Source organism: Prenolepis imparis, unplaced genomic scaffold (assembly GCF_030444845.1).
Source record: "Prenolepis imparis isolate NDT839.2.m4 unplaced genomic scaffold, iyPreImpa1.0 SCAF_6, whole genome shotgun sequence".
NCBI lineage: Eukaryota > Metazoa > Arthropoda > Insecta > Hymenoptera > Formicidae > Prenolepis > Prenolepis imparis.
In genome coordinates this window covers 13,630,786-13,702,874 of record NW_028141164.1, presented here as the reverse complement: position 1 = coordinate 13,702,874, position 72,089 = coordinate 13,630,786, and the positions used below count along the sequence as shown (strand labels likewise).

Genomic DNA, 72,089 nt, shown 5'->3' with positions numbered 1-72,089 from the left:
TCCTTCTATTTATATAATATCAAAATTATTCAATTTACAATGATCTTTGCAAAATATTGCATTATATATATTTAATTTTTATCTGCTCATTAATAAGTTATACACACATTTTTCAAAATATAAATTTAATCAACTCTACAATATATATATATATATATATACATATATTATTTACGACATTTTGAAAGATGTAGTAAAAGCTCAAGAAAATTCACTGATGTCAAGATGTTGTTAACAAATCTTTAAAAAAACTTAATGGCATATGATTCGATATAATTCTATGTTTTAAATATTTTATAATTTTTTATTATATATTTTGAACTTAATTTTTTATATTGCGATCTTATTATTGTCATTTTTAATTCTGTGATCTTTAGAAAACACTATAAAATCTTTTATTTTTAACAAATGTTAAAAATATTATTTCAAAAATATAATAAATTTTATATATAGTAATTATTATAATTTTATTATATTTTGAATAGTACAGTTTACAATGAAATATAAACTATTGATTTGAGAACTGTTCAAGAAGTGCAGCGGTGTCCTCTGGATATCGGTTTGTTAGGCTTTTATTTGGTACGTAATAAGTACCTTCAAATCTAGAGAAGAATCGTCCTATCTCTAGATTATTGATAAATTTTGGAGATAAAAATTTTGGAGATATTGATATAAGATCTAAAATAAAACATAATATTGTTTACAATTGTTCAGATGAAAAATCATAAAACATACGTGGTTTATAAAAATGTCATTAATATTTACATACCTTGTCGCACAAAACATATTTTATTATTATTAGAAAGAATTATGTAATGCGGTTGAGACAAATTATATGGAATGTTTTTACATTGGCAAATGTCAAAATAGTAATTATGTCGTAAATATGGAAACATAAAAGTTTTTTCCAATATTTTTTTGAAAATATGATTACATTGCAAATGCCATCCAACTATTACACCATATTCATCATTTATTTCATCACCATAATTGGACTCGCAAAAATGTGTTACAATCATTCCAACTGCAAACTTAATTCTTTCTGTTCTTCTTCTTGAATGCGTTCTTATTATGTCAGATCTAATCTGTGAGTGTGTAGAAAATTATAATTAAAATAAATTTTTTTTATATTACTAAGTATATATAAATAATAAAATAAATTATAATGTGTAATAACTTACCGTTATTGTTCTTGTAATTTTTCTGTATTCAGTTTCAATATTTATATTTTTAATTCGTTTCAATAAACATTGATCTAGAAAATTTGTAATATGAAACTTCCACACGCAATGTATATTTAAAGCTTGCAGTTTTTGACGGAAATCAGACAGCATATCTTGTATTAATATTCTTCTTATCTATAAAAAGAAGCAGATATGTAAATAAAATTTTGGTTACAGAAACAGCTTATTATATTTATTTCTCTCTTGCTTATAAAATATATTGACTTATTAACTCAATATATCATTTACAAGATCGCATAACACATTTTTTCCGTCTATTGCAAAAAGAAAAAATTATAATTTTGAAATATTTCCGCGCGTAGCGCGGGCTTAAAAGCTGGTATACATATAAATCTCAATTCATACATTATTCGATGAACCAAATTGTTTGTCATCGTCATATCTCCCTCTGGTAATGTTAGATGGATAAAGATAATGGGATTGGTACTGCATAAATAAATATTCTGTATTTTTAAAATTTTCTGCATTACTGAAAATAATAAAAAAATATACATTCAAATAAATACAAATATAAAGAGTGTTTATTGTTATCAATTCATGATTTTTGTAACACTTGCAATAAACTGTTTAAAAATATCATGTGTTAATCTGTGACAATTGAGCAATGAATTACACTTTTAAAAATTATCGAAGATTTGACAGTAAAAAATATTTTCTGTTAAAAATAAAAAAGTTGCCTAACATTCTTTTAAAAATTTGACTTTTTTCCAAATAAATTACACTTATAATTTTGCGTATAAATTTATTTTGTCATTTTGTACTTGACAATATAAAGTTACCAAAAAATGTTATTAAATGTTTATCATTAAGATAAAATTTATAAAATTTTAATAAAATGTGCTAAATATTTTTGAAAAAATAATACATAGACTCGATTAATATGATCACAAATTCTTATACATATAAATGCAATTTTCCCTTTAAAATGTAAAATTGCTAATTTCCTTTAATATAGACACATGTTCATACAATTGCATATATTTTTTTGATAAAAATCAATATATTACAATTATTGATATCTAAAATTTATTAAAATAAATTCTTTAAAAAGTGTATAAATTATATAGTAATATAAATTAAAAACTTTATGTAAATATAAAATTATGAAATATGTCAACATGTCAAAATATATTATAAAATATACATATAAACAACTATTAATTTTTTATAGAGCTTATTGTTAGTTAAATATGTAAATATGTTAATGTGTAAAAAAAAAAAGAAAATACTGATTTTTGAAAAAGATATAGTCTTTTATTGAATAAATAACTTTGATCTTATAACTAAAAGAAAAATTTTTATTATCTTTCTGCGTGCGTGTGCGTGTGCGTGAGCGTGAGCGTGTGCGTGTGCGTGTGCGTGTGCGTGCGTGCGTGCGTGTGTGTGTGTGTGTGTGTGTGTGTGTGTGTGTGTGTGTGTGTGTGTGTGTGTGTGTGTGTGTGTGTGTGTGTGTGTGTGTGCATATATTGTATATAAATACGAGAAAGTGCATATGGAAAAATGTAAATATAGAAAAATTAAATCCAAAAAAATTGAAAGTTTTAAAACTAAAATTATACTTACTAATTCGGATTCAAAAAGATTCTAATACCACTTGGAAAATAATCTGCTGTTACAGTGCAGTGTATGCCGAGTCTTCTGGCTACACTATGAAATGAAATAGATGAAAGATACCACTGTAAAATTTCTGAAATCTGTAATGTTATAAATTAAATTAGAAAAATTATATCCAACATTTATAAAATATAAAATAATAATGTTCTCGCCCAGTGCATAATAATCTATAATTATAATATTTTATATAATTTAATAAAAATAACTTACGTAATTTATATATTTGTATTTCATTAAATCTAATGTTATCAATAATTTCTGAATCTTTAAATCAGAAAATATAAACTTTTCCAGTATAGGCATAATTTGCTCTACTTCTGTTGGATTCCAGAAATTGTCATAAATATTGTTGTCTCTCCAAAAAGAAAATTGCTCAAAGGACGTCGAGAATATTGAATGGGAAGGATATTCATTTTTAATGCGCCGTAGTATTTTTTTAGCAATATCATCGAACCATGTACTCAAGATCGAATAAGATATATGCGGTTGAAAATATTGTGCCACAATAATAAGCAGCTTTTCTAAAAGTTGTTTTTCTTTTGGCATATTTAAAAATTTGATAAGCTTGTATGTAAACCGATATTCTTTTAAACAGTTGTAAAGTAAGCGAAAATTATATTCACTTATCAAATTGGAATCGAGTTGGCTAAAAAATATTTATATTAACTGTATGATTACATTAAATTATATAATGTTAATAACAATAAAGTTTATTGCTTCTTACCATTGTAATTGTGCAGAAATAATTCTCTTTAGCTCAATCAAAACAGAGTAATACGTTAATGAATCTTCAGCTATAGTACGCAGAAGATATTCCAATTTATTTTTTTTCTTCTTCGTTAACTTATTATCGGACATCAGAAGCACATAATTCTGTAGAATTTGTATAAACATTAAACTTGCTGTTATTTGTTTTTCAAAATCTAAATGGACAAATATTTTTTTCTGTTGTTCTGTGTTATATCTTTTTCTCACACAAGGATATCTAGAATTAAGATAGAAAATTATAAAATATTATATTGGTCAACACCACAATATCAGTAATGAACTTTGAACAATATATTTTTAAGGTACAAAATATTTTTAGTACATATAAATTTTTCATTACATACACACATTAATATTAAACATATTATAAAGATATTAAAAAATCGATTTAATAGAGAAATTTTAATTTACCATGTTACAAAGTTTCTTTATTCAAATTAATTTATTTTTTAATATATACTTAATAATCTACTAAATTAATTTCTCTAAGCAAAAAGCTGCTCGCAGAAAATCAAGTTCGTTTTAGGAAAGGAAATGGGTACAATAGACAACTTGTACAGGCTAAATTATCTGGTAAACAAACAAGTAAGCGAAAAAGGAAGAAAACTAGTGGCTTTTTTCATTGATCTAAAAGCAACTTTCAACTCAGTGAATAAAGAAGTACTATAAAAAACAATGAGAAAAAAAGAAGTGAAGGATGAACTGACAGAAAGAGTTAAGAAAATGTATACAGAATCGAGAAGCAGAATGAAGATAGAAGATCCAGAGGGAGAAGACTTTTGGACTGCAAAAGGGGTGAGACAGGGCTGCCTTTAAGCCTGCTATTGTTCAATATTCTGATTGCGGATCTGGAAGAAAGAATGAAAAGAAGAGGAAAAAATGGAGTCAGATTGAAAGGTGAGAGAATATTCTCCCTAGCATATGCGGATGATATAGTCTTGATAGCGGAAGAAGAAAATGGAATAAAACTAATAATATAGCGGAACTTAAGAAATACTTACATGAAAAAGATCTAGTTTTAAATGCAGAGAAATCGAAAGTTATGAGATTTAAGAAAAAAGGTAGAAGAGAAAGAAAACAGAAATGGAGATGGGAAGAAAAAGAAATAGAAGAAGTAAAATTGTTCAAATATCTGAGATTCTGGTTGCAAAAGAACGGTGGTCAAGGTAGACAGAAGCAAGAAAGAATCAGGAAAGCGAGCATGGCGATAAGAGAAGTTTGGAGAATTGGAAAAAATAGATTTGGACGAGATTGAAAGAAAAGAATATGGATGTTTGGCGTTGGTTTGGACAGTAATGGGATAAGGAGTGGAGATATGGGCTTGAAACAACTGGAAGAAAATAGAAAGCATGCAAGAAAATTTTTTAAGATGGCTAGTGGGAGCAAATTGGTCGGCACCTGGATATATAAAAGAAGAATTCAAGAGAAAAGACTTAAGACTACGAGGTCTGAGAAAAGTATGGAGATACGAAGAGAAGCTGGAAAAAGTAAAGGGAGCGGACTAGCAAGGCATGCTGGGAATAGATAAAAGAGAGAGCTAAGAAAAAAAAGAATTTGTCGGAGCGGAAAGAATACAGAATCAAAATACTTAAGAAAGAGAATACTAATGAAGGAGAAATGGAAAATGTTAGAAGAAAAAGAAAAAGAAGTCTGAAGAGAAGAAATGGAGAAAAAAATAAAAGAATCGAAGTACAATAAATGGTAGAAAAAGATATGGACAACGGAATTACCGAAATATTTTATGAAAGGCCGGAAGGAAGAAAAATGGGCAAGAATAGCTAGATTTCGAATAGAAAATGAAGTCAGAGAGGATAAATACTAGGAGAACGAGAAAAAAAGAAATGCAGGCAATGCGAATGGAGGATCGAATCGTGCATATACTGAAGAAATGCAACGAATGGAAATCTCTTTCGGCAGGCAAATCCAGGAGAAGATGATGTAGATATTAGGAATGGAGGGTCAAGGGGAACACTAGATGAGAAAATGAGATGAGTCAAAGTGGGAGGGAGAGAGATAGGAGAGTAATAGAGTAGAAGAATAATGAAACAAATGATAGAACAGAAATTTGAGTATAAAGATAAAAGATCGTGTAAATTAATATGTTGTAAGTAGCGCTAGCAATCTCAATATTTTTTAGTTTATTTTTCTTAATTTTCCTAAATAATTCTGTTTAAATTTCGTAAATAACTTCAAAGTTCTAAGTTTCATTAATTTATTAAATCTTATTAATATTATTAATTTTTATTCGTTATATTTTTCTTTAAGTTTTTCTTAAATTTTAAGTACTTATTAAGTGTTTAAGTGTTGTATGATTTTGTTCTGATCTAAAAAGCTACTTGAGTTAACATTAAGTTTAGTTTAGTTTATTTAGTTCACTTTGTTTGGTTTTGTTTATTTTATTTAAATTCAATTTTATTTTATTTAGAATATAGAAAACATAGATGTACATCGACAGCACGAGGTCACGTGTATATTTCTAATTAAACTATGTTGTATTATGTTGTAATAGCTGTTTTTGTTTCTGTTCTTACTATAATTATTTGATAAAAATTCGTTTATCAAAGATAGTCTATCAAATAAAGTTATTTGTTCTGTTAATATGTCATGTGCAAGATGTCTGTAATATACTACATGTATGTATGGAAATGAAATTTTGTGACTGGTTAAAGAAATCAATAAATAAACTAACTAATTAAATTAATTTTTCTATTAATGGTTCTACGTCAAATCGGATAAAAATCGATCTTTTTGACTTAATTTTTCTTTAAATAAATTGAAACATTTTTCTACATAAATATAAATAAAATAAGGAAATATAATTATTTTTCACCAAAAAATATACTTAATAAATTTTTTGAAATTATGCTACTTTATTTTATCTCGAAAATGCAAATATTTTCTATTTTATGAAGAAACGATAAAGTTAAATTTTTATATATTTTTAATAAATCAAGCGTCGTCACTTGCTCGAGATCAAGTAACGCGTCGATTTCTTTGGACCTCTGTAGGAAGAACATACAGCATGAATTACATAATATACAATATAATATTAAATATAGTCTCAATATTATACAAATCTCATTTTCTTTATAGTATTTTTTAAATTGTGCAGTATTTCTGATAAAGTAACTCATTGTTGCTTTGTATAATGTAACCGTAACTTTTTCTTTTTCTTGTGAACAGCAGAAACTTTTTTCATTGTAACAGATATTATATCCTAATCGTTTTTACCTGAGAATTCTTATAAGCCCAGAATTTCAGAGCCCTATGACAAGCTTCTCAGTGTTTATGACCTGAGTTTGTAAGATCGTTTTTATTTCAGTTTACTTTTACAGTTAAATAAAAGCCGTCTGTTACACAATTTTATCTTTTTTTTTCATATTAACGAAATTGTAATTTTAACAATGTAAGTATATCTGTATATGTATACATATAAGTAAATCAAGTTTACCGCACAATTTTCATAATATAACATTTAAACGAAAATGTGATTTGTATTTTTTAGTGTGGATTATATTCAACATGTAACTATTGAACCGTCTGTAACTCCCCACACAGAGCTACATATCTAATCGATATCTACTGGATATCGACATATCCATATAATGTCCATATCTATTATGGATAATCAATAGATATCTATTAGATATCAAAAATATCTATATCTCCCGTATAACCAGCTGGGATATCTAGTGGATATCCACATATTATCCACACATCCATGTTAACTAAAAATTTATTAAAAATATCCACTAGATATCCATTAGATATCATATAATGTCCACATATTCACGTCCACTAAATATCTAACAAAGATATCTAGTAGATATCCACTTATTGTCCACATATCCATGTCCATTAAAAATCTAACAAGGATATTTAGTGGATATCCGATTATTGTCCACATATCCACGTCCACTGAATATCTGACAAGAATATCTAGTGGATATCCACATATTCTCCACATATCTACGTCCATTAAAAATCTAACAAGGATATCTAGTGGATATCCGATTATTGTCCACATATCCACGTCCACTGAATATCTGACAAGAATATCTAGTGGATATCAACATATTCTCCACATATCTACGTCCATTAAAAATCTAACAAGGATATCTAGTGGATATCCACATATTCTCCACATATCTACGTCCACTAAAAATCTAACAAGGATATCTCGTGGATATCCGATTATTGTCCACATATCCACGTCCACTGAATATCTGACAAGGATATTTAGTGGATATCCAATTATTGTCCACATATCCACGTCCACTGAATATCTGACAAGAATATCTAGTGGATATCCACATATTCTCCATATATCTACGTCCACTAAAAATCTAACAAGGATATCTATTGGACATCCACATATTCTCTACATATCTACGTCCACTAAAAATATAACAAGGATATCTAGTGGATATCCGATTATTGTCCACATATCCACGTCTACTGAATATCTGACGAGGATATTCATTAGATATTTACATGTTATCTACATAATATCCATGTCCACCAAATAGCTACGAAAGATATTTATTAGAGATCCACGTGTTATCTACATATTCATTTCTTATTCGTAAAAATGTTTGCCAGAAATATTTAATAAGCATATATTCATTATTAATTAGAAATTAAAATCTAAATAGTTATATTTGAATTTTTTTTATATACGTATAGTTAATATTATTATTAACTATTCGATATTTTACATTTTGTATTATGTGCGTAATACGCATACGTTTATCTTCTTGGTGCCTATTATAATTATGGTTCTTTATTGGGTGAGTTTACTCACGAGGTGAAAATTACAAAGTGAGCGATTCACTAATAGATTATCTACGATTTCATTCGTCGAAATCTAGTGAATCTCTCACTTTCGTAATTTTCATCTTGCGAGCAAACTCACCCAAAGAACCGCAGCACTCTTATTTGTATTTAGGCGCGTAACTGCAATACATGTGTGTACATATATATCCCTGAACATGAAAATCCCGATGATTGTGCGCGCCGCGGCTACTTTGTCATTAATTGGCCACTTTCCAATTCATGGCGCCCTTAACTGCGCGATGTTGTTCTGCGCATATGATCTGACACGCAATTAGCTAATCGGAGACACGTGAGCTGCCGAGTCAAGCCGGCATCCGGTATCCGGTAAAGAATGAGGAAGCACGTAGCACGAGGCCATTGTTACGTGATTGTTACGCGAGACGTATGTACCGTGTGTGAATCAAGATAAATCCATAAAAATCCAACACATTTGTATATTGTGCATCGGTTTGGGTGTCCTTTTGTGCACGAATTTGTTCTGTAAGTATATTTTCTTTTCCTTTTGATTATTCTGTATAAAGATATACTCAAAAATTATTTTGCGTTTTGTGACCACGTTGGCTAATCGTGATACGTAATACACGTAATAATGTGCGTAATAATATATTTCATATATTTATTTTAGCAGTAGCATATACATATATCTAAATTAATTTGATATAACTAAATTATTTTGTTGCAGTGCAATTTCAACAGTCGGAAAGACTACCGAGTCTTACATTATATTATGGCATCGGTATTTGCCGGTATATAGTTTCAACCTTCCAAAAAAGATCTCGAACTAGTGCTTCTAATAGGTCCTTGTTTCAAAGAATTTGGCATCGGAATTTGTCAGGTATATTTCTCATAAGTTATTTTTAGTATAATTAAATATCTTTTTTTGCAATCTTGTTTTTCAATTATAAAAATTTTGCTGTATATGTTTGTCTTTATTTTATCTTTATAATATATAACTAAGGATGATAATAAACTTATATATCTTTTTGACTTGCATCACTTCTCATTCTAATAACTTATTATTATCATGTTATATATGCTGTCGCTTTAGATTGAATAAATACTATATTTGCGATGAATATATATATATATTTTTGGAGTTGCATATATTTAAATAAATTTGAATATTTTGTTGCAGTGCAATTTCAACAGTCGGAAAAACTACAATGTTTTCCATTTTATTCTGGCATCAGTATTTGGCATGTAGTTTCAACCTTCCAAAAAAGATCTCGATCTAGTGCGTTTCAAAGAATTTGGGATCGGAATTTGTCAGGTATGTTTCTGATAAGTTATTTTTAGTATAATTAAATATTTTTTTGCAATCTTGCTTTTTTAATTATAAAAGTTTTGCTTTATATGTTTGCCTTTGTTTTATCTTTATCTATAACTAAGGACGATAATAATTTCATATATATATTATAATAAATTCATATATTCTTGATTTGCGATACTTCTCATTCAAAATTTTTGTCAGTCACATTAGCTGTTTTCATGTCATATTAGCTATTATCGCTTTAGATTGAATAAATACTATATTATAGTGTTGAATATATTTTCAGAGTTACATATATATCTAAATAAATTTGAATATTTTGTTGCAGTGCAATTTCAACAGTCGGAAAGACTACCGTGTCTTACATTTTATTCTGGCATTGGTATTTGCCATACAGTTTTAACCCTCCAAAAAAGATCTCAACGTTGTGCGTTCCAAAGAGTTGGGCATCAGGATTTGTCAGGTATATATGTTTTTCATGTCATATGAATTAATTTATAAATTATTGTTTTGCGTTTTTCTGATTTTTGTCTTGATTGTATATTTTATTCCTCATATATATTTGATACTTAATACGAGGGATGAACTGTTAAAAAATGTACAATGATTATCATTTTTGGCAAGACAACACATTCTGTTACTACATTCTGTTACTAACATTGCCATTGTATTTCTTTCATTAGTGATGATGATGAGAATTTATTACTAATATTCTTCTTTTATTGTTTGTAATATTGCTGTTATTGCTGCAATATTAAGTATTTCTAGGATATTACTTTTTTACTTATATTGCTAGTACTATCTCAGTATATTTCTCTTAAACATTTTTTACAATTTTATTTATTTTATTCATTTAAGCACCCCAGCAATAGTAATTTATTAAAATTAACTATTATGAAAGTTAGAAGATGTTATAACAGGGTGTATACTCCCGGGAAAAAACCTGGTAATTTCTGGAACTTTGTTCAATCTTGAAAAATCAGGGAATGGAATTTGATTGGAATTCAGGGAATTTAAAAAAAATCTTTTTAGTAATTTTATTCTTATTTAGCATTTAAGAAACATATGTCTAACATATCTTGGCAATATTGAAGTTTTTATTAAAGTTTTTTGTGATTTTTTTTTATTGACAATCTATTTTTAGTACCAATATTTTATATAAATTATAAATTTCATGGAAATTTGTTCAATTTTTCAATAGATTATATTTAAATAAATTAATCTGCTTATTTATTTAATAAATAATTAGATAAATAATAATTTAATAAATTTATTTAAATAAATTAGTATTTTTTGAGACGTTTATAATAAATTATTTTTTGTTTTATATTTTTATTTTTATCAAGAAATTCTCAGGAAATTTTTTTACAAAATTTAAGTAGACACCCTGTATAAACATTATTTGTCAGAATATGTTTTCACATGGTTAACTTTTACATAATCAAAATTCAAATTCATCAGTTTCTCGTAGTTTTTCAATTACAATTAATGAATTATTTGCATTTAATTCTAATATGCATGTCAGCATTAAAAATTATAAATTTTTTTATTAATGCTGTTATTCTTTTGACGATTTTCTCCCTTAATAAAAAAAATTGTTGCGTGCTACATGGAATGTGTGCTTTTCAATTAAAAATTTTTTAAGAAAAAATTTAATATGTGTTTAATTAAAATAAGAAACGATAATATTAATTTAGCAACTTTGTTTAAAAAATATAAATAATAGTTTTTTTCCTGAAAGTAAGGAGCATAGTAATTAAATATTTACTGAATACACACTTCTTAAGATAAATCTAAAATTATAGTAGTTTTCTCAAATAACACTACCGTATTAATGTTGATATATTGTAACGTATTGCAATGTGTTTCTAGCATATTGCTAATATTGTTTGTTTTATTCAATTACACAGTGATACAAAAAATGTAAAGATTGGTTCCGACACGCAAAACACAGATTTGAGAATGACAAACGACGGCAAAATAATTCAACGCAGGTTAGGGTTTACGTTAAATATATTTATTAATAACTATCTATTACTGTCTTATAGGTCTTAATTCTATATACACGGTTCTGTATACACATTTCAAAGATTGCGCATTCTTTCGAGACATTAAACTCCAAACTAAAAAGAATGGTTTGTTTCATTGTTTCAGCAATAAGATGCCAGAAGCATACTGATGAATGCTTATATGACGTGGATGTGCCTGTCATTTGTGTCAAATGTGTCTAGTGCAATTGTCGTACATGAACTATCTCATCGTGAGATTTCCACTGTTTACGTATCTGCCATCGCCGCTCGAAATAATGGAAAAGTCTCATCTGAAGAAAGATATGGTATGTTTTATATAGCGTCCCAGAAAAACTGAATGTGCAAACATACAATTATGACAATTGTGATAAGGATGATAAAGATCATCGTTAGTTCATTTCATAGTATTATTCGTTAGTTTTGCGGTCCTAAGAGAAAATGTTACTATCCAGTGTTATATAATTTTATAGTGGAGAGTGAAAATTGTCGAAAAGGAAATAGATAATAACAGTAAATATATTTGATTAACCCCTTTCAATATAACACTCTCTTTCTCTCTCTCTCTCTCTCTCTCTCTCTCTCTCTCTCTCTCTCTCTCTCTCTCTCTCTCTCTCTCTCTCTCTCTCTCTCTCTCTCTCTCTCTCTCTCTCTCTCTATCTCTCTTTCTCTCTCTCTCTCTCTCTCTAGACATTGTATCTAGACATTGTATAAAAATACTATTTTTTTGTTTACGAAATTAATCAATTTGTTTTCTCTGCAAAAGTATTATTGTACATTCTACGGGATTAATTTTAGATGATTAAGAATAATTGGTATATTTAAAAATCAACACAAAATCCTCTTGCAAAGGTTGAATAATAACATTTTATTAAATATGTATACAATATTTATTAATTTTAAATAAGCTTCTTTTGCTAATAATGATTTATAGTAAATTTACGATGTTATATTAAATATTTTGACTCAACCCAATTAGATCAAACTAACTAAATTGTAATTTGTAATATGGAAGTTATTTACCCATACAATTACTGTTATTGTCTATTTCCTTTATTTCGATAATTTTCACTTCATTGTTTACTATAAAATTAAATGTTGTAGTTTTATATAGATGCAGTTTTATAGTGAGATATCTATACGTATATTGTTACGTTTTTATTTCCTAAAAGTTTTGATTTATTTATTTTACATACGATGATGTTCCCTCATCAATGTTTTTAAAATATGAATTTTTGCATTATTTTTTTCAAGGTTATTTACAAGCGTATAAATAAATATGATTAAGTTGAAGCGTAATTGTTAAGTTAAAGCGTATGTAATTATATGTATGCTGTATGATATATAATGTATGCGTGCACTTTTGGAGCAATATATATATATATATATATATATTTTGCGTTATAATTAATTACAAGTAGAATTAAGAGACAGAAAGAGAGAGAGAGAGAGAGAGAGAGAGAGAGAGAGAGAGAGAGAGAGAGAGAGAGAGTGTGTGTGTGTGTGTGTGTGTGTGTGTGTGTGTGTGTGTGTGTGTGTGTGTGTGTGTGAGGAAATGATATATAAACTTTTTAAATTCCTGTATGTCTGTAAATTCCTAAGAGACTGAGTCTAAAAGCGATACAAAGCATACACACACGCGCGCACGTCACACACACACACACACACACACACACACACACACACACACACACACACACACATACAAGGTGTCACTTAAAGCCGCTCACTAAGTACATATAGTTATTTCTTACGAAAAAAATTAGCCGAAAAGTTGTAAGTAATTTTCTTCTATAATACTTAATAAAGGAGTTAATTGCGTACAATACGGCCAAACAGCGCCGAGCTTTAACTTAATGCACGTAAATCGTGCGGCTAATCATGTGTGCTCATTGCCAGATGCCACTCTTTTAATGAGTGTTATAGATAAAAATTACTTAGAACTTTTCAACTAATTCTTTATTAAAAAATAACGCTAACAATAAGTATTTAGTGGCGATCTTTAAGTGACACCCTGTGTATATAATGTTTTGCTTTAAACTACTGTTAATACACATATTTAAACATAAATTTATAAATTCTGTAATCTTAGAATATTATGATCCGTACGCGTATTATGTTTCAAATAGCTAAACAGATTAAATATTAATTATTAATTATTTGCGTTTAAGTTTATCTAAATTCTATTTGTACTGCTTATTAATGAAGCAAGAGAATGTGAGATACGCATTCTGTACGAGAATGTGAGATACGCATTACATACATATGCATTTTACATTGAAAGAAATAAAAACTTTTTTAAAAGATATTTAAAACTGTTTAATTTTAATAAACATTATTACCAATATCTTTTATAAAATATATATAGGACATTGTATGGATATCCATGCCAAAATCTAATAAATATCAATTATATATCCAGTAGATATCTATATAAATATCGTCTGAATATTGATGTCGATGTCCAGTGGATATTGGCCTATATATTCTATGCATATTTATGGAACATTAAATGGATATCCACACAGAGATTTAATGAATATCCAGTATACATGTAATGGATATCTACATAAATATCCACTGGATATTGTATAGATATCTAGTGGATATTTATGTAGATATTCATTGGATATTGTATGGATACTTAGTGGATATTTATGTAGATATCCTATAGATATTTATGAGATCTCGAATGGCGGACATTTGGATATCCATAGCATATCTAATAGCTGTTTCTGTATATCCTGTGGATATCCCTGGTAGACATTGAAGATATCTAGCAGATATCTAATACATATCATTTTTCTGTGTGGGTCAAGACATAAAATTTGAGTATTTAACCTAATACGCTCTTGAGATTTGAAAAACGACTATAAATACGGACCTATATGTTTCACAGTCATAGAAAATTACTGAAATTATCTACTGCAATTATCTTTATATATAAGTCCCGTCTGTCTGTCTGTCTGACCGCCAATAACTTCCACATTTATTGACCGATTTTCTCGAAATTGGTACCAAAGTGTTGCAAATTCTTCGGGGAAGGCTGCTATGTGGTTTTTTTTTAAATTTTTATACACCCACGCATCCACCCACGCGCACGCGCATTTATGGACCAATTTTCACGAAATTGGTACCAAAATTTCGCAAATTTTTCGGGGATGGCGACGATGGTGGTTTTTTTACATCTCCACCCACGCATTAACACATTTATTGACCGATTTTCACGAAATTGATACCAAAATTTTGCAAGTGTTACAAATTTTTCGGGGATGGCTGCTATGTGGTTCTTTTTTTAAGTTTTGCCCACCCACGCACCCACCCACGCATCCACCCACGCGCATGCGCATTTATGGACCGATTTTCACGAAATTGGTACCAAAATTTCGCAAATTTTTCGGGGATGGCGACGATGGAGGTTATTTTAAGTTTTACACCTCCACCCACCCACCCACGCACCCACCCATGCAATCACACATATCATAAACTTTATTAAAGAAAATTAAAAATAAACACCATCATCGCCATCCCCGAAAAATTTGAAAAATTTTGTTACCAATTTCGTGAAAATTGGTCAATAAATGCGTGAATGCGTGGGTGGGTGCGTGGGAGTGTAAAACTTAAAAAAAAAACACCATCGTCGCCATCCCCGAAAAATTTGGAAAATCTTGATACCAATTTTGAGAAAATTGGTCAATAAATGTGTGAGTGCGTAGGTGGGTGCGTGGGTGGGTGAATGGGAGTGTAAAACGTAAGCGAGATTTATATAGTGTCAATGAATCGAAAAACGTTCGATTTAATACGATTCAATACCGTACTTAAAATGCTTGAGGTAAATCTATATTAATTTTCTATTCGATTGTCATTTCATAAATTATCTATATAATTTGCTGGTTTTATATATTAAATGTCATCATGAATAAAATGGGAGATCAGGAGAACGGAATATCGAGTGAAATGGAATTAAAGAATAACAAAATGGAAGATCAATCTGACGAGAGAGAATTTAGCAATGATAAATAAAAAAAATAATTAATTAGTTATTTTATAAAGGTATAAAACTTAAAAAAAACCACATAGAAGCCATCACCTAAAAATTTGCAAAAGTGCGTAGGTGGGTGCGTGGATGGATGGGTGGAAATGTAAAAATTTAAAAAAAAAAAAATCATCCATCTCCGTAACATTAAAAACATTGTGGTACCTGTGTGTGTGTGTTTCACGAAAATCAATAAATAAATGTACAAGTAATTCGCGGTCAAACAGACAGAACAACAAATTTTCTCTGCTAAAGCAGATTTTAAACAGGCTTCGAAGACCGCGCGAAGCGCGGTCCGAAACGCTAGTCGTTCTATAAATTTAGATTTTTAACAGTCTGGACAACAAAAGCGAATCGAGAAATTCATTCACTGTGTAAAAACACGCATTTCCGTCATTAATTATTTTCTTAAGTTTTTTCTTATTTTATTATTTTTATTTCATCCTTTATCTTCAGTAATTCTTTATATAATAAAAAATATGTACACTTCCAAAATAAAATGGAGAATATAATAGCTCTATTTTAAGAATTTTATAAAGTGTACTATTCAATGAATAAAACATTATTAAACATCTTAATCATTTATAACAATTGGAATTAGCAATTTCTTGAAACTAAAAGTATTTATTTAAAATTTGTCTAATTAGCTTTAAAATGCATTTTTAAATATCTACGACAAATATAACTTGTAGTAATATTAATTTTTTAAGATGAAAACTTCTTTATTTTTCACTAAAATTATATTGTTTACCTCTTCTGCGAAAAAAAATATTTGTGACAAATAAAAAAATACATCTTTTCCTAAATTATATATATTTCACGTAAAAAAAGTTTTAATTAATTTGAAAAATACGAGGTCAAAGAAGGTCGATTTTTATCCAATTTGACTTTTATGCTCGTAATTTAATAATAAAGCTTAGACAAAGAAAAAATAAAATTCTAATTAATTTATAATTAAAAAATTATAATTATGATAAAAATGAGACATGAGCTACGAGCAATAAACGAGCTATCTTTTTGTGAAATGATGCGTAGCTTGGAATTGCTCGACGTAACTGGTTATGACTCGTTCTATCTTTATATGCACCCATTAAGATTTTGACTTTACTCGAGGCTTTATTACAATCTTTCATAAAAATTTCAGATCTTTATTACAATTGTATTAAATTGTAATAAGCAAGTAAATTTAATATGTAAAACAATTAATAACGTAACAACAAATAATAATTTTAATTGTATTATTTTAACTATTATTATAGTCTTCGTAGAGATGTTTTGTTGAGTAAAAATTATAATTGATATAAAAAGAATTTTTTAACATAAATAATTTATAAAAAAACTTAAAAAAAACTAAAATCTTGTAAATAAATATAACGAAATAACATAAATTCTTTTAAATAGAAGAATACCTCTGGTAAAATTTCCTCTCCCAAAACTTGTTATTGTTCAATAGTATATGCTGGAATCTTTTACACGTGGAGGTAAAACTCACGACATCCTCAATGCTGATGTCGTCGAACCCCAAAATGATAGCCATCATTTCGACGGGCAAGGATGTTATCGCAGCCATCGGAAAAATTTTACCAATGCACAAAAGAGTTCGGACACTATTTACTGTGATTTCGTATCACTAATTTCATTTATATACTTATATGTATACGACGCACAAAGTTCACTCTATTGGCACTGCTATGTTTCTGCAACGAGCACTGTCTTTTATGTGAAGCCTAAGAAAAATGAAGATGCACTCGTCTTCGAGGTACAGATGTTCCAAACCATTTGACTCTGTATGTGTTTGTATGTGTGTGAATGTGTGTGAATGTGTGTGAATGTGTGTGAATGTGAATGAAAAGCAAAAAAGAATAAACAAGATTCCTCTGTTCTTAATGGTCAACGTGAACAATAAAAAGCCCCACGCCCCAAAAATTCCTGGAAAAAATTTCTAGACAATTGCTTTTCACTCTTTTGGTAAGATTTATGACTTTAAAAGATTTTAAATATTATTTTAAAGAAAGGCCGTTTCTACTCTCAGGTAACTGTTTTACGAGAATGCTTCTCTAAAAAAATAACAGCAATTTAAATATTTTGAGATATACAGGGTGTCCCATTTTAATCTCCCCAGGCAAACATCTCGAAAAATATGGAAGATACGGAAAAATGTTTCAGACAAAAGTAGTAGGACTTAAAGGGAGACAGATGACGAAAATATGGACTTGACCTTGAGTGACCTATTGAAGGTCAGGTCGACTGAACAACCTCCCCGCGGTGTACATTGGATAATGCGAATGCCGATGATATGTCAACTTTAAAGCTTCATATCTTGGGAACGGCTTGCGTAAGAGACATCAATAGGTAGTGTTTCGAAAACGTCTCGACAAGGGCTACAAGAATATGCAATAAAAAATAGGGGATTCCATTTAATAAAACATCAATGACCTTGATCTGACCTTCAATAGGTCACTCAAGGTCAAGTCCATATTTTCATCATCCGTCCCCCTTCAAGTCCTACAACTTTTGTCTGAAACATTTTTCCGTATCTTCCATATTTTTCGTGATGTTTGCCTGGGGAGATTAAAATGGGACACCCTGTATAATTCAATTAGAGATACAAATGGTATGTAATTTTTCTACATAATCACCTTTAATTTCAATACAATTCTCACACTGTTGTACAATTTATTTATTCTATTAGAAAAAAATGCTTTGGGTATAATTTCAGCCAGGAATGCACCGCTTTCTTGATTTCGTTATTATTACGAAATCTGTGTCCTTCGAAAGCGTTCTTCAGAAAACCAAAAGTTCAAACATATGCAGTGTTTACTGTTATCTAAATAAAATTATATAGATGATCATCTAGATGACATTTTGGCGTTATCTTATCTTTATATAGATAATTAAAAAATGTATTATCTATATCTGCATCTTAGATAAAAAAAAAGTGTTATCTTTACTAAATTATCTAAAATAATATTCAGATAATTTGATTTAGAGTTTCATAGCACATGAAAATATTTTAAGTATAGTAGAACTTGAGCAGTAAACGATAAAAATTTATAAATAAAAAACTATGAATATATTTTTATATCTCTTTTATAATTTCCATTTTTTTTATTTTACATTACATTTTTCTTTATTTAGATTTTTTAACTGTTTACATAAGCGATTTTAAAAATAATATTATCTGGAAGTTATCTAGATGAATCGTCATATAATTTTATCTTTTATCTAGATATATTTAAAACAAAATCATCTTCATCTTATCTAAGATGAATTTACATATTTTTATCTCATCTTTATCTAGCTAATTTTAAAATCATCTAACCACAACACTGAACATATGATAAGAGAAAGCAAGGTCAGGGCGATATAGAGAATGCTGTGAGATCAAAGAAGCGGTATTTGTATGTATATTTTATTTATTAATTTATAAAAAGTAAGTACCCTAAAAAATCGTAAAGAAGCTCGCAATAAATATTATTTATTCGTTTTGTATTACTAGTTTCGTTTATATTCGAGATTTTTCAGAAAAGTAATGAGATTAAATCTGTAGTCGCATCTGTAATCACATAATGTGATAACAGTAAAAAAAAACGTCAAGCGGAAAGTATAATCTTTCTTTTAAAAGCAGTTTTGATTCTTTCAGTTGTGTTTATTATAACGTTGTTCGCATACATATTATACAATATATCTATTAGTAGACCTCGTCACTTTTTTCATGATCGTAGTAAAGCGCCAAAATATTGAACAAAAATATACGATAAAAGTTAAAAAGAAACATTTGATGATAATATTATATCATATGCTCAGGTTTTTTTTGTGACAACATATATATATATATATATATATATATTTTTTTTTAGAAGACCGTAAAAACGATTGAAGATGAACCGCGCACTGGTGAAAATCTAAGAACGCGATAAAACATAGAAATGTTTTTTTTTTAACAATATGTAAGATGTGATTTGCCAGTCGAATTTTTAAACAAGGTTTAAGATTTTATTGACCAACACTGACTAAGACTAATTCTTATATTATAAGACTTTATTTGGGAATAATCTCAATTCGAGATTTATTTCCCGACTCCCCTCTAACCCCCCTATAAAATTATAGGCGAGAAAAATATAGATCCGAAAGTCGTTGAATCGGGAAACGAACCCGAGACCTTTCGCTTGCCGGGTTTTTTTTTTAATTTTTTATAATAATCCTTACCACTTTCTTTAACATTAACATAACAATTTATCGTATATTTGTGTTTAATATTTTGTCGCCTTATACCAAAAATGGTAATGAGATCTATTAGTATATTATAATTATACGAGAAACCAGCCAAAATAAAATAGCTCCCTAAATTACCAAAAAATAATTATAAATATAAAATATAAATGGCAATAAAGAGCACATTGCGGTAATTAGAGTGTGATAAATTATTTATTATAAAACTAATCAGTACAAATGTTTCATATATGTGTGACTGACGAATCAGGACAAAAAGGACAAAGAATTCTCTGTTTCGTGGTTATAAATAATAAATCAAGGCATGGACCATAAATTCTTAGAAAAAACTTTCTAGATTCTAGACAATCACTTTTCACTGTTTTACAAGTTTTCGACTTCAAAATTTACCAGTGTTATTTATTTCGTCCGAACTGACGACCGTTCGCCAAAAAATTTTAATTTTTAGCTTAATCTTATAGTTTAATTTAAATTTATAGCTTAATTTTACAGTTTAATTTAATTTAAAAATTTTTAATTTTATACCTTCGGTTTGTTTTCACTTTTATTTTTTCTGGATTTTTTTTTATTTTTACTATAATACGTCGCAAAATTTTATATATACGTATAGATATTCTTGAAATATTGCATTTTAATTATAATCTATTTAAATATTTTGCAAAATTTGATGCATTTTTTTAAGTACAAAGATTCCTTCCTAATTAGTAATTAGTTATATTATATACTATATTTTAATATATTTTTAATTTTAAGCTGAAAGTAAAATCATGAAATGTGTGCCTATATAACAATCCTTATATATAAAAAAAAGTTTTCCAAAGTTCTTCCATTTTCAGAATATCAAAATTATTTAATTTATAATAATCCTTTCAAAATTTTGCATTATAATTATTGAATTTTTACGTACACACACAATAAATTATACACAAACTTTACAATATAAATCTTCCTAATAGACCCCATCAAATTTACAAAAAAATATTTTTTTTTCACGTTATTAGGAGATGTGAAAATTCGAATCAATTTGTTGATGTCAAAGTTTGACTAACTGTTAATAAAAATTTTCTCTTCTTTAAAAAAATTTAAATCTTTAAAAAAATTTAATGATACGACATAATTCTATATTTTTAATATTTTTAATAATTTTAATTCTGTATTTTTAATTTAATTCTTTATATTACGATCTTATTATTGTATTTCTAATTCTGCGATCTCTAAAGAACAGTATAAAATCTTCATAAAAAGGTAAATGTGATTTTTTACAAATCCGGCCAATAGAGCCAAGCACAAAAATTAATTCTAATCTTTTAGGTACTGTATCTCTTGGTTTGAGATCACAAAGTACCCTCAATTAACAATCCTCGAACTTACAACGGGAAAATAGGCGAGAAAAATATTGGTCCGAAAAGATTAGAATTAATTTTCGTGCTTGGCTCTATTGGCCGGATTTGTAAAAAATCACATTTATTTATTTATTAAATACTGAGAGCCGTTAAAAATAAAAATATTTCTTAAAAATATTCTTAATTCTTCATAAAAAGGGTTACAAAATTATTTTAATAATATAATAAATTTTAACATATAATTATTATAATTATAATATATTTATATTTCGAACTGTGCATTTCATACAATGAAATATAAACTATTGATTGGAGAACTTTTTGAGAAGTATGGCGATATCGTTTGGATATTGTTCTGCTAGGCTTTCATTTGGTACGTAATAAGTACCTTCAAATCTAGAGAAGCATCGCCCTATTTCTATATTATTGATCAATTTTGGTGCACATTTCGATATAAGATCTAAAATAAAAAAGATATAGTTTATATTATACAGTCAAAAATAATATGTAATTTATAAAAATACCACCAATATTCATACCTTGTTGCACATAACATATTCTATTATTTTCAGTAAGAATTATGTAATGCGGTTGATTGAAATCATCTGAAGATCTTATACAGTTGCAAATGTGATAATATGTATAACATTTACGTAAATATGGAAACATAAGAGAAATATTTTCCAATGAAGATTTGAATATCGAATCACATCGAGTATGCCATCCAACTATTACACCATCTTGATTAATTATTTCAGAACTATAATAAGAATTACATAAATGTGTTACGATCATTCCAACTGCAAACTTAATTCTTTCTGTCCTTTCTGGTTGTTTTCTTCTGTCAGATGTAGTCTGTGTGTGTGTGTGTAGAAAATATAATATATGTAATTATAATTAAAATAGTTACCTTTTATATTATTACGAGGATTGTCTGAAAAGTTTCCGACCTCAACATGAAGATGGCAGCACTCGTAAACAAAAGTTGGGGAATGTGTTTGCGCATGCTTTGAAAGATACTCATCAAAATTTCAGCCATTTTGGACGCGCAGTTGTTGTTTGACAATCATTTGAGTGAGTCGATGTGAGTGTTTTTGTGAAAATGGAAAAAATCGAGTATCGAGCTGTCATTAAATATTTGTTTTTGAAAGGCAATACGCCTACACAAATCAAAGACGAGTTGGACGCTGTGTACGGGGACTCTGCACCATCATTTACCACTGTGAAATTTTGGGCTACTGAATTTAAACGTGGCCGTACCAGCTTGGGTGACGATGAACGTTCGGGACGTCCAAAAACTGCAACCACTGACGATAATATCGCTCAAGTTCACCAAATGGTGCTAGACAACCCTCGAATTAAAGTTAGAGAGATAGCAGAGGCTATGAACATGTCCAAAGAACGTGTTTGTCACATATTGAATCAAGATTTGGGCATGAGAAAGCTGTCCGCGCGTTGGGTGCCGCGTTTGCTCACTTTGGACCAAAAACGTGTTCGAATGAACATTTCCAACGCTCTGTTGGCGCAGTTTAGGCGCAATAAATCAGAGTTTTGGCGCCGATTAATTACTGTAGATGAAACTTGGATACACCATTATACTCCAGAAACAAAAACACAGTCAAAACAGTGGACTGCGAAGGGGGAATCGGCTCCAAAAAAAGCAAAGGTTGTTCCTTCGGCTGGGAAAGTGATGGCAACTGTTTTCTGGGATAGTCATGGAGTTATCTTAATCGATTATCTTCAAAAAGGAAAAACCATTACAGGAGCATACTACGCATCAGTACTTGACAAGCTGAAGGCAGAAATTGCGGAAAAACGGCCACATTTGCAGAAAAAAAAAATTTTGTTTCACCAAGACAATGCGCCGTCTCACACCTCAGCGGTTGCCATGGCGAAAATCCACGAATTACGGTTTGAACTGCTTGACCACCCTCCTTACTCACCAGATCTAGCCCCAAGCGACTTTTTTTTGTTCCCTAAGCTAAAAGTTGCGCTCGGAGGACAGAGATTTTCGTCGAATGAGGAGGCCATCACCTTCGTAAACAACTATTTTGCAGAGAAAGACGCCGAGTACTATTTGGACGGGTTGAAGAGATGGGAGCATAGCTGGGAGAAGTGTATAGACTTACAAGGAGACTATGTAGAAAAATAAAAATTAATTTAAAGAAAAAATGTCTTGTATCTTTGTTAGGTCGGAAACTTTTCAGACAACCCTCGTATATGAATATTAAAATATTGTATTTTTTATGATGCGTAATAAAGTACCCTTATTGTCCTTGTAATATATCTGAATTCATTTTCAATATTTATAGCTTCAATTTCTTTCATTGAACATTGGTTTAGAAGATGAAATAAGACATTGAAATTCCACCTGCGATATATATTGTGATTTTGAAGTTGTATACAGAAATGAATAACCATGTAATATGTTAATGTTATCTAAAAAAAAAAAGAAAATAAACATGTATATCAAATTTTGATTACAAACAAAAAGTTTATTACTTTTATTCATTGCGTATAGAATATATCTCGACTTATTAATTTAACATATTATTTACAAGACCTGCAATTGATGAGATTTATTTTGTAATTTATATATATATCCTTCAACCCATATTTTATTTTCTGGATTAAATTCTTCATTGTATGACCCTTTGACGATGTTTGACGGATAAGAAAGATGAGAGTTTTTGTTTATATATAAATATTTTGTATGTTTGAAACCTTCTGCACTGAAATATAATAAAAATTAACAAAATAAATTCGTGCCCCGTGCACAAGTATTTAATTTCCAACAAAAAATCAAATTTCGTTGGAATCAACGCACCGACACCCGCGTAGGACTCTTACAGCCAATTTATTTCTAATATTTATATTTAATAAAATAATATTCATATATAAAATATAAAAAAATGAAAAAAAAGTATACATTTAAATATATATGTACATACATATAATAAAGAATGTTATAATCAATCCACAATTTCTCTAGCATGTGGAATAAATATAAACTATTTAAAAATTGTTGTTTGTAAATCTGTGTCAAAAAAAAATTTCACTTTTAGAAATTATAAAAAATTGACAGTACAAAATTTTTTAATACGAAAAATAAAACAGTTGCCTAACATTTTCTCAACTTTTAATATTTTTCTAATGGATTACGAGTTGTTTGACTGGCTGTAATTCAGTAACTATCCAATATTTAGCTTTGAGCCCATTACATCTTTTGTTTAGCAAGTCATAATCGACAAAATATGAAAAAAGCAGCCAATTTCACCGAAAGCCAAAATCCTATATATGAACCGTTTCCAAAATGTAGGGGGTGCGAACAGACTTTATGGACATCTTGTATACATGTATATGTGAATATTTATACATATACCTAATATGTATATGAGAAAGTATGAATGTATATTAAAACAGAAACCAAAAATATTGAAAGAGTACTAAAGCTAAATTATACTTACTAATCCAGATTCCATAATAAGATTTCATTAGAATCTTTTTTGATATAATTAACTGGTATTACACTGCAATATATGCCGAGTCTTCTAGCAACACTATAAAATGTAATAGTTAGAAGATGCCTTCGAAGAAATTCTGAAATCTATAACATAAATTATGTTAAAAAAATTATATCCAATAATTATAAGAATAAAACACATAGTTGCATACATGCTCAGCGCATAATAATCTATAATTACAATATTTGACATAATTTAAAATAACTTACGCAATTTATATATTTGTTTTCATTTAGATCTAATAATATCAATAATTGATGGACGTCTAAATCAGAGAATATAAATTCTTCAAGTATAGACATAATTTGCTCTACTTCTTTTGGATTCCAGTAATTCTCATAGATATTGTTATCTCTCCAAATATCAAATTGCTCCATGGACGTTAAAAATATTGAATGCTTAGGATATTCATTTCTAAGGCGACGTCGTATTTCTTGAGCAATATCATTTAACCAAGTTCTTATGTCCGAATAGGATATATACGGTTGAAAATATTGTGCCACTATAGTAAGCAACTGCTCTAAAAGCTGGTTTTCTTTCGGCATATTCAAAAATTCGATTAGCTTGTATATAAACCGATATTGTTTTAAATAGTGGGAAATTAGGCCAAAGTAATATTTATTTGTTAAATTAAAATTATAATTGTGTTGCCTGAAAAAATATATATATTAACTGTACGATTACACTAAATTATATAATGTTAATAGCAATAGGCTGTACTTCCGAAAACCTGACACCTCTGATTTTTATGGGGCTTGGTATACTACTGTTGTTGGGTGCGCTGATCACAAATATCAATATGAAAATCACCGACAAGGTCATCTTCAAGGTCAAACATCGAAAAAATTATATTTTTCTGCATTATTTCAGTTAATCTCAATTTTACAGAAAAATGCTTCAAACCAAACTTGTAGCCCTTAAAAAAATACATCTTTTATGTTCTATACATTTTTTTTGTAGAACAATTATTTTCTGAGTAAAACGTCATAAATGTATCATAGTTTTCAGGGGGGGGTTTGGGGGGCGCAGCCCCCCATTAGGCACGATATTTCATTTAAATTAATTTAAGTTGTGTTTGAAACCTTTTTTAGGAAATATACAATTTTTTCGATGTTTGGTTCCTTTGGCGGCCACGTGGCGGCGAACGATGATAACGCAACCCGAAAGTCAAAAGCTGCACATTTTCGTATTTTGCACAACATGGACTAAGCACAATGTTGGGTGAGTTAGGTTAGGTTAGGTTAGTTTTCAGGGGGGGGGTTTGGGGGGCGCAGCCCCCCATTAGGCACGATATTTCATTTAAACTAATTAAAGTTGTGTTTGAAACCTTTTTTAGGAAATATACAATTTTTTCGATGTTTGGCCTTGAAGATGACCTTGTCGGTGATTTTCATGTTGATATTTCTGATCAGCGCACCCAAAAACAGTACTATACCAAGCCCTAGAAAAATCAGAGGTGTCAGGTTTTCGGAAGTTTATCCTAGCAATATATAGTTTATTAAATTCTAATACCATGGTGTGCGTGATTGTGCAGAAATAATTCTATTCAACTCATCCAAAACAAAGTAATACATCATTGAATCTTCAGCTGTGGAACGCAGAAGGCGTTCAAATCTAATTTTTTGGGTTTTTGTTAAGATATTTTTGGACATCAGAAACATATAAAGCTGCAGTTGTTTAATGCACTTTATACTTGCTTTTAATCTTTCTTCATAATTAAAATAATCAAAATTTTTTTTCTGTTTCTTTATGTTATATTTTTTTCTCGCAGTGGGACACCTAAAATTAAGATAAATAATTCTAGAAAATTATATTAAACGCCATATCAGTAATGAATTTTAAACAATATAATTTTTGAAATATGTATGAATTTTTTAATTACACACATACATTAATAGTGAAGAAATTATAAACATTAATATTGATTTGTTTATTTTATAGAAAAATATAAACAAAAATTTCCAAAATTATTTCGTTATCCAAATTTATTTATAATATTTATTTTACATATAATTAATAATTTAAAAAATTAATTTCTTTAAGTATGATTCTATATCAAATCTGATAAAAATCGATTTTTCTTTTAGAAGAAGTTATATATAGAAGAAGTTATATATAAGTGAAAAAATTTTCGCATAAAATAAAGGAATTATCAACTTAAAACATTTGTATATTTAATTATATTCGTCATAATGATACTTTTATGAATGCATTTTATAGCTAATTAGCAAAATATATTATACAAAAAAATTTGTTGCACGAAATTTTTATTTCCAAACGTTACGAATAATTGAAACGTTAAATAACTTTTTCACCAAAAAGTACACTTTTATCAATTTTTAAAATAATACTACTTTATTTAGTGATCACAATAACGATATAGATTTGAACCAAGGGAAATTCGATAGGACGTCCTTTCTGTCACTCCCATATGTTAAAGATACGAGTCAAGATTTATGTCGAGTTTTACGTGGAGTTGGTTTGAACGTCGTTTATAAAATTAATAAAAAACTAAATATGTTAATAAAACGTGGCAAAGACAATTTACATAAAGATGACCGAACAAATGTTGTATACAAATTAGATTGTAAAGATTGTAATGCATCATATATTGGACAAACTAAAAGACATTTAAGGACTCGTACGAACGAACATTTTAAAAATATTAAATTACATGAAACAAATCACTCTGTTATAAGTAAACACAAAATAAAATATGGACATGAATTTGATTGGACTAAACTCAATATATTACATAATGAGAAACATGTGCGTAAAAGAGAAATTGTGGAAATGTTCTACATCAAAAAATTTAAGAATACAATTAATCTTCAAAAGGACACTGAGAGCTTAAATAATATTTATGATAAAATAATAAAGGTCGTGTAATAAGTTTTCTAATATTGTTAGTTATTGACAAGGTTTCTTACTGACTTAACGTTCGCCTTTAATATTGACAACATGTGTTGAGCGAATCTTTTATTTGAACATGCTTGTCTAAGATTCACATTTATAACGTATGCACTCTTTTTATATCCAACTTATTCTATGCATATTACTATCTTTAAACCGTTTAGATTTATAAGTTTAATTTTCAATTGTATTATTTTAGTGTACTTGAAAAGGACCACAACCATATGGTCGAAACGTACGTAACTTTTAATAAAGTGTAAAAATTTGTGCTAGTTTGGTCGATTATTTTCAATATTGATCCTTTTATTTAGTGAATTATATCAATCATAACTTTCTTTTTCCAAATAATTTTCGTAGAAATCAAAGCGTTACGCAATTTAGTTGAGTCGATGACGATATCTCATTTATTAAAAATATATTTAATAAATGGAGTTCATTGATTATCTTATCTATAAAATAAAAAATATATACACTTTCAAAATAAAATAGAGAATAAAATAACATTATTTTGAAAATTTTATATAGTATACTATTTGATGAAAAAGTTATTAAACATTTTGTTGTGTGCCTCGAGCAAGGCACTGGGGTTGCGTCGATTATAGGATGAGGATTCTTGGGTCGTGCAGGACTTCGTAGGAAGTGGTGTACATTTCTTAGAATACACGTCTTATTTCAATTAAATTGAGTTTTTGCTTTATTTTCGCCCTTCTCTCGAGTTAGGGGTATTCTTACAGTATTCGGCTATTAGTTATTAACCGTGTCGTAGTAACTCTGTTTAATGATTCGATCTTTTATTTGTGATTTGGTTACTTCTGATTTGAATCTTAACTAGCGAATCTTAACTAACTCTTCGTCTTAGCGTTTCGGAATTATATTATTCTTCTTGATAATTCAGATTTTTATTAGTGAGTCTCGTCCTGATGTTCCGGATTCTTATTAGCGACTCCGTCTTGATGTTTAGGAGTTTTATTCGAGACTGCCTTCACGGGCGGGCTCTCCGTCTTATATCTTCTTTTGTTCTTTGATTTTCAACGGGCGAGGCCCTTGGAACCAAGTCCCCGATTGGTTAATAATATTCACGCGTTTTTGATCTAAATGCAAGCGAAGCAGGTCGAAGTCCCAGGCCTTCGCTTGCATCTCGCGATTTCCGTGCTTTGCGCGTGTTTCGCTGCGTTAGCGTTTTCGTGCGACGAGCGTTTGGCGAGGGCGCTCGTTTATAAGTAAAAATGTTTTACAATATTCTTATTCCTAATAACTACTGGTTATAGTTCGGGCTATAACAATTTCAATTATTTATAACAATTGCAATAAGCAATTTCTTCAAACTTAAACTCTTATTATTGTATTATTATAAAAAAATTGTTTAATTATCTTTGCATTTTTTTTTATATTTCTACGACAAATATAACTAGAGATATTAATTTTTTAATTTAACAATTTCTTCATTTTTCACGAAAATTTTATTGTCTATTGTCTTCCGCAAAAATATATTTTGGACGAATGAAAAGTATATACGAGGGCAGTTCGATAAGTCAGTGACTTTTACAAGATATGGCACTCAAATCGCAATCTAATTTTATTTCTGATATTTACCATCTTATTTAAGTATACACACCAAGTTTCAAGTAGATCTGTCAAATAGAAATTTTTTGACAGCGTTCTAAAGCGGATAAGTTTGTGTTTTTTGCTAAAATGGAAAAAAGTGAATTTCGTGTGCTAATAAAACATTACTTTTTGCGTGGAAAAACCATTAAGGAAACTGAAGAAAAACTAAAAAAGTATTATGAGGACTCTGCTCCGTCGCATGGAATGGTTCACAAGTGGTTCACTGAATTTCGTTGTGATCGTACAAGCACGAATGATGCCGAGCGCCCGGGACGTCCGAATGAGGTCACAACTGAAGAAACAGTCAATAAAATCCATGATATTGTATTGGACGACCGTCGAGTGAAGATACGCGAGATAGCCAAGATGGTAAACATCTCAAACGAACGTGTTTTTAATATCTTGCATAAACATTTGGGCATGAAGATGCTGTCGGCCAGATGGGTGCCGCGCTTGCTCACAATCGACCAAAAACCACAACGAAATTCAGTGAACCACTTGTGAACCATTCCATGCGACGGAGCAGAGTCCCCATAATACTTTTTTAGCTTTTCTTCAGTTTCCTTAATGGTTTTTCCACGCAAAAAATAATGTTTTATTAGCACACGAAATTCACTTTTTTCCATTTTAGCAAAAAACACAAACTTATCCGCTTTAGAACGCTGTCAAAAAATTTCTATTTGACAGATCTACTTGAAACTTGGTGTGTATACTTAAATAAGATGGTAAATATCAGAAATAAGATTAGATTGCGATTTGAGTGCCATATCTTGTAAAAGTCACTGACTTATCGAACTGCCCTCGTATTTTCTTATTTTATGTATATTTCACGTAAAAATGGTTTTGATTAATTAAAGAATATAATAATTTAATATTATACATATTATAATAATATATAATAATTTAAAGAATACAAGGATATAAAGAATGTCGATTTTTGTAAGATTTGACTTCTATGTTCATAATTTAATAATAAAGCTTAGATAAATAAAACATAAAATTATAATTCATGATAACAATGAGTTATGAGCCATGAGCAATAGCGAACTATCTTTATAAAACTGGTCATGACTGGTCGTACTTTTATATGCATTAAGATTTCGGCTTCATTAGATCATTATAACAAAGTTGCAGCCCTTTATTACAATCATCCCACACAGCACATGATATCGTACGAATATTCTATATTCATTCTGTGAATGTACGTACTGTACGTAATATACTGAGAAGATCTCTATAATATCTTGTGTAGTATATTATTTTTCGTATATTCTCAGGATATTATCAGAACATCTTGTGTAGTATATTATTTTTCGTATATTCTCGTATATTCTCAGAATGTACTTTTAATATCTCTTATAATATATTATTTTTCGTATATTCTCATAATATACTATTGAATTACGCGCATTTTTACTTATGAGCGGATATGTATGCCATTTTGGATACGTAATTTCCGCTATTGCCGTCATTTGTCTTTTCCTTGTTCTTCTTCACTGACCACGTGCAAGTGGTATGTGCAATCTGGTGCAATTATATTACGATTGTGATTAATCGCAGGTAATCCTTTTTATTTTCAAATAAATTAAATGTAAAAAGGGTATTTTATAAAAGCTATTCAATGATTTATTAATACTTCATAATTATAAACACACAAATTAACCTCATTAATGCAAATTATAACCTCACAATCGAATATTATAATGTCAATCAAAAATATGTATTTTTATGTGAAATTGTTATTATTATGTTACAGCATTTGCACAAAAAAGGACGTCATTATCAATTGTCGTTTATTATATCAATTATCATTTTGTGATCTCTGCAGAATCTTTCTAAAGAAAAAGTGTTCTCCGCATACACATATATACATATGTATATAGATGAGATGTAAATGTGAAAAATAAAAGTGAAACTCTGGATTCAAAAATCAAGTGAGTTTTATAACATATTTTAATTATATAGTGTGCGATTAAGTAAGAGCTAAGTTATTACTGCAATTAATTTTTAAAATGATTTTAAAAGTTAATTTCAGTAACAACATATATCTTATTAAATATATGTTAGATATTATTAAATGTATTCTTATGTGAAATTATTATTATATGTTACAGCGTTTGCACAGAAAGAACATTATTATCAACTCGTGATCTAATACTTTCTGTGAAATAAGAAAAACTATATACATATATATAATAATAAATAATAATAAGTAAAATGTTTATATAAAAAAATATAAAAGTGCAATTATACGTTCAAATAATATATGTGCAATTATAACATATATTTAAGAAATTTGAATAAAAAGATTTTATGTGTGAACAAAATGTTAATATTTTACACCAATTTTTTTTATTTATAGTAAAATTTATAGTTAAATTTATAGTATAAATATAAATGGATTATATATATATGTACCGTAAACACTCGAAATCTGTTTTTCCGTATACTTAGTAGTCAAAATTTGCATATTTTTACTAGTAAGTATATGAAAAAACAAATATGGGGTGTTTACGGTAACATATATCATTTATATTTATATATAAAATATAGAAAATATAAGTTAATCTATAGAATGTCTTGAGTATATTATTAGTACATTATTAGTACATATATGTATATACCAATGTCATACTCAAGACATTCTATAGATATACTTATTATATACTAAAAGATATTTTCAGTATGTACTGAGAAGCAGGAAAAATCGGACATAGTAGCATTCTTAGTACATACTCAGTATATCGCAGTATGTATTTCGAATGTTCCTAGAACATACGCAATATACTTTTGTGATATTCTCAGAACATTCTCGGAATTTACATGTGCTGTGTGGGATATTAAATTGTAATATCAGAAGCAAGTTCGATATGCAGTAATACAAGTAATACAATTAATAACAATTGTATCAACACATAATAACTAATAACTAATAACTAACACATAATAACTAATAACTAACACATAATAACTAATAACTAATAACTTTAACTTTAATAATAACTAATAACTAATAACTTTAATATTATTTTTATTACTATTAGTTTTCCCAAAGATATTTCGTTAAATGAAAATGAAAATTAATATAAAAAAAGAATTTTTTAAATTAAGTAATTTATAAATAATTTTTAAATAAAATACAACTACATATAATAAATTTTTGTAAATAGAAAAGTACCTCTTGTAAAATTTCTTCTCCCAAAACTTGTTACTGTTCGATAGAATATGCTGGAATTTTTTACACGTGGAAGTAAAACTCAAAGCATCCTCAATGCCGATGTTGTAGTCTCCCAGAATGATAGCAATCACTTCTTCGGGCAAGGATGTTATTGTAGCCATCGGTGATTTCGTATCATATGATTTTACTTATATACTTATATGTATACAAATGTGAGCGCACACAAAACTTACTCTACTAGATTGCGATGGGTCTGCCACGAACACTGCCTTTTATGTCGAGGGAAAAATGGTAGATATCCTCGCCCCCAGAAATGCCATAGATGCCAGATTGCCAGATTTGTAGACCAGTGGAAGAGGTAGGCTAGCAATGCACGTGCATTGCTAGCCTACCCTCTCCACTGGCTGTATTTGGCTGTTGCATTTGCAAATCTGTAATTTATGTTACTCTCTCGAGGTACAAAGGTTCCAAACTATTTGACTTTGTGTGTGTGTGTGTGTGTGTGTGTGCGCGTGTGCGTGTGCGTGTGCGTGCGCACGTGTTAATGATTAGAAAAGAAGAATAAAAATTCCTTTGATCTTTTCAATGTGAACAATAAAGTAACGTCCAAAAAATTCCTAAAAAAATATTTTAGACAATCGCTTTTCACTATATTTGTCAGATTTATGATTTTATGCCTTCGTTTCAATAATATTCTAAAGAAGAGCTGTCAAATATTTTATCTTTTGGGAAGCTAAATATATGTCAGTCATCTTTTCTATTTAGTAATATAAAAGTCACGCGATTGAATCAGTTTTTACAGAAATTTTGTAAATTTTCGTTACCTACCGGAAAGATTGTCAGTAGATAATAATTATAAATTTACCTTCTCTTCTTCTCTTTATTCTTTTTCCGTTTTTGTTTTAATAATTTTATTTTTGTCTTTATGAAATGATTTTTTTATGTCTTTATAAAATAAATTTGCATATTGACAAGACGTCTTAAAATTAAAATGTTACATTTATAAGATTTTCTTTAATATTGCATTTTAATTATTCACTTTCTAATATTCTGTAATGTGTGCATTACAAAATTTTAGAGGATTTTGAAATAAATTTAATCTATATTATAATTAATAATAATAATTTATGTAATAATAAATAACAAATGAAGACACGAACAATAATTTTTTGGAAAAAGATTTCTAAACAATTGCTTTTCATTGTTTTTGAAGTTTTTTACTTTATAATTTTGTTTCCATGTTGTTTCATCCGTACTGATGGCCGTTTTACTTGTCGGATTATATAGCTTTTCTTCTTAAAAGTTTAAATATTACGAAATAGACAACTTTTTAAAAGTTTTGTAAATTTTTATTTTACCTAGATCGGCAGTAGACAACAATTTCAATGTTGTATCTTCGTTTTTTTACTGCGATTTATGCTATTCTTCATTCTTTATAAATTATTTATTTCTATAATTATTCTTTTATCTTCATATAAATGACTTTTTGAAATTCTATGTTTATACATCGTAAAATTTTAAATACAGATCTTCTTGAAATATTGCATTTCAATTATAATTGAAATATTATGCAAAATAGTGCATTTATCAAAGTGCAAATTTTAATATATTGATTAATTTTTTTATTATACTATATTTTAATATATTTTTAATTTTAAACTGAAAGTTTGACTAATTATTAAAATAAATCTTGAAAAAACTTTATTGCTCATGATTCGACATAATTTTATATTTTTATATTATTAATATTTTATATAATAAATTTAATTCTTTTAATTTTTAATATTTTGCTTCCTCATAGAAGAAGCTTTGTCTTCTTGAAAAAAAATGGTTTCTAGTTTTTGATGTCAATGTGTTTAAAATGTTTTAATTTTAAAATGTCGAAAAATCACATTTTTACAAACTGTCCGTATGTACGAATGTATCCATCTACGGAAGAGTGTGATTGCTCCAACTTCCGTAAATTTTGAGATATCGGGTTAAATTTTTGTACATGAATAGATTATCATTAAAGGTTGGTTGGTATTGAATTTGGCTTCGATTGGCTAAGGGGTTTTTTTTTATAAAATCTTGAATTAAAAAAAGGCATGATTGTTCTAACTTTCATAAATTTTGAGATATCGGGTTAAATTTCTTTACATGAATTATCATTAAAGGTTGGTTGGTATTAATAAAAAACAAAAAAATTTAATAAATTTAAGAAATATTTTTACCGGCTCTCAGTATTTAATAAATAAATAAATATGATTTTTTAAAACGACCAATAGAGCCAAGCACGAAAATTAATTCTAATTTTTAGAACTGTATCTCTTGGTTTGAGATTACTAAGTTCTATCAATTCATAATCCTCGAACTTTACAACGGGAAAATAGGCGAGAAAAATATAGGTCCGAAAAGTCGCTGAAGCGGGAATTGAACCCGCGTCTTTCGCTTGCCGGGCGACTGCTCTTACCACTAAGCTATTCAGACCCTTTCGATCCTATATTTTTCATTTGCCTTATAATGGATGTTAGTAAATAGCGCCATGAATTAGGCCCAGACGCAAATAAATAAATTTAAGAAATATTTTTATCGGCTCTCAGTATTTAATAAATAAATAAATGTGATTTTTTAAAACGACCAATAGAGCCAAGCACGAAAATGAATTCTAATTTTTAGAATTAGAATTAATTTTCGTGCTTGGCTCTATTGGTCGTTTTAAAAAATCATATTTATTTATTTAAAAAAATTTAAGATAAATAAACGAAAAAACAAGTGTGCAAATTAGAAATTTGCACATTGCTTCCTCAACATTTTATTTCGCTCATAATGCTTCCTCTATAAAGAAGCCAAACTATTATATACTAATAATTATGATTTAATTTCAAAACAAGCTTTCTCTGACGAAGAGCTCTCTGAGGAAGCAATATGCAAATTTCTAATTTGCACACTTGTTTAATTTAATTTCTTATATTACAATCTTAGTATGATATTTTTAATTTTGCGATCTCTAGAGAATACATCTTATAATTAAAAAGTAAAAAAATTATTTTAATAAAATAATAATTAAAATTTTAATATATTTTATTTAATGTATTTTAATAAAATATTAATTTAAATAAATAATAATTAAAATTAATATATTTTATTTAAATTATTTTGATAAAATATTAATTTAAATAAATAATAATTAAAATTTTTATATATTTTATTTAGAGAATTGTATATTTTAAAATAAAATATAATCTATTGATTGAGAAACATTTCGAAAATTGCAGCGGTATCGCTTGGATATTCTTCTTCCAAGCTTTTATTTGGCACATAATAAATTCCTTCCAATCTAGAAAAGTATCGTCCTATTTCTATATTATTGATCGGTTTTGGTGAACATTTCGATATGCGATCTAAAATAAAAAGAAAGGTATAGTTTATATTGACAAAAAATCATAAAACATATTGAGTGATTATTATCAATATTCGTACCTTGTTGCACATAACATATTTTATTATTTTCAGTAAGTATTATATAATGCGGTTGATTGATATCTGCAGATTTTCCACTTGTGCAAATATGATAATTATGTTCGTTGCAATTACGTAAATATGGAAGCATACAAGTTTCTTTCAATTTATAATTGTAAATATCTTCACATTGAGTGTGCCACCCAACTATTACGCCATCGTGATCATTTATTTCTACATCACTATCAGAATAATAATAATGTTTCCATGAATGCGTTACAATCATTCCAACTGCAAACTTAATGCTTGTTGTCCTTCTTTTTGATTGCTTTATTTTGTCAGATTTAATCTGTGCAAGTATAGAAAATGTAATATAGATAAATATAATTAAAATAATTTTTTTTATATTATATTATATAAATATTAAAATATTATGTGTAATATACTACCTCTATTGTGTTTGTAATATTTCGGTATCTAAATTCATTACATTTTACATTTTTAAATCTTGTAGATATACAATCGTATAAACTATCAATTAACGAATTGAAGTTCCACTTGCAAAATATTTTATGATCTACCAGTTCTTGGAGGAAACCAAACGCTATCTTTCGTGTTAATGCTAACATTATCTAAAAAAAAGACATGTAACATGTAAACAAAATTTTGATTATAAACAAAAGAGGTTTATTTTTACTCATTGCATATAAAATATACTGGCTCATGCACTTGTATTATTTTACAAAACTTATAACTTTGTTATCTCTAACCACTGTTAAAATTATTAAAAGCTACATATAAGAAATTACTAACCTTTGTATGTATTGATGGATCAAATTCTTCGTTAGAGTTACTTTTTCCTTTGACAATATTTGACGGATAAAGGAGATCAGGTTTCTCCGTCATAAATAAATAATCAGTATAATTGAGATCTTTTGGATTACTGCATAAAGAAAAAATATATATATTTATATACATACAAACATATATAAAGAGTGTTAATTGTAATCGATCTACGATTTCTCTAATATTTGTAATAAACTGTTTAAAAATGTTATGTGTAAATATGTGTCAATCGAGCAACAAGCACTTCTAAAAATTATCGGAGATGTGACAGTAAAAAGTTTTTTCTGTAAAAAATAAAAAAGTTACCTAACATTTCTTTTAATAATAATTTTATTTAAAATATCACATTTATAATTTTGCATATATGAAAACATTTTGTCATTTTTTATGAGATATTATATAGAGTTATTTAAAAAATTAATAACATTTATAAAATATAACTATATATAAGATATATTTATAAAATAAAACCTTCTATTAAAATATGTGCTAAATCTTTTTGCAAAAATAATAAATAGAAATGATTGTTGATCATTTATACAAACATAATATTGCTTTAGAAATGTAAAATTGTTTATTTTATGTAATACATATGCACATATGTACATTCATATTAATTTCTTATTGAGTTTACCTAAATATGTAAATGTGTTTATGTGTAAAATAAACAAAAAATATTGATTGTTGTAAAAGATATTATATTGTTCGTGTGTGTGTGTATTATATACAAATATGTATATTCAAATATATATATGAGAAAGTGTGAATATAGAAAAATAAAATCTAGAAAGATTGAAAGGGCCCTAAAGCTAAAATTATACTACTAATTCGGATTCCAAAAGATTGTAATAACACGTTTGCAATAATTTTGTTTTAGAATGCAATGTATGCCGAATCTTCTAGCTACACAATGAAATGTAATAGTTTGAAGATATCTTCGAAGAAATTCTGAAATCTATATCATAAATTATATTAGAAAAATTATATCCAACATTTATAAGACTTAAAACACATAGCTATGCTCTCGCCTAGCGCATAATAATTTATAATTATAATATTTTTGATATAAATCAAAATAACTTACAACATTTATATATTTTTCTTCTACATCAAATGTATCCAATAATTGATGAACCTCTAGATCAGAGAATATAAATTTTTCAAGTATTCCCATAATTTGCTTTACTTCTGTTGGATTCCAGTAATTGTCATAAATATTATTTTCCCTCCAAAATGAAAATTGCTCAACAGAGGTCGAAAAAATTGAATGGGAAGGATATTCATTTTTAAGGCGACGTCGTACTTTTTTAGCAATATCATCTAACCATGTTCTTATGGCCGAATAAGAAATATGTGGTTGAAAATATTGTCCCACTATAGTAAGCAACTGCTCTAAAAGCTGCTTTTCTTTCGGCATATTCAAAAATTCGATTAGCTTGTATATAAACCGATATTGTTTTAGATAGTAGGAAATTAGACCGAAGTTATATCTCCTTGTCAACTTGAAATTCTCTTGCCTGAAAAAAATTTATATATTAAGTATACGATTACTCTAAATTATAATGTTAATAACAATATACATAGTTTGTTGAATTATACCATTGTGAATGTGCAGAAATATTTCGATTTAGTTCGTTCAGAATAAAGTGATACATTATTGAATCTTCAGCTGCGGAACGCAGAAGACGTTGCAATCTAATTTTTTTCTTTTTCGTTAAGTTATTATCAGACATCAGAGACACATAATACTGCAGATTTTTGAAGCTCTTTATACTTGCTTTTATTTTTTCCTCAAAATTTATATCTTCAAATAATTCTTTCTGTTCCTTTGTGTTATATTTTTTTCTCGCAGTAGGACACCTAAAATTAAGATAGACAATTCTAAAAAATTATATTAAACAACGCCATATTAGTAATCAATTTTGAACAATATACTTTTTGAAATATATATGAATTTTTTAATTACATACATTAATAATAAAAAAATTATAAACAAATTATAAAAATTGTTTCTTTATCCAAATTAATTAATATATTTTACATATAACATTTATATATACATTACTACTTACTAATAATTTAAGTAATTAGTCTCTTCAGGTGTAATTCTACATCAAATTGGACAATAAATGAAAAAAATCGAGCTTTTTGACTTAATTTTTTCTAAATCAAAGGAAATATTTTTTATCAAAAATATATATACGTAAAATAAGGAGATTCGTATTTTTTATTCGTTCGAAATTTTTTTTTGCAGAAGTTGTAAGTAATAAAATTTTCGAGTAAAATAAAGGAATTGTCAACTTTAAAAATTAATATATTTAATTATATTTGTCGCTAAGATATTTTTAAAAATGCATTTTAAAGCTAATTAAGCAAAATTTATTATACAAATAGTTTGTTGCAAGAAATTATTATTTCCAAATGTTTTTTAGAACTAATTGAAATGTTTAATAATTGTTTTTTACTATAAAGTACATTTTTATAAATTTTTGAAATAATATTATTTTATTTCTTATTTTGATCTAAAAGTGTACACATTTTTTGAAGAAACAATGAATTCTATGTTTTATACACATATTTTTAATAAATAAATAAGCTATCGTTTCATCCTTGTGATCAAGTAGAGTAACATGTCGATTTCTTCGGAAATATGTAGTATGTACAGTATAAACATAATATATGTATAATGTTAAATTTGTATAATAAACATTTTACAAATCACATTTTTGTTATAATATTTTAAAAATTGTGCGGCATTTCCAGTAAAGTAAATTATTGTAATATTCTATAATATAACAGTTATTTTTATTTTACGTTCTAAATAGCAGGAATTTTTTTTGTAACGGATGTTATTACTCTGATAATTCTTACCTGAAAATTTCTATAAGCTTAGGGCCAATTTCACCAACGTCGGTTAACTTTAATCTCCGATTAAACCATATCTTTGTCTCTTTTTAAGAATCTGAAAAGAGACAAAGATATGGTTTAACCGGAGATTAAAGTTAAGGCTCCTGGCTCCTTTCCGACCATGTCGAAATCGTGACGTCAGAGGCGAGAAAACACACGCTAAAATTTCTTAGATGCCATTTCGAAATAAAAAAATATTTCGGTGAAACAGCACTTTAGATGGCTTTAGCAAACTCTTAAAAAACCCCGAAAACTATCCTCTCCCCTTTATAATCAATCAACAGCTGTAAAATGTAATATTATGAAGCCCAGTCCGTCTGGTCTTTGCACATGCGCAGTCATTCCGCATGTCAAAGTCTGATATCTCGATCATTTTACAGATGTTGATTGATTATAAAGGGAAAAGGATAGTTTTCGGGATTTTTTAAGAGTGTGCTAAAGCCATCTGAAGTGCTGTTTAATCGAAATATCTTTTCATTAAAAAATGGCATCTAAGAATTTTCAGCGTGTGCTTTCTCGCCTCTGACGTCACAATCCAATATGGCCGCGGTGAGCAACCAGGAGCCTTAACCGACGTTGATGAAATTGGCCCTTAGACTTTTTGGAACCCTACGACAAGCTTCTCAGTCTTTATATTACTGCCATTTGTAAGGTTGTCTTTATTTCAGTTTACTTTTACAGTTGAATGAAAAACTTAACATTTGTCACCCTATTTTATCTTGTTCCTTTGTCAATTTTCGAAAACATTCTAACATTTTTAACAAAAATGTGATTTGCGTAATGTGATTCGTAATCAACATTATAAATTATATCATTCATACTGCACATTTTTCCTACAAAGAATTTTCGTAGAAATTGAAGCGTTATGCAATTTAAATGAATTCAGTGACAGCATTTTATTTACTAAAAATATTTAAAAAAATAAAATTTATTAATTGGCCATAAAATAAAAAATATGTGTACTTTTAAAATAATTAGATTAAAATAACATTAGCTTGAAAATCTTACATAATGTACTATTTGACGAAAAAGTTATTAAACATTTAAAATATTTATAACAATTGGAAAGTTAACAATTTCTTCAAACTTAACTATTTATATTATAAAAAAATTTTTTTAATTAGCTTTAAAATGCATTTCTTAAATACTCCTACAACAAAATATAGCTAGAAATATTAACTTTCTAATTTGAAACATCTTCATTTTTCACGAAAATTCTATTGTTTATATCTTCTGGAGAACAATTATTTGGAATAAATAAATACATATTTTCTTATTTTATTTATATTTCACGTGAAAAAAGTTTCGATTAATTTAAAAAAGAAAAAGAAAGTCGATTTTTATCCGATTTGACATTTATGTTTATAATTTAATAATATAGAAAGACAAAAAAAGCGTAAAATTTATAATAACATGAGCCACGAGCAATGAACTATCTTTATAAAACTGGTTACGATTGGTACCTTTATATGCATTAAGATTTCGGCTTCATTAGATTATTATAACAATTTTTTATTAAAATTGCAGCCCTTTATTACAATCATATTAAATTGTAATATCAGAAGCAAGTTCAATATGCAGTAATACAATGAGTGCAATTAATAACAATTGTAACATTACATAATAACTTTAATATTATTTTTATTACTATTAGTTTTTCGAGAAATATTTCGTTGAATGAAAATTAAAATTAATATAAAAAAAAACTTTTAAATTAAGTATCTTATAAAAATTTTTGAATAAAAAACGATTACATGAAATAAATTTTTGTAAATATATAGAAAAGTACCTCTTGTAAAATTTCTTCTCCCAAAACTTGTTATTGTTCGATAGTAAATGCCGGAATTTTTTACACGTGAAAGTAAATCTCAAGGCATCCTCAATGCTGATGTTCTCGTCTTCCAGAATGATAACACGCACTTCGTCGGGCAAAGATTTTATCGTAGCCATCGGTGGTTTTGTATCATATAATTTTATTTATATACTTATATGTATACGAATGTAAGCGCACACAAAGTTTATTCTACTAGCACTGCGATGCGTCTGCCACGAACACTGCCTTTCATGTGAAGCCTCTGGAAAAATGGTAGATACTCTCACCCTCGAGGCATAGATGCCTAATTTGTAGACGCAGCAATCAAATACCAAATACAGCCAATGGAGGAGGTAGGCTGTAAATGCACAGTGCAATAGACAAAAGTCCCAACCTGTTTGACTCTGTGTGTGTGTGTGTTAATGATCAGAAAAGCAGGTCAAAAATCCCTTTGATCTTATAGAACAATGTGAACAATAAAGTCAGGTCCCAAAAGTTGCTGGAAAAACTTTCTAGACAATCGCTTTTCACTGCGTCTGTGAGATTTTTGATTTTAAAATTTCGTTTCAATATTATTTAAATTTTATATTTAAATAAAGTATAAATTTTATATTTTATATTTAAATAAAGTATTTTTAAAATATTGCATTTTAATTATACTTTTTTAAAGTGAAGGATTTCTGAAACGCAAGTTTCTTGTGCAATATTTCAGTTATACACATCAATATCAATATCAATATAATAAAACAGATTTCGAGTCGAAAATTTTCCTTCTACTTTCAATCTCATTTTTCTTATGTTTATTTTAGAGGAATTTGAAATAAATTTAATCTATATTGTAATTAATAATAATAATTTATGTAATAATAAATATAATAAATAAAGGCAGGATATATTCTTGAAAAAGAAACTAAACAATCACTTTTCATTTTGTTTTTGAAGTTTTTGACTTTATAGTTTTGTTCCAATTGTTGTTTCTATACTGATGGCCGTTTTAATTGTCAGATCATACACATGTATATCTTTCTTCTTAAAAGTTTGAATAGGATATCACGGAATCGACAACTTTTCAAAAGTTTTGTACATTTTTGTTATTTGTGATTGGCAATGGACAACATTTTTAATTTTATATCTTCAATTTGTTTTCACTTTGCTTTCTTTCTAAATTTTTTGTTTCTACAATTTCTTTTTATCTTGATATAAGAGACATTCGAATTTCTACATTTATACGTCACAAAATATTATATACAGATCTTCTTAAAATATTGTGTATCAATTATAATCTCTTGAAATATTTAGAAAAATAATTCTCATTTTTTAAGCGCAAGTTTTGATTGCTTGCTTATGAGTTTTATTATATTTATTATACTATATTTAAATAAATACTTAATTTTAAACTCAAAGTAGAATCACAGAATGTGTCTATATAACATAATCTTTATTCATGAGAAAAAAAGTCTTTTATTTACAGAATATCAAAGTTATTAAATTTACAATATTCTTTTTAAAATTATATAATTATTTAATTTTAATTACATATTAATATATTATATTATATAATGTATATACACATATATATATATATATACATATATATATATATATATATATATACAAATGTTTACACTACAAATCCTTCTAATTAATTCAATCAAATCTACAAAAATAAATATATATTTATTTTTTACAATATTGAGAAGTGTTGTAAGAAGAGTTGTGAAAGCTCAAGTCAATTCATTGTTGTCAGAGTTTGACTAGTTGTTAAAATAAACCTTAAGAAAGACTTAAAGGAATATGATTCTATATTTTTAGAATTTTTCATATTTTATAATATTTTTAATTCAATATTTTCAATTTAATTTTTTATATTAAGATCTTAATATTGTACTTTTAATTTTGCAATCTCTATAAAGAACATTCTTCATAAAAGATCTTAATATTGTATTTTTAATTTTGCGATCTCTATAAAGAACAATCTTCATAAAAGAAGTTAAAAAATTATTTTAATAATATAATAATTATAATACATATTACTTTTTTAAATATATTTATATATAGATAAAATAAATATTCAGTATATTTAAAATCTTCTGCATTACTGCAGTAAAGAAACAAATATATTCATATACATATATACATACATAAAGAGTGTTAATTGTAATCGATCTATGATTTCTCTAGCGTTTGTATGTAATAAATTTTTGAAAAATATTGTTGTAAATCTGTGTCAATTGAACAACAAGCACTTCTATAAATTTATCGGAGATGTGACAATAAAAAATTTTTTCTGTAAAAAATAAAAAATTGCTTAAAAAATAGGCAAATTTTAAATAGCTGTAACTTTGTTTCAAAAAATAAAAATTTAAATTTTAAATAAAGGTTTTAAAGCTTGAAATCTCTACTTTCAAAAGGTCACAACTGTTTTTCATTTTCTTCAATTCTCGTACTTTTTATATACAGAAAACGAACTTAAGGAAATGAAATATTTTCTTCTCACTTTGTAGACGTGTCACATGCACAGAAATATTTGAAAAAATTTTTGACTTTTTTACGTTAAAGCCTGAAGTTTTCCCTGCAAAATCGTTTTTTAAAATTTAAATTTCGATTTTTTCTTATATCAAATTATCGAGAATTGAAGACAAAGCGGTCATTTTCACTTTGATTGTTTATAACTCCGTTAAAAATCATTGTACATCAATTTTAAAACTAGAAAGCTGAATCTTTGCTCTATAGTAGCCGAATTTTTTTTTAACTTGTTAACTTTTTTACAAATAGGTGAAAATAACGAAAAAATTCGCGAGTTTGCTCTTTTTTGTTTAAACTTCGAAAAAAAATTACGCAAAATGAATCAAAAAACTTTTATCGCCTGAAATTTTTGTGTCTCTTATTGTTAGTACTCCAAACTTGACAAAAAATCACAGACTTGCTGTGATAATTTCTTTATAGTGATCCGTATGTTCAAAATGATCGATGTGTACAATATGTTAAAAGAACTTGATTTGTTTTGATAAAAAAATTTTTTAAAGTAAAATCTGTAGCAGAAAAATTATCTCTAATATTTTAACTTACCTCAACATAAAATTTAGAAAATTTAAAGTTGCATATAATTTCCAAAATTACCATCGACATCAGCTTCATCCAAAGCGCAAATCCAATTGTACAACCTCTACATGGTGAACTTTATTTTGTGTGTGTGTGTGTGTGTGTATTCATATGTATATATTAATATGTATATAATCAAATCTTTATGAGAGTATTTATATAATGTATATGAGAAAATATGAATACAAATCAGAAATAAAAACCAGAAATACTGAAAGGCTAAAATAATACTTACTGCTAAAGCTAAAATTATACTTACTATTTCGGATTCCATGAGATTTCAATAGAACGAAATTGAATATCACTTGGTACTACAACGCAGTGTATACCAAGTCTTCTGGCTGCACTGTGAAACGTAATAGTTAGAAGATACCTTCGAACAAATTCTGAAATCTATGTCATAAATTATAACGGATGTTTCTAAAACTATGTCAGAGATTTTAAGGGCGTATTTTAGGGGTCAAAATTAGAAAAAAAGTTCGCATAAACATGGGTCATAAAATGCTTCTCCTCCGAGTTATAACCCCTAAAGTTGGAGGAAATAATCGAAAAATGTATTATAGCTCTCGGAGACTTTTCACAGATCATTGAAATTTTGCACAGCGTAATAATTAATAGTGACCTTCATTTATATGTGCTTTTGACAATTTTATCTGATTTTAAAAGGGAGATATGGGACGCTGTTAATTTTCATTTTTGGTTTATAGGAACTTTTTTTCTTATTATAATCCCTAGAATACACCCTTAAAATCTCTGACATAGATTTAGAAACACCCTGTATATTAAAAAATATATAGAAACTAGCATATATAGAAATATTTAGAAATTATATATTAGAAAAATTATATCCAACATTTATAAGATATAAAACACAGTTATGCTCTGCCTTAGCGCATAATAATCTAAATAATTATAATATTCGATATAATTCAAAATAACTTACGCAATTTATATATTCGTCTTCATTTAGATTTTAGATCTAATGATATCAATTGATGGACGTCTAAATCAGAGAATATAAATTTTTCAAGTATACCCATAATTTGCTTTGCTTCTGTTGGATTCCAGTAATTGTCATAAATATTGTTTTCCCTCCAAAATGAAAATTTTGGAGGGAAAACAAAGGTCTATATTATACAACAGCAAATTTTAATATTATAGGCTGTATGCTTTGGATTGTTGTCTTGGTGGAAAATGGTTGATTTTCGAATGCAAGTTTTTTTACGCGGCGGCTAGATTATTTTTCAAAATGGCAATAAATGTTTCATAATGCAATATATCCTCAATAAATTGTAATTTTTTAACCCCTCCATAGCACTTATATAACCTCATATCATCACTGAACCACCGCCTTGTTTTATAGTGAGTATCAAATCAGTCGGATTTAACTTACAATTTTTTTTTCGTTACACTCTGTGTCTTCCATTCGATCCAAAAATAGTTTAAAATATTATAATATTATGATTATTATTTTTATATTATAATATTATAATTATCATTTTAAGATGTCTCATAAATATGCAAATTTTATAAAGTCATTATATGAAAGTAAAAAAAATATTTAAGCATAGAGAGAAGAAATAAAAAATAAAAAGTTATATTTTTAATTATTGTCTGTTAATTACTGTCAATCTAACAAAATACAAAAATTCTTAAAAACGATTATTCAATCGCGTAACATTTAGGACCACTTCGACCAACTCCGATTAACTTTAACCTTCGATTAAATCATATCTATGTCTCTTTTTAAGAACGTATCTGAAAAGAGACAAAGATATAGTTTAACCAGAGATTAAAGTTAATCAGAGTTGGTCAAAGTGGCCCTTAAATTTAGATAAAAATAAGATAAGACACTAGAAACAGTCTATCTTTAAAATAATATTGAAACGATGTCTTAAAGTCTCACAAACAGTGAAAAGCGATTATATAGAAGTCTTTTCTAGGAACTTTTGGGATGTAATTTTCTTGCTCACATAGACCAATAAGAACAGAGGAATTTTTGTCCTTTTTTCCTGGTGATTCGCTTACACGCATACACATATAAACATACTCACACAAAGTCAAATGGTTTGAATCCTTTGTATCTCGAAAGCGAATGCATCTACGGTTCTTTCATAGGCTTCACATAAAAGATAGTCTTTGTTGTAGACGCATCCCAGTGCCAAGAGAGTAAATTTTGTGCTCTCACTTGTATACATATAAGTATATAAATAAAATTAGTGATACGAAACCACAGTAAATAACGTGCATTGCGAGATCTTTTGATTGTGAACTTTTTCCGATGGCTGAGATAACATCCTTGCCGGAAGAAGTGATTTTTATCATTTTGGAAGACGACAACATCGGCGTTGAAGATGTCGAGAATTTTACCACCGCGTGTGAAATATTCCAGCTTATAACACGGAGCAATAATAAGTTTTGGGAAAAGAAATTTTACCAGAGGTACATTTTTAAAATATTTATTCTATTAAGTTATATTTAATTAATAATTATTTTATAAATTTTTTTTAGATTAAAAATTTTTTTTATATTAATTTTAATTTTTAATTAACAAAATATCTCTGCGAAAACTAATAGTCAAAAAAGTAAAATTAAAATTATTGTTACAATACTAATTGCGTCTATTGTTTCATTGCACATCGAACTTATTTCTAATATTACAATCTAATATGATTGTAATGAGTAGCTGAAATTTTAATAAAGGACTGTAATTAATACAGTATTGAGTAAAGCCGAAATTTTAATGCATCTAAAAATACGACGAGTCGTGACAAGTTACGTCTATCAATTCTAAACTATGCGTGTTTAATAAAAATTTGATAAGAAGTTCGCTATTGTTCGTGACTCATGTTATCATAAATTAAAATTTTACATTTTATTTGTCTAGACTTAATTATTAAATTATGAGCATAATAGTCAAATCGGACAAAAGTCGACATTCTTTGTACTTGTATTTATTAAATTATTCGTAAACATTTTTTTCTCGTGAAATATACATAAAATAAGAAAATATATAATCGTATTTATTTATTTATTTATTTATCCAATATATTTGTTAGCAAAAGATATAAGAAACTTTAAAAAAGTATAAATTGCTAAAACATATTTATTGTAACAAAATTAATTTTTTAAGTTACAAATTATATATTATATAAAAATAAATTAAATTGGATAAAGAAATAAATTTTCTAAAATTATACTTCTTTATTAAATAGATAAATCCGTATTAATATTTATAATTTTTTTAAATATTAACGTGTGTTTATATATAATTTAAAAATTCATATATATTTGAAAAATTATATTGTTCAAAATTGATTACTGATATGGAATTGTTTAATATAATTTTCTTAGAATTTTTTAACTTAATTTTAGATGTTTTATTGCGAGAAAAAGATATAACACAGAGGGACGGAAAAGAATTTTTGACCATTTAGATTATGAAGAACAAGTAAGAGAAGGTTTAAGATGTATCAAAAATGTACAGTATTATGTATCCCTTATTATGTCCGATAACTTGTGTACAAGCAAAAAAAATGAATTGGAACGTCTTCTGCGTTTCATAGCTACAAATTCAATGATATATTACTTTATATTGGATGAGCTGAATAAAAATATTAATGCACAATCAGAACGGTAAAATTTAATATATTATATTGGCATTAACATTATAAATTAATATATTCGTACAGTTAATATATAAATTTTTTCAGGCAACACGATTTGACAAGTAGATATTACTTTGGTCTATTTTTCCACTTTCTAAAACAATATCGGTATACGTACAAACTACACAAATTTTATAATATGCCAAAGGAAAAGCGGCTTGTAGAACAGCTGCTTATTATTATAGCACAATATTTTCACCCGCATATATCTTATTCGGTCATAAGAACGTGGTTAGATGATATTGCTGAAGAAATACGACGTTGCCTTAGAAATGAAAATCCGACGCATTCAATATTCTCGACGTCCCTTGAGCAATTTTCTTTTTGGAGAGACAACAATATCTATGACAATTTCTGGAATCCAACAGAAGTGGAGCAAATTGTGTCTATACTTGAAACATTTATATTCTCTGATTTAGACGTCCATCAATTATTAATATCATTATATCTCGTTGAAGACGAATACATAAAGAGTGTAAGTTACTTTAAATTATATCATATTATAATTATAGATTATTAAGCACTAAGCGAGAGCATAACTATGTGTTTTATATCTTATATATATATATAAGTTGAATATAATTATTTTAATATAATTTATGACTTAGATTTCAGAATTTTTTCGAAGGTGTCTTCTACCTTATACATTTCACATTGTAGCCAGAAGACTCGGCGTACATTGCTTTGTAAACGTAAAAACAGACATGGTCATATGGGAGCCCTTAAAAATCTCCAGGAATCCGAATTTGTATGTATAATATTAGCTTTAGGATTTTTTAAATATTTTAATTTTTATTTTTATATATTCACACATTTTCATATACACATGTATGCATATATACATGTATATACATATATACTCACATATATATACGGGGTGCCTTATTTTAATCTATAAATCAATATATCTTTCAAATAAATTTAAATTAAAAAAAATTGATCACATAGATGTTGAACGAGATTGAAGGTGTCATTAGAATATCACAGAAAAATTAAAAAATTAAAAATTAAAAATTAAAAATGAGAGCAACTTTTTTAATATTTTTTATATAAAAAACTTTTTTATTGTCAATTTTTGCTAATTTTTAAATTTGTCGCTTAATTGATGTAGATTTACAAACAATATTTTTAAACAATTTATTACAAATGCTAGAGAAATCGTGTGTCGATTACAATTAACATTCTTTATATATATATATATATATATATATATATATATATATATATATACACACATATGAATGTATAAATTTTAAATTGTACGTGTATGTATATTTTTTATTATTTTTTTTATCTTTTATGTATAAATATTATATTTTAATTTTTTATTATATTTTCAGTAATAATGATTTCCAATATGGAATATTTTTATATATGAACGAGGAATCTCATTTTTCTTATCCGTCAAACATTGTCAGTGGGTCATATAACAAAATGAGAAACATGCATTTATATTACGTAATGCAGCTATATCAATTACAGGTCTTGTAAATAATACATCAAGTTAATAATTCAATATATTTTATAAGCAATAAAGTAAAATAATTAATAAACTTTTTTATCTGTAACCAAAATTTTGTTTTCATGTCCGTTTTTCTTTTTAGATAAAATCAATATATGACATAGTCTTGGATCTCGATATAGAACTGATAAGGCATAACACACATTACAATAAATGGGATGTCAATTTTTTATGTCGTTTGATAAACGAAATAAATAATATGAATATTGAAAATGAATACATAAAAATTACACAGACAATAAAGGTAGTATATTACATCGTATTATGTATTGTAATAATTATAAGGTAACACAAAATGAGATAACTTTAATTATAATTATCTATATTATATTTATATTATATTTTCTATCTATGTTATTATCTATATATTATATTTTTTACATACGCGCAGACTACATCTGACGAAAGTAAACAATCAAAAAGAAGAACAGAAAGAATTAAGTTTGCAGTTGGAATGATCGTAACACATTATTTATGCAAATTCAATTATGCAGCAAGAAATGATCAAGCTGGCGTAATAATAGGATGGCATTTTGAATATGATTCTATGTTCAAAAAAAAATTGAATAAAACTTCTATGCTTTCATATTTATGTAAATGCTACGAATATTATCACATTTGCAAATATAATCAATTTTCAAATAGTTACAATGAACCGCATTACATAATTCTTTCTGAAAATAATAAAATATGTTATGTGCAACAAGGTATGAATAATATTAGTGGCATTCTTATTTTAAATCACATGTGTTTTATGATTTTTTGTCTATACAATGTAAATTAAATCTCTTTTTTTTATTTTAGATCGTATATTGACATGTTCACCAAAGTTGATCAATAATATAGAAATAGGACGATTCTTTTGTAGATTCGAAGATACTTATTACGTGCCGAATGAAAGCCTAGCAAAACAATATCCAGATGATTCCGCTGCACTTCAAAAAAAGTGTTACAAGTGGATGTAATAAACACACACTAATTGTGTTAGTACAAAAAAGGCAGAGAATGAATTTGGTTTTGAGAGATCAAAGTAGAACTTTGTAGATACAATTCTTATATAATTATACGAGAGAAAACATGTGAAAGCTGATATACTCTAAAGACAAGAAGAAAACACCTCTTCCTAATATTATCGCGGGAGAGTGGATTATATCCATTCACTTGAACTGACCTTGCTGACAAGAAAAAATATAACCAACTGAAACGACATAAGCGCCCCAAAGAACTAGGAACTGTTTAGGTGCCATTTACAAAAGAAAATTAAAAAAGGAACTAAGTATTATCATAATAAAAAGTTCTCCCATCAATAGTTTATATTTTATTGTAAAATATGCAGTTCAAAATAAAACTATATTAAATTTATAATAACTATATATATTATGTGTGTATGTTTATTATATTATTATAATAATTTTTTAACCTTTTTTATAAAGATTTTATAGTGTTCTCTAGAGATAGCAGAATTAAAAATACAATAGTAAGCTCGTAATATAAAAAATTAAATTAAAAATATAGATATAAATATACTATAAAATATAAAAAAACGTAGAATTATATCAAATTATGTTCCATTAAATTTTTGAAAAATTTATTAACAACTAATCTGACATCAATAAATTAACTTAAGCTTCAACTACACCTCTTACAATATCATAAAAAAATATTTTTTCTTTTGTAGATTTGATTGAATCTATATTAGAAGAAGAATTATATTGTATAAATTTGTGTATAATTTATTAATATGCGATTAAAAAATAAATAATTATAATTCAAGATTTTGAAAAGATTATTGTAAATTAAATAATTTTGATATTCTGAGAAAAAAAATCGAAGGAATTTGGAAAATTTTGTCTCGTAAATAAAGATTATTATTACATAGACATATACAAACATGGGAATAGTTAGAATGGGGCAGAGTGGAAGACTTGCCCCCTCCCCCTCCCGAAACAGTGAAATAATTTTAAAAAAGTCAAAAAAATGTATTTGATGTATATAAGACAATTAACGAAATTTAACAAATCAAGTCAAAGTTTTTGACAATGAGTATATGTTTTGTATAATCAAAAACTATTTATAATTATAAAAGATTTGTAATATTTTATGAAAATGAATAATAATTTTTGCTCTCTCTCCCCATCCCTCCTTAGATGATATACACATTCTTTGATTTTACTTTTAACTTAAAATTATAAATATATTAAAATGTAGTATAATAAAACTAATAAGCAAGCAATCGAAATTTGCACTTTAAAAATGTACAATTTTGTAAAATATTTCAAAAGATTATAATTAAAATGCATCATTTCTCCCCAGAAAGCGTTCCTTGGCATAAGAAAGAAAATCGTTGCTTGACACAAGTTTTCATTCAGTTGTCATTATGTTGCTATCATCGAGATAATAGAATTTCGTTTAGGTTAACATAAAGGCATTATACGAACAATAGTTGCCTACACTAGTTGTTAAAATTTTAGGTGGAAATTGTTTTCGTCATGTTGCTCTGTGATTTCCAATAACTTTTTATTAAGAAAGCAATTGTTGCTCTCAAGTTGCTCACAATTGTCGATAGCAATAACAATCGACAATTTAATAGATAAAATCGGAAGCCGCTTTCCTCAACATTGAAAACAACTTAATCAAAGCAATTTCAAGTAAATTGATCGGCAACTTGCTATCTGGGTCAAGAAAATCTATATATGTAAAATATTGCGACGTATATAAATGTAGAATTTCGAAAAGTCTTTTACATCAAGATAAAAGAGAAATTGTAAAATAACAAAATTTAAAAAAAGGGAGAAAATTGGAACAAACTAAATGTATTTTATAAAATTAAAATTATCGTTTACTGTGTCGATCTCGGGTAACGAAAATTTCCGAAACTTTTGAAAAATTGTTGATTCGGTGATAAATTATTCAAACTTTTAATAAGAAAAGATATATGATCTGACAATCAAAACGACCATCGGACGAAATATAAACAATAAAATCATAAATCTCCAAAACAATGAAGAACGATTGTTTAGAAAGATTGTTTTTCCAAGAATTTATCTTTCGTGCCTTTATTCATTACAGGTATTCATGACCGCGAAATAAAGAAATCTTCGTCCTTTTTGTCCTGGTTAATCAGTCAAAATATTTGAAACACATGTAACTCAAAGTACAATGTATCAACAATCTGAACTACCTACTATAATGATAAATGAGTGTCAAAATAGTTGGATTTAATTCACAATTTTTGTTTCGCCACTCTGTGCGTCTTTCATTCAACCCAAAAATATTTTAAAATATTATAATATTGTAATTATTATTTTAAGACGTCTTGTAAATATGTAAAATATTGAAGTCATTGTATGATGATAGAATAAAATAAAAACAAACAAGAAGTTGAATTTATAATTACTGTCAATCGTCAATCTAAGGTAACCTGAATTTATAATAATTCTTTAAAATTATGACTAAATCGCATAACATTTAAATTTAGATAAAAATAAGATAAGATATATAATAAGATAAGATATAAAATAGTTACCTGACAGTGTGAAAACGACCTATCTTTAAAATAATATTAAAACAAAGTCTTAAAGTCATAAATCTCACAAACAAAGTGAAAAGCGATTGTATAGAAAGTTTTTTTAGGGATTTTTTAGATGTGAACTTACTGTTTATATTGACCAATAAGAACAGAGGAATTTTCCTTTTTTACACACAAGCGCACACAGAGTCAAATAGTTTGGAACCTTTGTACCTCGAAGGCGAGTGCATCTACGGTCCATTTAGCTTTCACATAAAAGACTGTGGTCGTGGCAGATGCATCGCAGTGCTAATAGAGTAAACATTGTGCGCTTACATTCATATACATATAAGTATATAAATAAAATTAGTGATACAAAACTACAGTAAATAACGTGCGTTGCGAGATCTTTTGATTGTGAACTTTTTCCGATGGCTGCGATAACATCCTTGCCCGACGAATTGAGTGTTATCATTTTGGAAGACGACAACATCGCCATTGAAGATGTCGAGAGTTTTACCTCCACGTGTAAAAGATTCCAGCATTTACTATCGAACACTAACAAGTTTTGGGAAAAGAAATTTTACCAGAGGTACATTTAAAAAAAAATTATTCTATTTGGTTACATATATATTTAATTTATAAATTATTTTATAAATTTTTTTTAGATTAAAAATTTTTTTTATATTAATTTTGATTTTTAATTAACAAAATATCTCTGCGAAAACTAATAGTCAAAAAAGTAAAATTAACATTATTGTGTTGTTACAATACTAATTGCGTCTATTGTTTCATTGCACATCGAACTTATTTCTAATATTACAATCTAATATAATTGTAATGAGTAGCTAAAATTTTAATAAAGGACTGTAACTAATACAGTATTGAGTAAAGCCGAAATTTTAATGTATCTAAAAATACGACGAGTCGTGACAAGTTACGTCTATCAATTCTAAACTGCGTGTTTGATAAAAATTTGATAAGAAGTTCTCTATTGTTCGTGACTCATGTTATTATAAATTAAAATTTTACACTTTCTTTGTCTAGACTTAATTATTAAATTATGAGCATAATAGTCAAATCGGACAAAAGTCGACATTCGTGTACTTGTATTTATTAAATTAATCGTAAACTTTTTTCTCGTGAAGTATACATAAAATAAGAAAATATTTAATTGTATTTATTTATTTATTTATCCAATATATTTGTTAGCAAAAGAAATAAACAATAAAATTTTCGTAAAAAATAGAAAAATTGTGAACTTTAAAAATAAATATTAATTATATATTTGTCGTAGAGACAGAGATTTTAAATTAATGAAAATAAATTTTTATATAAATAATTTAATATTATAAATATATGGCTCTGATAATCCAGCATTTTCTGAACAATTTAGACCTGTGGTTCGTGATGTACAAGCTAAATTATCATATACTGGCTTAAATAAAATGACAAAATACATACATGTGCTAAAGGATCGAGTACATAATGAAATGCGCAACAACGTCGTATATAAAATCTCGTGCAACGATTGCAATGCATCATATGTTGGACAAACGTGCAGATTATTGAAAACTCGCATTATTGAACACCGTAATCATATTACAAGAAATCAACATTCAGTGATTACTGATCATAGGCTAATAAACCATGAGTTCGCCTGGGATGGGGTGGAAATATTGGATGAGGAGCGTGTCTATGGAAAACGTCTTATGTCCGAAATGATCTTCATAAAAGACAAATTAACAGTCTTAATTTACAAAGTGACACGGAGAGCCTGCACCATGCGTATCTCAATATAGTGGAGAATCCAAAAATATAATTTTAATTTCAATTTTTTACCGACGCGACGTTTTAAATAGATGTTCCCTGAAAAAAACAAACATAATTATTGTATTATTTTGTAATGACTCCGCTAAAATATTATCGCACAATGTTTACATTAATAATGACTGGTATTTTTGTCGCGACTTTGACACACTAATATATAAACGACCATATGAGTTATTTCGATCATCGTTTCTTTCTCGTGGTACATGTGCCTCGTTCGACAGATGTTCGGTTTCCTTCTCGGCGACTACCGGAATAGGATGCGGACATTGGTCGTGATAGTCCCTTGTACTCGTTAGAATTTTCTTGATATTAAAATCACGTATGTATAAACGACAACTTTTTTTGTTTGTAATAATCTGCTTTGTAAAACTTGTTGTACATTCCATAGATGCTGAAGATGGTCCAAAAATTGAGGACCGAAACGTAAAATAAATTTCTTTTAATCAACCACAATACATTAGCGCATCAATTACCGCGCTTAGCTCTCAATTGGCCTTTTATCCCTTACCTTAAATAATTTAAGTTACAAGAAATTGCTAATTTAAATTGTTACGAATAAATAAAATGTTTAATAATTTTTCATCAAAAAGTACACTTTGTAAAATTTTCAAGATAGTACTGTTTTATTCTACATTTTATTTTATAAATGTACATATTATTAATTTTATAGAGAAACAAGAAATTCTATTTTTTTATATTTTTAATAAGAGATGTCGCTGACTGTTGTCGCTGACCAAGTTGCTTTGATTTCTACGAAAATTCTTTGTAGGAAAAATGTACAGTATCAATGACGTAATTTATAATGTTGAATGTAATCCACATTATATATTCACATTATACAAATCCCATTATCATTATAAATGTTACATTTTAAAAATTGTGCGGTATAGAAGATTTACTTAAATTAATGCAAAAATACATACACTGCTAAAATTCAAATTTAATATGCATTTTGAAAAATATTTTGAATGTATGAAATACATATCTGCATATTTTATATGTACATTTTTGATAAAAAATATATCGATTGATTTAGAAAGGTTGACGTCAAAATTGTTCGATTTTTGTGCAATCTGAAAAAAAATCACATTTCACGTAATTAATTTTTTTTAATTATTAATTTTATATAAAATTAATTAATTAATATAGATAAAAAAATTAATTTTGTAAGTTGATGATTATGTTTCTCTATTAAATGATCAAATCAGTATTATAATTTATAATTTCTTTATTATTAATGTAAATATGGAATTAAACAATTTATATGTATTTTAAAAGGCATTAATTTTATGAAAAGTATATATTTTATAATATTATGTATTTTAAAAGGTATATAATTAAAAAGTGTATAGTGTTCAAAGTTTATATTATACTCATACTGTTATTTAATATAATTTTTTAGAATTTTCTATCTTAATTATAGGTGTTCCACTGCTAGGAAAAAATATAATACAGAGAAACATATAAAAAATTTTGACAATATAAATTTTGAGGAAAAAATAAAAGCAAGTATAAAGTGCATCAAAAAACTACAGTATTATGTGTCTCTGATATCCGATAATAACTTAAGAAAAAACCAAAGAAGAAAATTGAAACATCTTCTGCGTTCCACAGTTAAAGATTCAATGATGTATTACTTTATTTTGGATGAGCTGAATAAAATTATTTCCGCACCATGGTAGAGAATTCAATAAACTATGTTGTTGTTAACATTATTTGTTAGTGTAATCGTACAATTAATACATAAATTATTTTAGGCAACTCAATTCCAATTTGACAAGTAAATATTACTTTGGCCTATTTTTTCAATGTCTAAAACAATATCGGTTTAAATACAAACTAATCAAATATTTAAATATGCCGAATGAAAAGCAGCTTTTCGAACAGCTGCTTACTATTGTGGTACAATATTTTCAACCACATGTGTCTTATTCGGTCATAAGAACGTGGTTGAATGATATCACTCAAAAAATACAATCTCGTCTTAAAAATGAATATCCTGCGCATTCAATATGCTCGACGTCCCTTGAGCAATTTTCTTTTTGGAGAGACAACAATATCTATGACAATTTTTGGAATCCAACAGAAGTGGAGCAAATTATGTCTATACTTGAAGAATTCATATTCTCTGATTTATATGTCCATGAATTGTTGAATACATTAGATTTGGAAGACAAAAAATATACAAATTGCGTATGTTATTTCGAATTATGTCAAATATTATAATTATAGATTATTATTATGCGCTAGACGAGAGCATAACTATGTGTTTTACATCATTTGAATATTGAATATAATTTTTCTAATATAATATATGTTATAGATTTTAGAATTTTTTTGAAAGAATCTTTTAACTATTACATTTCATATTATTGCCAGAAGACTTGGTATACACTGCGTTGCAATATCAAGCTTTAATCATTTTGATGTTTTATGGAATCCGAATTAGTAAATATAATTTTAGATTAAGGGCTCTTTCTTGTTTTTATTTTAATGTATTCACACTTTCTCATGCACATAGGTATATAAAAATTCACATATACATATACACACATATACATAAACACACATATATATATATATATATATATATAAAAACGCCACTGAAGGGCAATTCTTGAATACGATGCTATGTCCCCCTCGAAACCCTACAACTTTTGTTTGAAACATTTTTGTCTAAAATCAATATTTATAAAGATATTTAAGATGCTAATAATTATTGCCTCACCCGGTATATTTATACATATATATATATATTTTTCAAGGTCATTTGAAGGTCATTTATGTTTTTTTAAATAGAATTATCTAAATTTTTTTATATAAATCGATTCCCCGCAATATTCACTATAAAAAGTTATTAGGGCAACATGGCCAAAAAATGAATAGTTTACGAGATATTTTATAAATTAATGCAAGCATGTCAAACACGCGGCCCGCGGGCCGCATGCAGTTCCAACAAAAAGACTGCGACCCACCGAGACTTTTTGAAAATCTTTCGAAAAAAATTACAATTTAATATATTATTTACTTAAAAATAATATATTAATTAATTAATATTTTTTTCAAAAAGATATAATTGCAACGGTTTGATAAAGATAGCAGATACACATGTTAAATCATAATTTGTCGTTAAAAAACCGACTTTTTTCAAATTGAGATAACTCAGCGAAAAATTATTGTATCGAGTTCCGCCAAAGCGCATTTTAAATTAGAAAGCTTGAATTTTTATGTACTTTTCATCCCATTGAATTACGTCAACTGATTCACGCCGTGCAATTCAGCAAATTGGACCTTTCCTTTATCAATTTTGCAGGTTCTCACTTTGTCATTTGTCATTGCAAAACTGATCATTCTACGAAATCGGCACTAAAATTTTCTAGAACTATAGACTTCAAGCTTTATTTTCGTTTTTTAAACATCTCGATATCATAATTATTAGCTGAGATATAAATTCTTGAATAATCACAATTTTTTACTACTTTTCAAGTGTACCGCTTTTTTTTGGCCGAGTGTATATGTATAATATGTACGTATGTATATGTATAATGTATATAAATGTATATTATGTTATTATTTATTTTATATTTTATATATGCATATTATTTTTTATATTTTTTATTATATTTTTAGTAATGCAGAAGATTTCAAATATACAAAATTTTTACATATGAACGAGGAATCTCATCTTCTTTATCCGACAAACATTCTCAAAGGATCAAAGGAGCAACTGTGACTGTAACTATGACAAATCATTTATTCCATTAAATCCTATATATGGATTGCCAAATGTAAACGTGCATTTAAAATTAACAAACTTAATAAATTACAGGTAAATAATACGTCAAGTTATAATAAGTCAATAAATACATATATAATATATATATATATATATATATATATAATATAATTTATACATATATATACCAGGTGTCCCATTTTAAAGGACCCACTCAAATATCTCATTGTCAGAAACACTGCGTTAAATCGAAAAATGTTTCCTACAAAAGTTGTAGGGTTTCGAGGGGAACATAACATAGTAATATTCATTTGACCTTGGGCGGCATCTCTAAGGTCAAGTGAAGGTGAGAATTTGAAGGTGAGAAGGTGAATTTTGAAGAAAATAAAAAAATGCTTCAGATAAAAGTTGTTCAAATTAATTAGTTATAATAAAAAAAGATGTTATAATAAAAAATATGGGTTTCCATTTAAAAAATTTATTCTCACCTTCACTTGACCTTGGAGACGCCGCCCAAGGTCATATGAATATTACTATGTTATGTCCCCCTCGAACACAACTTTTGTAGGAAACATTTTTTGATTTAACGCAGTGTTTCTGAGATATTTGAGTGGGTCCTTTAAAATGGGACACCCGGTATATATATATATATATACATATATACGTATATATATAATAAGTCAATATATTTCATAAGAAATGAGTAACAGTAATAAACTTCTTTGTCTGTAACCAAAATTTTGTTTACATGTCTGTTTTTTTTTTTTTTTTAGATAAAATTAACATTATTGATGATCAGATATTTTAGTGCAGAACTTGGATATTACTACTATGATATACCTGATGAATGGAATGTCTATTTCTTACTTAATTTTCTAAAACGATGTTTAAAGGAAAAAGTTAAAGATATAAATATTGAAGATGAATACAGAAATATTACAATGACAATAAAGGTACTTTATTATACATCGTAAAATGTATAATTTTAATAATCATATAATAATATAAACAATATTTAATTAGTATAGCACAAAAAGTATTTAACAAATATAATATAAAAACTATTTTAATTATATAATTATCTATGTTATATTTTCTACACACGCACAGACTACATCTGACGAAAGAAAACAATCAAAAAGAAGGAGAAAAGGAATTAAGTTTTCAGTTGGAATGATTGTAACACATTTATGCATATTCAATGATATATTTATAGGAAGAAATTATCAAGATGGTGTAATAGTTGGATGGCATTTTCAATCTGATCATATGTTCAAATCTAATTTGGAAAACATTCTTATGTTTTCATATTTACGCAAACGTTCCCAATATTATCACATTTGCAAATGTAAAAAATCTTCAAATAATTTCAATCAACCGCATTACATAATTCTTACTGAAAATGATAGAATATGTTATATGAGACAAGGTATGAATATATTAGTGGCATTTTTATAGATCATATATGTTGTATTTGATTTTTTTATCTGCAAAACGTAAATTATATTCTTTTTTTAGATTGTATAAGAAAATGTTCACCAAGACCAATTGATAATATAAAAATAGAACGATACTTTTCTAGATTCGACGGTACTTATTATGTACCAAATAAAAGCCTAGCAGAACAATATCCAGATGATACCGCTGTACTTTTGAAGAAGTTCTCCAATCAGTAGTTTATATTTCATTATAAAATGTACTTTTCGAAATATAAATATATTAAAATTACAATAATTGTATATTAAGTTTATTACATTATTAAAATGATATTTTAATTTTTTTTATAAAGATTTTGTAGTGTTTTCTAGAAATCAAAATAAAAAACACAATAAAAAACACAATATTAACATTGCAATATAAAAAATTAATTTGAAAATGTAGAATTAAAAATCTGATAAAATTTTAAAAATATAACATATCAACTCGTGTGCATTACATTTTTTTAAGATTTATTAACAACTACCAAACTCTGACATCAATGAATTGACTTGAGTTTTCATTACACCGTTTACAAATCGTAAAAAAAATATATATCTTTTTGTAAATTTAATTGAATCAAATATTAAAACAATAAAAAGCGATTGTTTAATAAATTTTTTCCAAGCAATTATCGTGATTTTATTCATTATTCGTAACCACAAAACAAAGAAATTTTTGTTTTTTATGGTTTTTTTTGTTGTGTATTTGTATACATACAGTTGGTGTAAAAAATATACGTACACTAGAAATTTTCACATAAAATAGTTTATTTCTGTTTAATAATAAATAAAAACAAATAATTATTTGTTTATATTATAAACTGTTTCAAGCTTAATAACATCTCAACAACTAAACTTTTGAATTATAACATTTTATACTTCAAAAAACAATAAAATAACAAAAAATAATAATTTTCGAAGGCACATAAAATATTTGTATGTACACCCTGATTTTTTAATAATAAAAACATAATTAATATTTCGTCGGGTATCCCGTGGAGTCGATTATTGTCTGTAATCTTCGTAGCATCGAATCAACGAGATTTTACGCAACAATATATAAAATTTTCTTCCAAAATTTTAATAAAATCTGCACGATTAGATGCTTGCCACTTCCTCGCTGCATTTTTGAAAATACTAACAAATATTCTATACAATTAAAATTTAGGTGATTGTGAAGGAGCAATTATGCAATTATCAGGGTATATTATACAACAGCAAATTTTAATATTATACGCTGTATGCTTTGGATTGTTGTCTTGGTGGAAAATGGTTGATTTTCGAATGCAAGTTTTTTTACGCGGCGGCTAGATTATTTTTCAAAATGGCAATAAATGTTTCATAATGCAATATATCCTCAATAAACTGTAATTTTTTAACCCCTCCATAGCACTTATATAACCTCATATCATCACTGGACCACCGCCTTGTTTTATAGTGAGTATCAAATCAGTCGAATTTAACTTACAATTTTTTTTTCGTTACACTCTGTGTCTTCCATTCGATCCAAAAATAGTTTAAAATATTATAATATTATGATTATTATTTTTATATTATAATATTATAATTATCATTTTAAGATGTCTCATAAATATGCAACTTTTATAAAGTCATTATATGAAAGTAAAAAAAATATTTAAGCATAGAGAGAAGAAATAAAAAATAAAAAGTTATATTTTTAATTATTGTCTGTTAATTACTGTCAATCTAACAAAATACAAAAATTCTTAAAAACGATTATTCAATCGCGTAACATTTAGGACCACTTCGACCAACTCCGATTAACTTTAACCTTCGATTAAATCATATCTATGTCTCTTTTTAAGAACGTATCTGAAAAGAGACAAAGATATAGTTTAACCAGAGATTAAAGTTAATCAGAGTTGGTCAAAGTGGCCCTTAAATTTAGATAAAAATAAGATAAGACACTAGAAACAGTCTATCTTTAAAATAATATTGAAACGATGTCTTAAAGTCTCACAAACAGTGAAAAGCGATTATATAGAAGTCTTTTCTAGGAACTTTTGGGATGTAATTTTCTTGCTCACATAGACCAATAAGAACAGAGGAATTTTTGTCCTTTTTTCCTGGTGATTCGCTTACACGCATACACATATAAACATACTCACACAAAGTCAAATGGTTTGAATCCTTTGTATCTCGAAAGCGAATGCATCTACGGTTCTTTCATAGGCTTCACATAAAAGATAGTCTTTGTTGTAGACGCATCCCAGTGCCAAGAGAGTAAATTTTGTGCTCTCACTTGTATACATATATGTATATAAATAAAATTAGTGATACGAAACCACAGTAAATAACGTGCATTGCGAGATCTTTTGATTGTGAACTTTTTCCGATGACTGAGATAACATCCTTGCCGGAAGAAGTGATTTTTATCATTTTAGAAGACGACAACATCGGCGTTGAAGATGTCGAGAATTTTACCACCGCGTGTGAAATATTCCAGCATATAACACGGAGCAATAATAAGTTTTGGGAAAAGAAATTTTACCAGAGGTACATTTTTAAAATATTTATTCTATTAAGTTATATTTAATTAATAATTATTTTATAAATTTTTTTTAGATTAAAAATTTTTTTTATATTAATTTTAATTTTTAATTAACAAAATATCTCTGCGAAAACTAATAGTCAAAAAAGTAAAATTAAAATTATTGTTACAATACTAATTGCGTCTATTGTTCCATTGCACATCGAACTTATTTCTAATATTACAATCTAATATGATTGTAATGAGTAGCTGAAATTTTAATAAAGGACTGTAATTAATACAGTATTGAGTAAAGCCGAAATTTTAATGCATCTAAAAATACGACGAGTCGTGACAAGTTACGTCTATCAATTCTAAACTATGCGTGTTTAATAAAAATTTGATAAGAAGTTCGCTATTGTTAGTGACTCATGTTATCATAAATTAAAATTTTACATTTTATTTGTCTAGACTTAATTATTAAATTATGAGCATAATAGTCAAATCGGACAAAAGTCGACATTCTTTGTACTTGTATTTATTAAATTATTCGTAAACATTTTTTTCTCGTGAAATATACATAAAATAAGAAAATATATAATCGTATTTATTTATTTATTTATTTATCCAATATATTTGTTAGCAAAAGATATAAGAAACTTTAAAAAAGTATAAATTGCTAAAACATATTTATTGTAACAAAATTAATTTTTTAAGTTACAAATTATATATTATATAAAAATAAATTAAATTGGATAAAGAAATTAATTTTCTAAAATTATACTTCTTTATTAAATAGATAAATCCGTATTAATATTTATAATTTTTTTAAATATTAACGTGTGTTTATATATAATTTAAAAATTCATATATATTTGAAAAATTATATTGTTCAAAATTGATTACTGATATGGAATTGTTTAATATAATTTTCTTAGAATTTTTTAACTTAATTTTAGATGTTTTATTGCGAGAAAAAGATATAACACAGAGGGACGGAAAAGAATTTTTGACCATTTAGATTATGAAGAACAAGTAAGAGAAGGTTTAAGATGTATCAAAAATGTACAGTATTATGTATCCCTTATTATGTCCGATAACTTGTGTACAAGCAAAAAAAATGAATTGGAACGTCTTCTGCGTTTCATAGCTACAAATTCAATGATATATTACTTTATATTGGATGAGCTGAATAAAAATATTAATGCACAATCAGAACGGTAAAATTTAATATATTATATTGGCATTAACATTATAAATTAATATATTCGTACAGTTAATATATAAATTTTTTCAGGCAACACGATTTGACAAGTAGATATTACTTTGGTCTACTTTTCCACTTTCTAAAACAATATCGGTATACGTACAAACTACACAAATTTTATAATATGCCAAAGGAAAAGCGGCTTGTAGAACAGCTGCTTATTATTATAGCACAATATTTTCACCCGCATATATCTTATTCGGTCATAAGAACGTGGTTAGATGATATTGCTGAAGAAATACGACGTTGCCTTAGAAATGAAAATCCGACGCATTCAATATTCTCGACGTCCCTTGAGCAATTTTCTTTTTGGAGAGACAACAATATCTATGACAATTTCTGGAATCCAACAGAAGTGGAGCAAATTGTGTCTATACTTGAAACATTTATATTCTCTGATTTAGACGTCCATCAATTATTAATATCATTATATCTCGTTGAAGACGAATACATAAAGAGTGTAAGTTACTTTAAATTATATCATATTATAATTATAGATTATTAAGCACTAAGCGAGAGCATAACTATGTGTTTTATATCTTATATATATATATAAGTTGAATATAATTATTTTAATATAATTTATGACTTAGATTTCAGAATTTTTTCGAAGGTGTCTTCTACCTTATACATTTCACATTGTAGCCAGAAGACTCGGCGTACATTGCTTTGTAAACGTAAAAACAGGCATGGTCATATGGGAGCCCTTAAAAATCTCCTGGAATCCGAATTTGTAAGTATAATATTAGCTTTAGGATTTTTTAAATATTTTTATTTTTATTTTTATATATTCACACATTTTCATATACACATGTATGCATATATACATGTATATACATATATACTCACATATATATACGGGGTGCCTTATTTTAATCTATAAATCAATATATCTTTCAAATAAATTTAAATTAAAAAAAATTGATCACATAGATGTTGAACGAGATTGAAGGTGTCATTAGAATATCACAGAAAAATTAAAAAATTAAAAATTAAAAATTAAAAATGAGAGCAACTTTTTTAATATTTTTTATATAAAAAAACTTTTTTATTGTCAATTTTTGCTAATTTTTAAATTTGTCGCTTAATTGATGTAGATTTACAAACAATATTTTTAAACAATTTATTACAAATGCTAGAGAAATCGTGTGTCGATTACAATTAACGTTCTTTATATATATATATATATATATATATATATATATATATATATACACACATATGAATGTATAAATTTTAAATTGGACGTGTATGTATATTTTTTATTATTTTTTTTATCTTTTATGTATAAATATTATATTTTAATTTTTTATTATATTTTCAGTAATAATGATTTCCAATATGGAATATTTTTATGTATGAACGAGGAATCTCATTTTTCTTATCCGTCAAACATTGTCAGTGGGTCATATAACAAAATGAGAAACATGCATTTATATTACGTAATGCAGCTATATCAATTACAGGTCTTGTAAATAATACATCAAGTTAATAATTCAATATATTTTATAAGCAATAAAGTAAAATAATTAATAAACTTTTTTATCTGTAACCAAAATTTTGTTTTCATGTCCGTTTTTCTTTTTAGATAAAATCAATATATGACATAGTCTTGGATCTCGATATAGAACTGATAAGGCATAACACACATTACAATAAATGGGATGTCAATTTTTTATGTCGTTTGATAAACGAAATGAATAATATAAATATTGAAAATGAATACATAAAAATTACACAGACAATAAAGGTAGTATATTACATCGTATTATGTATTGTAATAATTATAAGGTAACACAAAATGAGATAACTTTAATTATAATTATCTATATTATATTTATATTATATTTTCTATCTATGTTATTATCTATATATTATATTTTTTATATACGCGCAGACTACATCTGACGAAAGTAAACAATCAAAAAGAAGAACAGAAAGAATTAAGTTTGCAGTTGGAATGATCGTAAATTTATGCAAATTCAATTATGCAGCAAGAAATGATCAAGCTGGCGTAATAATAGGATGGCATTTTGAATATGATTCTATGTTCAAAAAAAAATTGAATAAAACTTCTATGCTTTCATATTTATGTAAATGCTACGAATATTATCACATTTGCAAATATAATCAATTTTCAAATAGTTACAATGAACCGCATTACATAATTCTTTCTGAAAATAATAAAATATGTTATGTGCAACAAGGTATGAATAATATTAGTGGCATTCTTATTTTAAATCACATGTGTTTTATGATTTTTTGTCTATACAATGTAAATTAAATCTCTTTTTTTTATTTTAGATCGTATATTGACATGTTCACCAAAGTTGATCAATAATATAGAAATAGGACGATTCTTTTGTAGATTCGAAGATACTTATTACGTGCCGAATGAAAGCCTAGCAAAACAATATCCAGATGATTCCGCTGCACTTCAAAAAAAGTGTTACAAGTGGATGTAATAAACACACACTAATTATGTTAGTACAAAAAAGGCAGAGAATGAATTTGGTTTTGAGAGATCAAAGTAGAACTTTGTAGATACAATTCTTATATAATTATACGAGAGAAAACATGTGAAAGCTGATATACTCTAAAGACAAGAAGAAAACACCTCTTCCTAATATTATCGCGGGAGAGTGGATTATATCCATTCACTTGAACTGACCTTGCTGACAAGAAAAAATATAACCAACTGAAACGACATAAGCGCCCCAAAGAACTAGGAACTGTTTAGGTGCCATTTACAAAAGAAAATTAAAAAAGGAACTAAGTATTATCATAATAAAAAGTTCTCCCATCAATAGTTTATATTTTATTGTAAAATATGCAGTTCAAAATAAAACTATATTAAATTTATAACAACTATATATATTATGTGTGTATGTTTATTATATTATTATAATAATTTTTTAACCTTTTTTATAAAGATTTTATAGTGTTCTCTAGAGATAGCAGAATTAAAAATACAATAGTAAGCTCGTAATATAAAAAATTAAATTAAAAATATAGATATAAATATACTATAAAATATAAAAAAACGTAGAATTATATCAAATTATGTTCCATTAAATTTTTGAAAAATTTATTAACAACTAATCTGACATCAATAAATTAACTTAAGCTTCAACTACACCTCTTACAATATCATAAAAAAATATTTTTTCTTTTGTAGATTTGATTGAATCTATATTAGAAGAAGATTTATATTGTATAAATTTGTATAATTTATTAATATGCGATTAAAAAATAAATAATTATAATTCAAGATTTTTAAATATTATTGTAAATTAAATAATTTTGATATTCTGTGAAAAAAAATCGAAGGAATTTGGTAAATTTTGTCTCGTAAATAAAGATTATTATTACATAGACATATACAAACATGGGAATAGTTAGAATGGGGCAGAGGGGAAGACTTGCCCCCTCCCCCTCCCGAAACAGTGAAATAATTTTAAAAAAGTAAAAAAAATGTATTTGATGTATATAAGACAATTAACGAAATTTAACAAATCAAGTCAAAGTTTTTGACAATGAGTATATGTTTTGTATAATCAAAAACTATTTATAATTATAAAAGATTTGTAATATTTTATGAAAATGAATAATAATTTTTGCTCTCTCTCCCCATCCCTCCTTAGATGATATACACATTCTTTGATTTTACTTTTAACTTAAAATTATAAATATATTAAAATGTAGTATAATAAAACTAATAAGCAAGCAATCGAAATTTGCACTTTAAAAATGTACAATTTTGTAAAATATTTCAAAAGATTATAATTAAAATGCATCATTTCTCCCCAGAAAGCGTTCCTTGACATAAGAAAGAAAATCGTTGCTTGACACAAGTTTTCATTCAGTTGTCATTATGTTGCTATCATCGAGATAATAGAATTTCGTTTAGGTTAACATAAAGGCATTATACGAACAATAGTTGCCTACACTAGTTGTTAAAATTTTAGGTGGAAATTGTTTTCGTCATGTTGCTCTGTGATTTCCAATAACTTTTTATTAAGAAAGCAATTGTTGCTCTCAAGTTGCTCACAATTGTCGATAGCAATAACAATCGACAATTTAATAGATAAAATCGGAAGCCGCTTTCCTCAACATTGAAAACAACTTAATCAAAGCAATTTCAAGTAAATTGATCGGCAACTTGCTATCTGGGTCAAGAAAATCTATATATGTAAAATATTGCGACGTATATAAATGTAGAATTTCGAAAAGTCTTTTACATCAAGATAAAAGAGAAATTGTAAAATAACAAAATTTAAAAAAAGGGAGAAAATTGGAACAAACTAAATGTATTTTATAAAATTAAAATTATCGTTTACTGTGTCGATCTCGGGTAACGAAAATTTACGAAACTTTTGAAAAATTGTTGATTCGGTGATAAATTATTCAAACTTTTAATAAGAAAAGATATATGATCTGACAATCAAAACGACCATCGGACGAAATATAAACAATAAAATCATAAATCTCCAAAACAATGAAGAACGATTGTTTAGAAAGATTGTTTTTCCAAGAATTTATCTTTCATGCCTTTATTCATTACAGGTATTCATGACCGCGAAATAAAGAAATCTTCGTCCTTTTTGTCCTGGTTAATCAGTCAAAATATTTGAAACACATGTAACTCAAAGTACAATGTATCAACAATCTGAACTACCTACTATAATGATAAATGAGTGTCAAAATAGTTGGATTTAATTCACAATTTTTGTTTCGCCACTCTGTGCGTCTTTCATTCAACTCAAAAATATTTTAAAATATTATAATATTGTAATTATTATTTTAAGACGTCTTGTAAATATGTAAAATATTGAAGTCATTGTATGATGATAGAATAAAATATTTAAACAAAGAGAGAAAAAAATAAAAACAAACAAGAAGTTGAATTTATATAATTACTGTCAATCGTCAATCTAAGGTAACCTGAATTTATAATAATTCTTTAAAATTATGACTAAATCGCATAACATTTAAATTTAGATAAAAATAAGATAAGATATATAATAAGATAAGATATAAAATAGTTACCTGACAGTGTGAAAACGACCTATCTTTAAAATAATATTAAAACAAAGTCTTAAAGTCATAAATCTCACAAACAAAGTGAAAAGCGATTGTATAGAAAGTTTTTTTAGGGATTTTTTAGATGTGAACTTACTGTTTATATTGACCAATAAGAACAGAGGAATTTTCCTTTTTTACACACAAGCGCACACAGAGTCAAATAGTTTGGAACCTTTGTACCTCGAAGGCGAGTGCATCTACGGTCCATTTAGCTTTCACATAAAAGACTGTGGTCGTGGCAGATGCATCGCAGTGCTAATAGAGTAAACATTGTGCGCTTACATTCATATACATATAAGTATATAAATAAAATTAGTGATACAAAACTACAGTAAATAACGTGCGTTGCGAGATCTTTTGATTGTGAACTTTTTCCGATGGCTGCGATAACATCCTTGCCCGACGAATTGAGTGTTATCATTTTGGAAGACGACAACATCGCCATTGAAGATGTCGAGAGTTTTACCTCCACGTGTAAAAGATTCCAGCATTTACTATCGAACACTAACAAGTTTTGGGAAAAGAAATTTTACCAGAGGTACATTTAAAAAAAAATTATTCTATTTGGTTACATATATATTTAATTTATAAATTATTTTATAAATTTTTTTTAGATTAAAAATTTTTTTTATATTAATTTTGATTTTTAATTAACAAAATATCTCTGCGAAAACTAATAGTCAAAAAAGTAAAATTAACATTATTGTGTTGTTACAATACTAATAGCGTCTATTGTTTCATTGCACATCGAACTTATTTCTAATATTACAATCTAATATAATTGTAATGAGTAGCTAAAATTTTAATAAAGGACTGTAACTAATACAGTATTGAGTAAAGCCGAAATTTTAATGTATCTAAAAATACGACGAGTCGTGACAAGTTAAGTCTATCAATTCTAAACTGCGTGTTTGATAAAAATTTAATAAGAAGTTCTCTATTGTTCGTGACTCATGTTATTATAAATTAAAATTTTACACTTTCTTTGTCTAGACTTAATTATTAAATTATGAGCATAATAGTCAAATCGGACAAAAGTCGACATTCGTGTACTTGTATTTATTAAATTAATCGTAAACTTTTTTCTCGTGAAGTATACATAAAATAAGAAAATATTTAATTGTATTTATTTATTTATTTATCCAATATATTTGTTTGCTGAAAATATAAACAATAAAATTTTCGTAAAAAATAGAAAAGTAGTGAATTTAAAAAATAAATATTACCAATTATATATTTGTCGTAGAGATAATGATTTTAAAATAATTAAAAGAAATTTTTTTATATAAATATTTTTTACAAGAAATTGCTAACTTCACTTGTTACGAAAAAATGAAATGTTTAATAATTTTTTAATCAAATAATATAATTTGTAAAATTTTTTAAATAGTACTGTTTTATTCTACATTTTACTTTATAAATGTACATATTATTTATTTTATAGAGAAACAAGAAATTCTATTTTTTTATATTTTTAATATGTGAGATGTCGCTGACTGTTGTCGTTGACCAAGTTGCTTTGATTTCTACGAAAATTCTTTGTAGGAAAAATGTACAGTATCAATAATGTAATTTATAATGTTGAATGTAATCCACATTATATATTCACATTATACAAATCCCATTATCATTATAAATGTTACATTTTAAAAATGTGCGGTATAGAAGATTTACTTAAATTAATGCAAATATACATACATTGCTAAAATTCAAATTTAATATGCATTTTGAAAAATATTTTGAATGTATGAAATACATATCTGCATATTTTATATGTACATTTTTGATAAAAAATATATCGATTGATTTAGAAAGGTTGACGTCAAAATTGTTCGATTTTTGTGCAATCTGAAAAAAAATCACATTTCACGTAATTAATTTTTTTTAATTATTAATTTTATATAAAATTAATTAATTAATATAGATAAAAAAATTAATTTTGTAAGTTGATGATTATGTTTCTCTATTAAATGATCAAATCAGTATTATAATTTATAATTTCTTTTTTATTAATGTAAATATGGAATTAAACAATTTATATGTATTTTAAAAGGAATTAATTTTATGATGAAAAGTATATATTTTATAATATTATGTATTTTAAAAGGTATATAATTAAAAAGTGTATAGTGTTCAAAGTTTATAATATACTCATACTGTTATTTAATATAATTATTTAGAATTTTCTAACTTAATTATAGGTGTTCCACTGCTAGGAAAAAATATAATACAGAGAAACATATAAAAAATTTTGACAATATAAATTTTGAGGAAAAAATAAAAGCAAGTATAAAGTGCATCAAAAAACTACAGTATTATGTGTCTCTGATATCCGATAATAACTTAAGAAAAAACCAAAGAAGAAAATTGAAACATCTTCTGCGTTCCACAGTTAAAGATTCAATGATGTATTACTTTATTTTGGATGAGCTTAATAAAAATATTTCCGGACCATGGTAGAGAATTCAATAAACTATGTTGTTGTTAACATTATTTGTTAGTGTAATCGTACAATTAATACATAAATTATTTTAGGCAACTCAATTCCAATTTGACAAGTAAATATTACTTTGGCCTATTCTTTCAATGGCTAAAACAATATCGGTTTAAATACAAATTAATCAAATATTTAAATATGCCGAATGAAAAGCAGCTTTTCGAACAGCTGCTTACTATTGTGGTACAATATTTTCAACCACATGTGTCTTATTCGGTCATAAGAACGTGGTTGAATGATATCACTCAAAAAATACAATCTCGTCTTAAAAATGAATATCCTGCGCATTCAATATGCTCGACGT

General features: G+C 26.8%; 1 protein-coding gene and 1 long non-coding RNA gene across 2 annotated transcripts; both read left to right on the top strand.

The window, feature by feature from the left end:
* Positions 1-8,793: 8,793 nt before the first annotated feature.
* Positions 8,794-14,067, top strand: LOC145937442 (uncharacterized). The gene is made up of 5 exons (XM_083040460.1): positions 8,794-8,848; positions 9,145-9,297; positions 9,598-9,732; positions 10,061-10,195; positions 11,887-14,067. The coding sequence occupies exons 1-5, from the start codon at positions 8,794-8,796 to the stop codon at positions 11,961-11,963; spliced, it is 555 nt and encodes a 184-aa protein (XP_082896586.1). The 3' UTR covers positions 11,964-14,067.
* A 16,831-nt stretch (positions 14,068-30,898) lies between these two features.
* Positions 30,899-31,660, top strand: LOC145937737 (uncharacterized). Its single transcript, XR_014425621.1, has 3 exons — positions 30,899-30,973; positions 31,170-31,347; positions 31,528-31,660. It is a non-coding gene; the product is annotated as an uncharacterized LOC145937737 (long non-coding RNA).
* The last annotated feature ends 40,429 nt before the right edge of the window (positions 31,661-72,089 follow it).

What these genes read in the sequence shown, in the direction of transcription:
- LOC145937442 (XM_083040460.1), top strand. Translation starts at nt 8,794, where the DNA reads ATGAGGAAGCACGTAGCACGAGGCCATTGTTACGTGATTGTTACGCGA. An exon ending in GATTGTTACGCGAGACGTAT is followed by an intron (nt 8,849 to 9,144) that starts GTACCGTGTGTG and finishes ATTTTGTTGCAG; the next exon opens with TGCAATTTCAACAGTCGGAA. An exon ending in TTGGCATCGGAATTTGTCAG is followed by an intron (nt 9,298 to 9,597) that starts GTATATTTCTCA and finishes ATTTTGTTGCAG; the next exon opens with TGCAATTTCAACAGTCGGAA.